Source organism: Akebia trifoliata, chromosome 8, assembly GCF_017979445.1.
Source record: "Akebia trifoliata isolate Shusen 1 chromosome 8, ASM1797944v1, whole genome shotgun sequence".
Lineage (NCBI taxonomy): Eukaryota > Viridiplantae > Streptophyta > Magnoliopsida > Ranunculales > Lardizabalaceae > Akebia > Akebia trifoliata.
The window spans coordinates 40746180-40818268 of NC_141382.1; the positions used below are offsets into that span (position 1 = coordinate 40746180).

The 72089-nt window shown below is 34.7% G+C and overlaps 2 protein-coding genes and 1 long non-coding RNA gene across 3 annotated transcripts; 1 reads left to right on the top strand and 2 right to left on the bottom strand.

Moving 5' to 3' along the window:
- The first annotated feature begins 1468 nt into the window (after window positions 1-1468).
- On the top strand, window positions 1469-28746 carry LOC147396833 (wax ester synthase/diacylglycerol acyltransferase 11-like). Its single transcript, XM_086451080.1, has 4 exons — window positions 1469-2329; window positions 25878-26222; window positions 26300-26437; window positions 28419-28746. The coding sequence occupies exons 1-4, from the start codon at window positions 1541-1543 to the stop codon at window positions 28566-28568; spliced, it is 1422 nt and encodes a 473-aa protein (XP_086307206.1). The 5' UTR covers window positions 1469-1540; the 3' UTR covers window positions 28569-28746.
- Window positions 28747-49233: 20487 nt separating this feature from the next.
- LOC147396834 (uncharacterized) lies at window positions 49234-50784 on the bottom strand. Its single transcript, XR_015181170.1, has 4 exons — window positions 50653-50784; window positions 50463-50499; window positions 50216-50263; window positions 49234-49583 (listed from the first exon to the last, which is right to left on the bottom strand). It is a non-coding gene; the product is annotated as an uncharacterized LOC147396834 (long non-coding RNA).
- Window positions 50785-58979: 8195 nt separating this feature from the next.
- On the bottom strand, window positions 58980-60645 carry LOC147396835 (putative defensin-like protein 157). The gene is made up of 2 exons (XM_086451922.1): window positions 60568-60645; window positions 58980-59231 (listed from the first exon to the last, which is right to left on the bottom strand). The coding sequence occupies exons 1-2, from the start codon at window positions 60617-60619 to the stop codon at window positions 59053-59055; spliced, it is 231 nt and encodes a 76-aa protein (XP_086308048.1). The 5' UTR covers window positions 60620-60645; the 3' UTR covers window positions 58980-59052.
- Between the last annotated feature and the right edge of the window lie 11444 nt (window positions 60646-72089).

Consider the following 72089-nt stretch of genomic DNA (forward strand, 5'->3'; position numbering starts at 1 on the left):
GAATTTCTTCCATTCTTCATTAATTTGATAGTTTCGACCCGTCAAAAAAAAAATTGACAATGGAAAATTCAACGCCAATTTGACGGCCCAAGGCCATCAAATTTGAGCTTTTTTCGCATTGTGGTCCCTTCCCAAATGAGGTAGGCTTTGATATTTGTAGACTTAAAATAAATTAACTTCCCAACTATTAAATGGTGAAAAAATTCCTATTTTATAAAATGATATTTTCCCCACCATAGTGAAAAAGTCGGGGTTCGGGAATAATTTGACAAGAGAAAAGTTCAGAAAAAAATAGATAAAAGTCAAGAAAACATCGAATATATCGATTTGAACACATGTTTTGGTACACCAGCCTTAAGTTTCTTACCAGGCAAGGTGAACTGAAAATCTCCTCAAATAATCAGATCAAGGTTTGACCGGGGTTCAATGCTGTTGGATATATTGATTTGTATGTACCAAATAAATTTTAAATATATGAAAATTAGAAATCAATCAAGAGAAAAAAGAAAAGGAAAATTTCTACTCTTTTCCAAGACTCGGATGCAGACAATTCAAAAGAATTAAAGATTTTCTTGAAATCTTTCTATTTTCTTCCAATTTCAAATGTTTTCAAATTTTTTAATTATTTTTTGAATCGTGATAAAATGACTCCCCCCGCCTAACGTGACATGTGCTAAAACCATAGATCTATATTACTTGGGATACACAACTGTTGTTTTTATGGGGATGTGCAGTTGTAGATCCCGAGGAGTATAGATCTATGGTCTCACACGCATGTCAATATGCCACATGGGGTAGTCAAATTATCATGACTCCTCTTTTATTTATTTATAAAGTTCTATCTCAAAACCAACCCTTGTAAAAGAGTCGTGATGAATGCACGTGGTCTTGGTACATGGTTGATGTGGCAAGGGCACAAAACCATAGATCATTTTCATCGGGTTACATAGGAAAAAGATGTGCGGTTTTGTGCTCTTGCCATGTCAGCCATGTGCCAAGACTGCGTGCATTCACCATTATTCTTTGTAAAAAGAGTTGTGATAAAATGACTCCCCGACGTGGCATACTCAATCAACTCCCCTGACGTGGGGTGTGCCAGTGCATTTGTGTATACGGAGATGTGCGGTTGGGCATCCCAAGGCATAAAAATATGGCTCTGCCCACCCACGTCAGGGGAATTGATTAAGTATGCCACGTGGGGAGTCATGTTATCATGACTCTTGTAAATCAATCCAGTTGGACCTGTTCCGGGCATGAGTCCGGTCCAGTTTTTAAAACACTGGTTTCTAACCCATCTTGGGAACAACACTCAAGTTGCCACTTTCACAAGATTGAAGATTATCATCTCTTCCAAGGTAGTTGTTGTATTCCAGCACCACATTAATACCATGCCATAGTTAATTTGGTAGTTCACATCTAGGTGAAGTAAAGTACTGTGTCAGCTTGAGAAATTTAATCCATACCAACAACTTCATGTTCAAGATCTGTTTTAAATTAAACATGGTGAGGAGGCAGAGAGGGAAGCATAGCAGAAGTTTCAATGGCTTCGAAAGGGGAAAAACAAGCACTAGTAGAAGAAGAAGAACAACAACAACAGCAAGAAGTTTTCATACCTCTTAGCCCAATGTCCCAATGTCTCAATAGTTCTACCATGTCTTTAACTGTCATCTCAGTTTTGGAATTCGAGATTCCCATAGACGAACATAAAATAATTGAAATTGCGAATAATGTACTCTTACCTAGTAACATACGCTTTCAATCCATCATTGATACTAATAAGAAGGACAAGGTTCGGTGGAAGAAGGTCGAGGTGAGAGTCGAAGACCATATTATTGTCCCTACGTTCCCTATAGGTTTATCGCGAGCTGACTACGAAGAACACTTAAGAGTATACTTGTCGAAGATAGCTGGTGAGCAGTTTTCAGAGGATCAACCTTTATGGGAATTCCATGTGATCAAGTACCCAACACTCACTGGTGCTTCATCTGCTGTGTTCAAGTTTAGCCATGCAATCGGAGATGGTTATTCCCTTGTTGGTGTACTTTCTAATGGATTGCAAAGGGCAGATAATCCTTCTCTTCCTCTCACTTTCCCAGCTATGTCTTTGAGATTAAATGAAGGGATGGGGAGTTTCTGCAGGGGCTTTTTTTCTAAGTTGAGTAACACTGTTTTTGATTTGACTTTCAACTTTCTGAGGGGTACAGTTTTAGAAGACTCGACGAGTGCAATTCGATCAGGGAAGCCTGGAGTTGAATTCGAACCAATGGATATCTCGTCCATCAATGTATCCCTTGAGCTTATCAAACAAGTTCAATCCAAGGTTGGAGGGGTAAGTTTCCTTGAGCACTTTTTTTTTTTGTAAAACAGGATCAGCATTATTTCTGGAAGTTATTCATTTTAATTCTAAAAATGGATTTACCATTTTCTGAATTAATTTTTCTTTAACTCCTGGTAGCAATAATTAAATGAATCTTATGTGCTACACCGGCCTTGTGCTTTTTTAAACAAATTGCATCATAGATCGAGTATGCATTATAGTATCAGTTATGTAGTATCGTATTTAGATATATGGATATGCAGTTATGCCACTATGTTAAAAAAGCCCATATTTGACGGTCTCAGCCCGTCAAATTTTGAGAAATTTGATGGACCATCTCATCAAATATGCCTGTCAAATATTTTCTTGTAGATTCTTTTTTTTTTACGGTCTTTAACTATCAAATCATTGGAGAATGAGTCTCAAAAAAAGAAAATTCATAGAGTATGCACGTCGAATATGGAGGTTTAACAAATAATAGGACGATCCTCTAATTCACCGATCACAATAAATGAAATAGTAATAAAAAAATAAAACAAAAATCATAAAACAAACTCCAAATTAAACTAAACAAATCAAAATTCATATTATATATTGAAATTCCATTACTAAACAAGCTCTAATTGAAGCAATTGGACACTTATAAATGAAATTACGTAACATAATTTCTTAAAAATAAAACACAATTATAAGCAAATGGTCGTGATGCCTTTGATCTCTTCTGGCTCTCTTTGCTCTATCGTATCCTCTTATTTTCCTCTAGATTTGGCTTTTCCCTACATTGCCATTATTCTCAAAGAAATCCTACTAACGCTCTCATACCTACACATAAAAGATTTGGTATATTGAGATATCAACTCAAAGTAAACAATAAGAAATATTATATGAAGCCAAAATACTATCAAGATTTTCAAGAACTGTATATTTATAAATATTAGTAGCAAATCGAAAAACAAGTCGATAGACAACCAATTCCAGGCTAACTTGATTAGTTGTAATCAAGCAGTCCTCCACTAATGAAGAACAACTATAAGTAACCATAACCCACTAGCAAAAGAACCAGTTATTTTGATATGCCACAACCAATGTTCATTGCTCAATACTTAGAAAAGACACAAAGAAAATGCCAATAGTAGCTAGTTTAAAACTTAGTTACCGAAAGTGCTAGAACATGGTTTTATGTTGGGAGTGGCCTAAAGTGCTACAATGGATCTATGTTGGGAGTGTGAGAATCATCAAAAAGTAGAAATTGAACTATTTTAAGTGTTCATTTATGGGTAAGATGGCCAAACCAACATGTCTAAGCCAATTCAAACCAAGCACCACAGATTCTTTTTACGGGTGGGAAAAAGTAGCTTGACATCATATGAAATTTGGTGGCGAAATTCCTAATGGTTTTAGGTGGAAGATGGGAAAAAAGATTTTTTCCTCAATTCAAGAGATCCAACTGAACTCATATCATCAGGGAGTTCAGTTGACCTTGATAATTAAGAAAATAAATAGAAACAATTTCAAAACTAAGATATATGAACCTAAAAGATCCAAGTGTGAGATTTCAAAGAAAATTTCCTAAGTTCAAATCATATGCTAACCTTATTGAAGGAAAGTCTCAAGTGAGACTATAAGAACAAGTCATTTGAGAATAACAAATAGCCCAAACCCAATTTCAAGAAATCTAAGAAACAAGATTTTCACCTAATCAATAAATGTCCAAATTAATTAATTTTGGCATATACAAATTATTCACGAATTCGGGAAATATAATTGTTAAAGTTTTGAACCTAAATGGACTGAGATATTTAATGGAAGGCCTTCGCCAAATCCACCATCTACCTTCTGACCCCACAATCCACTATTTCATGTAGGATCTGCTTGAACCAACTTGCGGCATCTGGGTGTGTCAAATCCAACATCCCGATCTCAAATCCTGTATTTGGAACTGTGCTTGTTTCTCCATTCTTGTCTTTCACTAATATGCCCAAGTTTTTGGCTTTGTCGAAGAGGTTTCACTTTCTATTTGGCTTTTCATGAGTTTGCGATAGTGAGCAAAAGCTTCAACAAACTGTTGAAAGTAGCCTCCAATAGGAATGTAAAGATGGTTTTAACATCATGTTATTCGTTTTAGCATCGACAAGGGAGAAGATGAGTACCGGAGCTAAACAAGGATTGTAGTAAGTCATCATTTGAATATCGTGGGTATATAGGTCTTTCACTAGTTTCTGCCATCCTTCATATCGTGTTGTGTCCACTTCTTAGTTCCACCAGAGCTGTGAGCCGAATACCGTTTGCCTCTGCCCCACCGAATCCTACATGACAACCATTACACATAACACAAGACACACAATACACAAATATACATGACACATGAACATGAATTGACAAATATATGTGTTGTGATATATTTCTTGTATCTAGTTGGTGATTGACAACCATGAAAGTACTAAATACTTATACTCAAATTAGGGTCTTGGGGAGAGGGAAATTGAACATAAAAACTAGTGTTTCAGGGATCTAGAAATTAGAGAGAGTGGAGAAACCTGGATTGTAATTTCTTAAAGTTTGTGAATCATTCTCAAGTCTCATGTCATCCATGGATATAGGCATACTACCAAATTGTAGAACTTGTAAAAAAATGAACTATGTATATTTTGCTCACAACAAATAACAATAAGAACACAAAAATTAAGGCACAAGTCAAGAAGCAAAATTATGCTTTCTAAATTTGAAATTGAACAAATAATTAAGTACCTAAAACATGCTTAAACATCCTTGTTTTTATTTTATACACTTTCAGCCCTCATCCTTAATGAGATCAAACATTCAAGTGGTTTTTTCACCTATTACTTCATTATATTAGTAGCTAGCAATAGACCATTCTAATCATGTGAGTCCCTTTAATGATATAAATCCACAGATAATAAATTCTAAAGGAGAGGTACCTAGATATTCTCTTTATAGTGAGGGTAGACAGAGTAAATAGAAGCTTCATGACCTTCAGCCTGCATCCAGCTACAACATCCCAAACCTATTATATGAAGAAGTAACATGAGCTCAACCAAATTAACTTTTTCCGCCAAAACCAAATAAAACTTCAAAGTTAATACCTTAATTGTCTTGTTATCACCACAATGGACAATGTAGAGTTGATTGTTGGGATGAGAAAAGGAAATATCATTAACTCCACCAATATGGGCATCAATCTACAACACACACAGTCAACAATCTGTATCTTGCTTAACTAAGAAAATAAAAACATCTACGCCACGTGGGATACCTCCAAATGTTGTCTCAATTCTCTGATTGGACTGTAAGTATATGTTTGAACAATGTGTTTCGAAAATGCAACACCTAGAAGATATGAGGAGGATATTTCTCGGAGCGATTGACACGTGGCAATCTTAGAAAATTGTGATCGATTCTCTGAATCAAGTGGAGAACACAACTAGCTGCATCAAAACTGACCTTTGTACGCACTCTATAAGAGTAGGTCGGATGCTTGTGAAACTTGTCAGATCAGATGTGACACTCCATATTTTATAGATCAGATGTGACAACCCCAACCTGACAGATCGATTGAAACTACTCTTGTCCTAACAAGTCAGGTGTAGCAACTCCTGCAACTGATAGATCAGGGAGTAGGCACAACTACTTCAACATAAATCATTGAAAGAATCCTGGGAAATCCGTGAGCCAGGAACTCTATAAATATCAGATAGCAACTTACACAAAAGGTTAGAAAAAATCTTTCTTGAGAGCACTTTATTAACTCGGCACTAAATTTCTAACTTGATCATCGGAGTGGTCCTGTTGCAGGCCATCCATTGAGCTAGGAATTTTCATGGAGCATCTCGAGATAGAGAAAAAAATTGCATTTACAATTTGGTGCCATCCGTGAGAACTTTACAAGATAAAAATGACTAGTATGGTGAGGGCAAGAGGTCAAGGACATGGAGAACCATCAAACCCTTACCAGTAGATCCACCTCTATCACCACAAGATCCAATGCTTGCGATGTATCATTTGTTAATAGAAATGAGAGTAGAGATGCGCAGGGGGTTAGAAAAGCAGAACAACGAGATCACAACGATATGGAGAGAAAACGAGGAGTTCAAACAGAGACTAGACGAGGGAACTGAGACAGGAGGAGGCTTAGAGGGAGAAGGTAGTTAGGGGCATATGCTCCGTGCAACAACCCGGACCGAGGGAGATCGAACTGTGGATTCGATAGCAATAAGATCACAACAGGGAAGTTCTAAAACACAGAATCCAATGATGAGGGGAAAAGTCAAAGAGATGCTGAAAATGAGAGATGAGGAACTTGCCCGAAGAAGAGATCTAGGACAGAGAGCTTGAAATACCATTCGGGAACTTAAGGAGATGTTGTTCTCACAAGCAATAATGAGCTCTCACCCCCCAAGAGCATTTCACCCATAGAAATTCGAACTCTACAACGGAACGAGAGATCCAATGGACCATATCCTCCACTACAAGAGCCAAATGGTCTTGTATCAGAACGACGATTCACTACTATGCAAACTCTTCCGTCAACCTTGAGGCAAGGAGCTATGTTGTGGTTCCAAGGGTTGGCTATTGGGTTAATAACGAGTTTTTCTAAGCTAGAAGAGATGTTTGTTAGACAATTCGTCCATTTGCGAAAAAAAAGTAGGAATGAACATGCTTTTTAACCTACGATAGGAGGTCGACGAGATATACACTTGTTTGTGACCCAATTTTGAACAAAGGTACTAGCTGTTGAAAGTATAGATGAGGCAAATGCTTGCATAGCTTATGTGGCGGCGATCATCCCCGAAACATGGTTGCATGAGTTACTGATAAACTTTGATCCCTCATAACTTGAGGATGTCTATGCAAAAGTTGAGAAGTACATCATGGTAGAGGAGTCGCTACAAGGAAAAAAGCCAACATCACAGACAGTTGCTAATAGTATAAAAAATCCAAAAAATTTGAAAGTCAAAATCGAGCTAGGTGATAAAGGTAACAAGAAGAGACGACGGGACCCGAAAGAGCAGTCGAGGTGGAAGAGAGGAAGGGTATATACTCCGCTCAACGAAAATCTATTAGTGATATTAAAGCACATACGCGACGACCTCGACTTCATACAACCACCTCAGGACTACCGAGAAAAGTCAAGAAACCCGTACTATGAGTACCACGGAGTAGAGGATCACTCGACCGATGACTGTTACAAGCTGCGGCATATCATATAAGATATGATCGAGGACAGAAAACTCAGGAGGTACGTGGCCCCTATATTTAGAGAAAGAAGAGAGGTACGGGGGGAAGAGAATCGAAAATCGCAACCTCAACTGCTTAAAGGGGAAAGACAACATGAACCCGAGAATCGTAGGATGGTGCACACTATCTCGGGGGTGCATGAGTAATGAAGATACGCCACGAGATCGGTGTCAACCAAGTGTCCTTGGGGTTAGTGAGGTATGGAGGTCGAATCTTGCCACGGGGGCTAGGCGATAGCATTCATGGAAGACGATCTTCGAAGTATAGCTATGCCTCATCAAGACGCACTTATCATAACACTTCTAGTTGACAATATAAACCTCAAAAGAATTCTGGTCGATGTAGGAAGCACGATATACATCTTTTTCCTAAGAACGACAAAAAAGATGGGGATCTCGGAGAGTATGTTACCAACTCAGACCACTGTGTTTGGATTCAACGGGGCCCCAACTAGATCAGTAGGAGAGATCACACTCCGTATAACAACATGAGCAAAGGTGGTTATGACAAGGTTCATAGTAATCGATTCAGATTCGGCATACAATGCCATTCTCGGGAGGAGGTGGATACATGAGATAAGACCTGTCCATTGACCTATCATCAGATAATCAGATTTTCGAGCAAAAATGAGGTGGTGGAGATCAAGGGAGACCAAGAGATGGCCCATAAGTGTATTTCTTTGGCCATAAAGCCCGTGAAGTATAATGGAACTGAGCCTCCGAAAAAGAGAAAAGCGCCACCTATCGAAGATGAGCACTTATAGAAATTACAGGAAGAATTGCGGAGAAAACGGGCAACGATAGTCGAGGTAGTAGAGCAAGTAGATCTCGGAGCTAGTAGGGAGCAATTGGTAAACATTGAAGCAATACTGTTGGAGGAAGAATGGGATGTGCTGGTGCAATTTCTTAGAACTAATAAAGATATTTTTGCATGGTCTTTTGAGGACATGCTAGGGATAGACCCCCTCATTGCCTGCCATCGATTAAATGTAGATAAGACATTTCACCCAGTGCGGCAAAAACCAAGGAGATTGTCGCCATGCCTAAGGCAGGGGATGAATGAGGAGATTGGCAAGCTTTTAAGGACAGGGTTCATCAAAGAAGTCGAATACCCCAAGTGGATAGCGAATGTAGTGGCAATACTAAGGATGGATGGGAGGGTCTGAGTGTGCATCGATTTCACCAACCTCAACAGAGCGTGCCTTAAAGATAACTTTCTTTTTTCAAGGATCGATAGATTAGTTGATGCTACATCGGGGCACAAAAGGATGTCCTTCATGGATGGATATTCGGGTTATAATGCTTCAAAATCATGCCTTTTGGGTTAAAGAATGCGGGGGCAACCTACTAGAAGCCGGTAACTAAAATGTTCAGAGACATGATTAACAGAACGGTTGAAGTTTACATCGACGATCTGCTAGTGAAAAGTAAAATAACAAAAGACTAACTCAAAGACCTTGAGGAGACGTTCGAGCGCCTAAGGGGATATCCAATGAGGTTAAAGCCAAAGAAATGCATGTTGGGGGTGTCATTCAGTAAGTTCTTCAGGCATATCATTACAAAGAAAGGGATTGCAGCAAACCCCGATTAGATTCGATCTTTGCTCGAGATGCCAAGTCTAAAGAACCTGAAGTAGGTACAAACTTTAGCTGGGAGGATAGTGACCTTGAACAGGTTCATTTCTCAAGTCTGGAACAGGTGTCATCAATTGTTCGACTTGTTGAAAAGAGAAAAAAGATTCGTGTGGAGCGAAGAATGTGAGAGAACCTTCCACAACTTGAAGAAGTACTTGGGACAGTCACCCATACTCAACACTCCAGAAAAATGGGAGAAATTGGGGATCTATTTAGCAATCACGACATTGTCCATCAGCTCGGTTCTATTTAAGGTAAACCTCGGACAAAAGTACATTATTTAGTACATTAACAAAATACTTGACCTGTCAGAAGTCAAGTATACAACGACTGAGAAAATCGGCCTATCCTTGGTTTACTAGGTTCACAAACTCTGACCTTATTTTCTGTCCCACTGAATCCAGGTAGTAACTGACCACCCATTGAAGGATATGATGTACAAGTTAGATAAGTCTAGGAAAATGGCAAGGTGGGCAGTAACTCTTGGAGAATACGATTTGAAGTTCGAGGGGCGAACAACTTTAAAGGGACATGTGTTGATAGATTTTCCAATTGAGGATCTTGACTGGGAAGAAGATGACAAAAATGATGAAACGATAGATGAGGCCGGCATTTAGAGCAACCAGGCATGGTGGATGATGTTTGTTGACAGATCGTCAAATTACATAGGGTCGGGCGTCGGAATAGTATTGGTAACCCCGAGCAATGATAGGCTTGAGAAAGTGTTGAAGCTCGGGTACAGGGCATTAAACAACGAGACAGAATATGAAGCCATCATAAATGGGCTCAAAATGGAGAAAGATCTCAAGATCGATAAACTTATGATGTTCATAGACTCCCAGCTAGTCGTAAATCAGTGCAACAGGGAGTATAAGGCTAAAGATGAGCGAATGGCGAAGTATCTAGCAGTAGTAAGAAAATAGCTTAGTTGGTTCACTGAGATCAAGATAAGTAGAATCTTGAGGGATGAGAACAGGTATGCAGATTTACTAGCGTCATTGTCTTAATGCTCGGAGATTAGAAATCTCGAGCTATACTAGTAGAATACCAGCAAAAAACATGCACTAACTGTCGGTTGGAGAAGTGTATGCAGGTCAGCGAGAAGTTAGGTTGGATGTAGAAATACAGAGAATACCTCTAGACAGAGACCCTCCCCTAGGATAAGAAAGAAGCCAAAAACCTCTTCTACAAGATCGGAAGGTACACACCCGTCGACGAAGAACTATACAAAATGTCGTTTGGAGGAACCCTCTTGAAATGCCTAAATATAGAAGAGTCCGAGTTGATGATGGTAGAAATACATGAAGAAATATGTGGTAATCATTCGGGAGGGTGATCATTGGCAAACAAAGTAGTAACTTAGGATTATTTTTGGCCACAAATTCAAGAAGATTGTAAGAGGTATATCAGGATGTGCAACAGGTGTCAGAGGTATGTGCAAATGAACCTTTAATTTGCTAATGAGCTTCATTCGATGATAGTTCTCTGCCCATTCTCAATTTGGGGAATGGATATCGTTAGACCCCTTCCTCGAGGAAAAGGGGTTAAACAGTTCATCTTGGTGGCAACATATTACTTCACCAAATGGGTCAAAGCTACCCCTCTCACTTAGATCAAGGAGGAAAAGGTTATTAAGTTCACATGGGAGTACATCATAACGCACTTCAAAATCCCTTATGTATTAATTTCAGACAACAGGACACAGTTTAAGGGGAGTACAGTCATATTATAGAGAGTATGAGATTTGTTCACTCTAATCATCTCCGAGGTATCTGCAGGGAAATGAACAAGTAAAAGATTCAGATAAGACTATCCTCGACAATTTGAAGAAAAGGTTAGCCGAGCATAAAGGGAGATAGGTAGAAGAATTGCATAGCGTACTATGGGCGTACCGAACAACACCTAGAAGGGCCACAGGGCTGACATTGTTTGCATTGGCATATGGGATGAAAGTTGTCATCCCTACTGAGGTACAAGTCCCCACCATCAAGAAGCAAGTAGTTGGAGCAAGCATAAACGAAGAAATGATAGCATGGAATCTGGATTGACTGGATGAAACTTGGGAGAGAGTAATGGAAATACTTGCATGGTATCAACAACAGTTGAAGAGGTCATACGACAGGAAAACACGAAGGAGAGAATTCAAAGTCAGGGACATAGTATTAAGGAAGGTATTCACCAACACAAAAGAACTTAATAGCGAAAAGCTGGGAGCTAATTAGGAGGGACTATACGTCGTTTGTAAAGTCAGAGAAGTAGGGGCGTATTATTTAAAAATAGTAGCAGGAGATGTAATCATGGCACCATGGAATGCCTTCAATCTCAAAATATACTATCAATAAAGCATCTTATCCCCAACATCTATTGCATTCTTTGATTCAGACTAAGCTTTGGTTTTTTATTGGCATCGAGCCCAACTATGTAGTTAGTTTAGCGAAAAAGTCTTGGCCCTTTACTAGCGCTGATCCTAATTGAGGAGTTGGTTTAGTGAAAAGCCTTGGCCCTTCACTGGTGTCAAGCCCAAATGAGAAGTTGGTTTAGCGAAAAGCCTTGGCTCTTCACTAGTGCCGAGCCCAAATGAGGAGTTGATTTAGCGAAAAGCTTTGGCCCTTTACTAGGCGTAAAAAGGCTTGGTGTGTTTTGGCAACCTAAGCTCGACCATATAAAGTTGGATTTGTTAAAATCTCTGGCAAGAGATTCTTTAAAATTTTGGCTTGCCCAAAAATTTTACTAAGTCAACAACTCGTATCGACCAAATTTGCATAACAAATGAAGGTCACGAAGTTCTTAGGAACATTTGTTTCAGAAACAAAGATTACAAATAAAAACGAACAAAAAAGTGAACTTTTCATTGATAAAATTTAGCTCTTACACATAGCAAAAGGTGATTCAAATACATGAAAAGTACAAAAAAAGAAACTAAATAAATTAAGTATCGACAGAATGATTGGCATCACCGGGAGCTTGCTTGATTGTTTGCTAGGAAGGGGTAGAATTATTCTTTTCAGACAGCTCGACCTTTTTCAATTTGGCCTTATGCTTGTTTTACGCCTTCTCTCATGCCGATTTTGAGGAGTCAAGCTCGGATTGAAGGGAGGCGAGTTGCTCTTCTAGCACTTTCTTTTTCTCGGCCTCTTTGACTTCAAGCTGACCTTTCAGCAAAGCAATGTCCCCCTTCGCCAAGGCAAAATTTTTCTTCACCAGTTCTAGCTCTGACCTTGTGTCGTCCAAAATAGCTTGGATCTTTAGAGAATGGGACGCGGTAGTGTTTATTTCGCTATGAAGCTTTTTTGTAAGCTCATTAGCCTTGTTACGATTGGTTAGCGCTATGTCTCTCGATTGACCGAGTTTGGCCACGACGTGCTGAACCTGAAAGTCATCGAATCATCGAAGTATGAATACTTGGCATATAAGTAATTAAAGGAAAATGAAATAGTTAAACAACTTATCGTGACCAGAGCTCAGAACGTGTCGTTGAAGAACCACATCGGATCCTAAATGAAGTGTCTATTAGTGGCCACCAGGTTCCTTAGAAGAACCGATGACTTGAATAAATTTCGCATTACCCAGGAGTTGGATAGCATGAAATCTTGATCCATGGTAGGATGGCCACCCACGATCGAGTTAACCACCCATGGAGAGGGAGGGAAGTCGTTGTCCCTGTAGCCCGACATCCCATTGTTGAGGCTGACGCCTGAGATAACTCGGTAGGGAGCGTGAAAGCGCCCTCGATCCGCGGGGGGTGCGGATCCACTTTTGACCCTTGAGGTTTGGGAGTCGCCACCTAGTTGTTAAGGACTAGGAACCAAACTGACTCTAAAAAAGGCAAACTAATCTACGAAAGAGAAAAAAAAAGTCCGGGGATCACGTTACGGGGTTGGAAGGTGTTAGGCACCAATCCCGCCCGGCCAAAGCCGGTCTCTACTAACTTTCCAAGTAAATCACATTGCTAAAAACCTAGATAGAAATAAAAATAAAAAAATCTGATACCTTTCCGATAGCAAGGATTTTGCTCCCTCAGATCTGACAAAAATAGCTTCTTGTTCCGTACTCCCTTGCTTTGTTCTGTCTCCGAATTTGATTTCGGATCTCCGAGATCAAGGTATCTCCTTGCTTTTGGATCTAAATTCTTCAAGTTTGTTGCGGATTTAGGGGTATTTTTGGAGGGCTTTTAGGTATTTTCTAGGCTAAAATTGAAGGAGGGATGTTAGGTAAGAAGTTGGGGCTCCAAAACTAGGGGTTTATGGGAGGCTAGGGGGGCTTCTAGACTTACTTCTCTTAGGGTTTATGATTTGATACGAAAATAGGGTGTGAGCACCTCTGTTTATAGATTTTTTTAGGGGTTGATTTGGATAGAGTTAGTATTTAATTAGAGTTCTTTTAATTAGAGTTGTGTTTTAGTTAGACTTGTTTTAGGTAGAATTGTGTTTTAATTAGAATTATTTTAGGTAGAATTATTATTTAGTTAAAACTCTATTAGATATAGTTATTATTTAATTAGAATTCTATTATGACTTTTGGTCTTATTTGATTGACTTTTAATATTTTGACTTTAGTATTAATTGATTGACTTTTAATATCTTGATTTCAGTCTTGCTTAATTGACTTTAATTTTGACTTTAGTCTCACTTGACTGACTTTAATACTTTGAATACAGTCTTGCTTGATTTACTTTTAATTTTTGGAGAACCCCCTCTAAAATATCTTTAATTCTTTGGACCCCCCAAATGGAGGAGTCCTTAAAGAAATATCCCACGAACCCTCAACAATTTTACTTGAAAGCCCGATTGATTGATTTTTTTAATTCAAAATTTTAAATTAATTTCATTAATGTTTCACTTTAATTATTTAATATTTTATTTATTAATTTCAAAATATTTAATTATGAAAATTGTGAAATTACCGTTTTACCCCCGGAGAGGACTTTTCACGTTTTAAGTCGGTTTTTAATGTTCTAGGATGTTTTAGAATCGATTTTTCGTAAGGAATTCAATGGAAATATTAGTTTGTGTCATTTATGAAGTTTTTTGTGTGAAATGGTCGTGAACTTTATGAGGGGCATTTTCGTAATTTTATCGAATTCTGTTAAAATTGGCGAAGTTATTTATTTGGTTTCGATTTGTTATTTTATGTGTTTGAGAAAGTTTTCCTAAGCATAACGTAGGCTCTAGGGTTGTTTTGATGTTAGGGGTATTTTGGTAATTTGATCATTTTTAGTGATTTTTATCATGAAGTTTCTTTTTGGTCTGCAAGATGATGATTTCTATGTGTCTGGAGTCGTATTTTCCTAGCGTAGTGTGGTTTCTAAGGTTTTATCAGTTATAGATACCTCATCCGGATTTCTGAAACATTTCTGGTAACGAAATAAAACAATGGAAATAACATCCATCATTGGGAATCATTGCGATCGGGTTGACGAGTTGATCAATCAGGTGAGTGCAAAAATGGGGTGTCTACAGAGTGGTAGGGCAATGGTGACCGTTGGTGGGGGAGGAGAAAAGGCTGCAAGAGCAACCATGTTCAAAGGTTGAGAGTTGGTACCCCTCTTAAGCCTTTTGAGAAGTGGTTGGTTGTTCTTTTCGTCCTCATCTCTAGCATCGGATGGAGGCACCTCTATCACCTCAGCCTTGGAATCATCGTAGTCAATGGTGGGGGTAGGGCGATTTGAGCGAAGAGACATGTCTTCGTCGTCAGAGGGTTGGGGATGTGGATTCTATCAACTTGGACAATAACCTCTTCCACAGAAGTCAACAAGGAGAAATGACTTAGTGGTGTGGTGATAAAGCTCAGGATTAGATAGCAAATGATATCACTATCGAATCCTCGATGTTATTGTCTTTGTTCGGGCATGCAATAATAAGAAAGATAGATTCAGAACCTTGTAGAACTACGTGAAAAATTAGAAGAATTAAAAGAGAGGAGATTCACCACGGCCATTAAAGGAATTGAACATGAAAGGGGGAAGCTTGTCTCCTCGTACGCTTTCCTACCGGCTAGTTAGCTTGATTAGGAACAATAACCATTCCTTGTCCAAGTTGGGGAGCTCGAACAAGGATGGCTTCCCTATCCTCTTTATTAAATAAAAGAATCATTACTTTTTGGGCAACCCCTTCAAGGCGGATTGGGTCTTGATGTCAAGGAGTCCGAGTTGTAGACCCTCGTCTAGCTGAGCTTTCATCTGCTCGAGACTATGGATTAAGTGGAAAAAATTTCTACTCATTTGGCTTAGGGCCCTCCGATAGAAATTCAGAACCTCCTAAGTTAGCTTACTTAACGGAACTCAGAGGCTTGCCTTAAGTTACCCCCAATATACCACGGTGGTACTGGTGAGAAATCTTGAGAAGATGTGGGCTCATTCGTGTAGGACATGCCCACATCACTATGGACAACATAAGCTTCCCTAACCTTAAACAACAGAAAATGTGTGGGGAAATAGGTTTTCCCCCTGGCCATTGGAAGGTGGAGAATTAAAACAAAATTTTTTTTTTTTAGGGGAGAGGGGAGAGGGTCTTGATCTCTAACCTTGACAGAGGGCAACTTGGGAAAAGAAACTTGGGAGCTTAAGGAGCTTGCAGGAACCTTGCTGGTGTCGAGCTTTGGGAAGTGCAGGAGTAGAAGGCAGGAAAGAAAATAAGAGAGTAGAGAAGCCGAAAGGTAAAAATAGAAAGTGAGAGGGGATGAAGTATATATAGGTCTGAGAAGCCTCGAGATGCGAAACCAAATCAAAGGCCAGGATGACCTCGAGGAATGAAGCAATTGATAACCACAACGCATTAAATGGCGTTGGAAACGAAGAAAAAGTATGAACAATGCGTGCGGAACCAGCTATCCCCAAAACGCCATGTGTGAGCAGTGCATAAACACGCAACGTAACGGAACAATCAGAAGCACACATCACGAGGGCAATAATTACATATGCCGTCTTCGAAGTCTGAACGATCAGATATTAGGAATTTACGCAATTAATGAGAAAGTCAGACAAAACAACCAACTAGAGATTGCCACTTGTCGACAATATATAATCTTGAGGTCTCGGATCAAGATCCAAAACCTCGAGAGGGGGTATTGTGGAGGATATTTCTTGGAGCGATTGACACATGGCAATCTCAGAAAATCCTGACCGATTCTCTGAGTTGAATGGAGAACACACTGATTTGCATCAAAACCGACCTTCGCATGCACTCTATAAAAGTAGGTCGGATGCCTGTGAAACCTATCAGATCAGATATGATAACCCCAACTTGACAGATCGGTTGAAACTGCTCCTGCCCTGACCAGTCAGGTCTAGCAACTCCTGTAGCTGATAGATTAGGGAGTAGGCATAGCTACACCAACAGAAATCATTGAAAGGATCCTAGGAAATCCACGAGCTAGGAACTCTATAAATACCAGATAGCAATTTACACAAAAGGTTAGAAAAAATCTTCCTTGAGAGTACTTTATTAGTTTAGCACTAAATTTCTAACTTAATTGTCAGAGTCACAATGTGAAAAAGACATAAATTTGACAGCCTCGGGCTGTTAAATTTCATAAAATTCAATGGACCAAGAGGCCGAATTGGCGTCGAATTTTTCATTATCATGTTTTTTTTCAACTGCTTGAAACTATCAAATTAATAAAGGATGGGAGAAATTCGACAGTTTTAAGCCGTCAAATCTGGGAACATCAAGAATTTCGATGGTTTTAGATTGTCAAAATTCAATTTTTATAATTCATGAGCCTTGGCCAGTCAATTTTTTCTGTCGAATTTTTCAGTTTTCATGTAGTGAGTGGTCCTGTTGTAGGCCATCCACCGAGCTAGGAATTCTCAAGGAAGATCTTGAGGTAGAGCAAAAAATTACATCTACAAGATACAAGATAAAGTAATAGATCTGAAGGAAAGAAATAACATATAAAACTAAGAGACACAAGTGATAACAAGGAAAATTTTAGCTTGTACCAAGTATAGATCCATCTAGTCCCTAAACGTAGCGATTAACAAATACCAAGGCATCTTTCCTCATTGATGCCTGAAAAATTAACCTAGATCAATTATAAATATATTTATACCACGGTTCTCTATCTAGTGACCTAATTCAACTGGTATGGATTGGTACTATTGAGATTTAATGGTGTTTGACCCCATAAAGATATAAGATAAAGTAACTACATGCAATGGCATTGAACGAGCTAAGATATCTCAAACCTCAAAACGTTTATATGCTAGCATTTCTCGAGATCCAACTTCCTAAATCGCAATGTCACCAACATTTGTCCCAACTAAAACATAAAATTAGAACAAGACTGAGTTCAACAATAAAAACCAGTGTTATGGCCCAAAATAAATAAATTACATGCCAAAATCTAAAAGGAAATTCGAAAAGCAGTTGTTCAAGTAGCAAACCTAGAAGAATGGTCTGTTGATGTGGATGAAAATCCATGCTCATGACATTAGATCCTTGGTTAAGGGTCCGCACAACAGTTTTAGGGGCGTCATCTAGTGAATACGCACTGTGAGGATGTGTTACACCAAAAACCGACACCTAGACACTCAATATTTTAGCATGTTGATTATACAGAGATAAATATATGAACAGACACTTCAATCATCCAATGTGCAAATCAATGTTTTCAACAGTGAAGAATATACAAGGCTTTTTTCCTTTATGAGGTGAGGCATAAAACTTAAAACAATAGGAGGTGTAAACCTTGAATTGTTCTCAAAAGAAACTTTGAAATATTCATCTATCGTACATATAAACTCAAAAATATGAATCGGCTACCAAAAACGAAATAAGTAAAAAGTTCTGAGTTGTAAGACTTGAATTGTTCTTAAAAGAAGCACTTTAAAATATACAAATTTAAATAAATTAACCCGCTTCAAAAAAATAAATTAATAAATAAGCAACAAAAAAGAAGTTAGGTTTGCTGAGATGTAAGGCTCGATTGATCAGAAAAGAAGCGCCTTCAAAAATTCACATAACGTAACATACAAATTTAAATAAATGAATCAGCTAGATAAGAAACAAAATAACAAAAATAGAAGTCAGAACCTCTTCCAATTCTACATAAGCCATTGTGTTAATGCATTACAAAAGAAGATAAAATAAAATAAAAACATTATTACTCGTGTCGTGTACTACCATGGTGGTAGGTTTCACATATTGAGGTAATGGGTGATGGATCATATTCTAAAAATTCATTCCAATCTGAGTTCAATGCAACTAAACAGATTCAAAATCAGATCTATGTGAAATATACAATACTTAATTATAATATCATTACCACACATCTCATTTCATTAATTTACATGCAATGTTTTGGTTGAAAAATGTCGTACAGATTTTTTTTCCCACCACTAAGTTATCGATAAAAATGGAAAGTCACATGTACATGGGATGGGACCGGGCTCAATGACACGATACAATAACGATCTTTGGTTTGAAGGTTTGGATTTTGGCTAAAGGCATGAAAAAGAAAAATTGGTCTGAAAAGCCTAAAACTTCTCACAAGGATAAGGCTTTAATGGTTCATTATCATGGACCTAACCCTTCGTCATGTATAGCGCCGATGCAACTTAAAGTTTTAAACTAATCTTCTTGATGAAGCAGAAGTCAATTTGATGCTCCAAAATGAATTAGAAGTTACCCATTAACCCAACTCTCTTAGGCAATGAGACACACATAAGGCAACACACACAAATATACAAAGTGCTTAGAATCTTAAAGTTTTTACTCACTCAAGCATATGTACAATGAGACACTCATCCCCTAATATAGGAAGGAGGAGGCGGACAACTAAGATCAAACCACATAAGATGAGCTTAGACTCATAGCTCAGTTGATTTGTCACAATGCAAAACAACTTTGAGGTTGTACGTTCAAGTCCAGCTAATTCATTAAAACACACACACAGACACACACACACACACACAATATCAATTCAATGGTACATGAACGCTAGAATTCTCTATAAAAAATCATCGAAGCAAATTTCTATACTCAACCTATAAATAGATTCTCTATTTATGTACAACATGGAATTCTTTAGAAACTATGGTGCAGTTGAAGAACCCTCCACACTCGTCTTGAATAATCTACCTAACTCTAGTATTCTCCAAACTCTTCTAAATCATTCTAGCTTTTCCACAACTTGTCGAAATGGGTAAATCTCATGGCAGAAATCCAAAGCTAAGTTATTCACAATTTCATATATGTATTTAATGTCCAAATCCAAATTCCAAACTCATTCAAATCAAATTACATGCTTCAAAATATAGGAATCTATCGGTATCGAGATTGATGCGAAACATTGAGTTTATCCAAATGTATGCAGTACTGTTTATTTCCTTGACTGAAACATTCCTCCAAAACGATATTTTAAATCTTTTAGAATTATAACTCAACTACATCCATAGTTTCACTCTTGCAACTTTAGGAGATCTTGATTCACTTGAACTAAACAATTCATCTTCTCTCCTATGTAATATTCTTCATTTTTTTTTCTTTTTTGGTTTCATAATTCATAGTGAAACCTATGTGTAATCAAAGGATTATATTAGATTGGTCAGCACACCCTTATGTTTTGAACCAATTTCGAAAAACTCAATCAATATTAAATATCTATGAGAAAAATGAAATTAGTCCAGACTTGACTTGCATTAGGATTTTGATGCACTACTTCACTTTGGGTTTGAAGTTTACAAGTTTACAAATTTTCAATCCAAATCTAAATATATCGTATAAAAAATCTAAATCTTCAATCCAAATATAAATATATCAGATAAAAAATCCTAATACAATTTATATAAAGAAAAGAGGGATTAGAGAGAGTACCTAGTCCGAAGTCGCAATGATTCTTGGTTTGTCGCGTGAGCTGATGCAGCAGGTGACTGTGCCTTTGTGACCAATGTGATCACTTTAAGCTATCAGAGACAGGTAGCGAGATCAATAGATCACTTTGAGAAATTAGAGATGAGATACAGAGAGAACGAGGATCAGATCTAGATCGAGATCGATCTATCAAATAGAGTGGGAGATGAGATCTATCAAGGGAGATAGATCGAGAGAGAGATATAGAGAGGTCAATCGAGATCGAGAGAGACAGAGATAGAGGGGTAAATTGAGAGAGAGACTGTGAGAGAGAGATGGAGAGGTCAATTGATCGAGAGAGAGAAAGAAATAGCAAGGTTGATCGAGAGAGAGACTGTGAGAGAGAGATGGAGAGGTTGATCAGGAGAGACAGTGAGAGAGAGATAGAGGGAAAGAGAGAGAGATGAGATCAAGAGAGAGATAGTGAGAGAGAGATCGATAAAGAGACTGAAAACATGGTCGAAAGGCAACAAAATTTTGGGATTTAAAATTCGTCGGGCTAGGCCCAACAAATTTTTTGATTAAAATTTGGGATTTTCACGTAGTGTGCACAAAATCATATTATTTAGAGTCGTGATGAATGCACGCAATTTTGGTACATGTTTGACATGGCAAGGGCACAAAACTATAGATCTTTTTCATCAAGATACACATGAAAAAGATGTGTGGTTCTGTGCCCTTGCCATGTTAGCTGCATACCCAAATCGCATGCATCCAACGTTATTATATTATTTAGGATTAGAAGATCAAAGTACTAAGGGTAATTATGTTGCACTGTATTAAGTTGAGTCGTGATAAGTTGACTCCCCTACATACTAAAACTACTCTCTTGACGTGGAATGTGCTAGAATCATATATTTTATGCCTCGGGATACACATCTGCACATCCCCATAAATATGTGCAGTTGTGTATCCCAAGGGAAAAAAGATCTATGATTCTAGCACATGCCACATCAAGAGAGTATTTTCAGTATGCTATGTGGGGGAGTCAGAAAATCATTACTCTATTAAGTTGGATGGAGATAGATTGAATCATGTTGATGTATTTCGGGTAGTTATATAACTAAATATATTCCACTTCCACTATGTGAAAACTGAAAATTTTGATAGGAAAATTTGACAGGCCCAAGGCCACAAATTTTAGAAAGCCAATTTTGACGGCCTATGGCCGTTAAAATTTTTGATAATCCCCAATTCAATGGTTTAAAGCCATCAAATTTCTCCCCATCCTCCATTAATTTAATGGCTTCGGACCGTCAGCAAAGAAAATTTGACAATGAAAATTTTGACGCCTTAGTCCGTCGAATCTTATGAAATTCGAGGGCCTTAGGCCGTCAAATATAGGCTTTTTTCATTTTGTGTTCTCTATTCAATAACAATCTCATTGGAGATCAAATGCATCCAGATATTCACATAATCTTTAATATTTACTTGTTAAGATAGGCTAAACTCATTCTTAAAGCTTTCAAATTAAACACAATTGTTTGTAAGTGTGAGTGCCTAAGTGAGTTATTGTGACTATTAGGACACTTTGATAAGGCTGACTTGAGCTAGATCACGAGGATTAGCTGGAGTGCCGAATGGGCACTCGATAACAAGGGGATAGGTCAATGCACCCGGCTTTGTTGAGCACAATGATCTCATGTGCTGTCTTTCTGTTGGTAGTGTTGACACTGCTGACAAATATTTACTCAATTTAAATCCATTGAGTTGCACTCCTACCTAATTGATTTTTTTTTTGATTGATAAGCTGGGGTTAAAGGGACCCCTACCTAAAAAACACTACTAACGAGTGTAGATACAAGATAAATCATCTGCTACTAATTGTTAATTCATCAAATATCATTCTCTCAGCTTTTTTCTTGACACAACAAAACAATCCAATTCTTTCAAATCTTCATGTGGTCTCGCTGTTCACCATCCAAATTTTTTCAAACTGATCAAGATCTGAAAATAAAAAAGATAAAAATGGTTTACAATCCTTATCCCTTCGTCCTAACTACAACAAAATGCAATTCTCAATTCATTAGCTTAAAAGCTTTTTGCGATGCTATCAATTATAGCCAATCTAAACTCTCATTGAGGACCTGCTTAGAGGTTGCACACATGCTTTGGATGTACCAGTGGCATGGTGATAGAGAATGACGGCCAAGCTTATCGACATTCATTGCATTAGAAAGATCTCTTTTGTTAGCTAAAACCAGTAGAAAGACATCTCACAACTCATCCTCATTTAATCCTTGCCAAACACACTCCATTGTCACAATAATCAACAATCTACATTGCCAATTCCATTACTATTGTCAAGCAACTCCAAGACTTACTTTCCAAGGAATTGGGCCCACTACATCCAAGCCTTTCACTAGTGGTTGCCACATCCAAACTTCTCTTTCACGTTTGCTTATTGATTCCAAATTTCATCTTATCTCCAAATCAGTCCTAGCTTACTTAGGGATTTGATTAATCAAGACCCAGAGCCCATTGATTCATATTGAGCCCAATTTTCATTTTAAGGCCCAATTGAAGCCATTTCCAATGACCAACCCACGATGGAGCGTGCCCTGTTTATAATCCATTATTGTAAACCATTTGGATAATTTCATCACTCTCGAATTAGAATCCTTTGGTTTTGATTTAGCCTAAACCAATAATGGCCCAATCAAGGCCTATATGAGTTGAGCATATTATTCTTCGTCTTCTAGAAACATTGGTACATCATACATCTTCTTTTTTTAATTAACAACAAATGAGGAGAAACACTTTTTTTAATCAAGAAACATAATTGGCAACCAGATCCATAAACAAATTAGTGATGATCTCCAACAAGCACAATAGATGTTTTTGACTACTTATCAACAATCGATTCTTGGCCCAAAGGGCATTTTTAATCAATTGTACGTTCTCTATTTAAAGGGATATGCGATTATGTTATAGTAATTTTTATGCAATGCAATTGATGATGATTAATAGAGGTTTTAGAGAGAGAAGCTCTGGGATTTTCTAGAAGGAGAAAGTTTGTGAGGTTGCTTGGGGTGGCTCTATACTTAAGATCGATTTCTAGGAACTTCATAGCCCTTGGGGGACTGCCCCCCTAACTGTTGAATGGAAGCCGTGACCGTGTAAGGAATATATGACTTTTGATCACAACAAGGAGCAATGTGATAACAAGGAAGTGAAGAAAGAAATTCAGAAGGAGAAAGTAGATGACGTGGTTGTGTGATTGGGAGGGAAAGATGACGTGTCTGCAAATGTGGCTGTACATGCGGCATATAAGGTTGATGTGGTTGTCCAACTCATTAAAGTTTTTTCGGCTGAAGAGAATAGTCTAGCTATCATCGCATGTGATAACATGATGGATAAGGATTGTAGCATAACCGAACAACCTAAGGTAGCGCTGAAATTGGCAGCAGTTTCTTCAATTACTCTCAAATAAAATCAAATCCTGCAGATTTGAATGTGGGCAGGGAATTTGTCAAGGATAAATCTGGTGGGAAACATACTCCTAATGAAATTCGGATAGTCGAAATCTAAGAAGAGGATCTGTCAAAAAATTTAGTGCAAATCGAAAATCCCTTAGGTGTGTTGGACCCTGATTTGAGGGACAATTATCAAGATGAGAATGTGGAAATGGGTAGTTTGAATACTTCTGGAATTTGAACCCGAATTGTCAAGTGTAGCAACTCCAGGAAAATATAAAAAAGGAGGCAAGAAGAAGAATAAAATTGAACCAGTGGTTACTAATAGAATCAGAGGAGACAATTACATTGTTCACTCCAAAGTTGTGAATCTCCACTAAGCTTGCTGAATTGCGAACAATTCAACCAAATTTATATCGGCAAAAGAGCAAACTCCATATGAACAAAGAATAAACCTGCCCCAATCATCTCTCAAAATCCACCCAAACACCGACCTCCCGTTAGTCATTGCTCCATCTGTGTTAACCTTGACAAATTATTCTTGCGGCCGAGACCATCTGCAAAAAAATAGGAATCCTCGCCTGGGGGGTGAAAGATCATATCTCCAGTTATGTGTTTTTTTACCAATCAGCCTCCGCCATACCTAAATCAGAGTATCGAATAATTAGCTCTTGAATAGTACCATTCAAGATTTGTTTTCGTTCTTAAAGACTCCTTCAAATATTTTTTTATTCCGTTCCCTCCAAACAAGATAAAAAAGAGCATTAGACGCTGCTTTAACCCAAATGCCAAAAGCTGTCTTGTTATCACATGCATTCTCCAAAACCATCATCATCCCTGAGCTTCGTTCCATATTATCAGAAAAAATTTCATACCGTCGCATTACAGATCCCCAAATCCAACCCAAAAATGTACATTTCCAGAAAATGTGTTCATTAGTCTGCCTATCTTTGCAACAAAGGACACATTTGGACGGAATCATAAATCCTCTCTGCAACAACTTCTCTATCGTCATTAGTTTATTTTGGATGGCTAACAATGCATGCATATAATGTCATAAGCTCCTTATGCCAAACAAACCTACTCCATCTAAACTGGTCTTGTTGCTCATGAATCACATACCAGGCACTTCACACCATGAATTTCCCATCAGCTGTAATATTCCACAACTAGAACAAGAGTTTAACATCATGTGCTTTTGAATTCTTTTGGAGGGAAGCAAATCGTGTGGCTAATTTTTTGGCTATGTAACTGAGGATGAGTTTGTTCCTCCTCAAGAGCTTGACGTGATTATGCTTGATGATTTACCTTGTAATTATCTTCGCTAGCATCATTAACGAAAGGGAGGGATGCCTCAAAACCACGCTTACCGATCAAAAGATAAAAAAAACATTTTACTATAAAATATAGCAAGATGCCAAGCATTTCATTATTTAGGATTAGGTCATGTAGTTATGATAGTTGTGTTGCACCGTATTAAGGTGTGAGAATATACTGAATCATGTTGATATTGTTTTATAAAGTACATGTATCCGATTTATTTATTTAAAAAAGAATCTCATCAGATCAAATATATCCGGATAATAATTTACATCCTTAATATTTTCATATTGTGTGTAGAAAAATACACTAACTGGTGGCACTCTTACGCATGATTTTGATAAAAAATAATAATATGGAATTCTTAGTGTATAGTAGTAATTAGGGCTAAGCTTCAGTTTTGTGAATATTTATGCATGTATTGTCATTCAAGCTACATAATGTTATTCAGATTTACATTGATGAGTAAAAGGGCTTTGTCATGAGGACCCACAACGTGACAAAAGCCTATATTTGACGGCCCAAGGCTGTCGAATTTCATAAATTTCACGGACCAAGACGTCAAAATTTTCGTTGTCAAATTAATTTTTTTCGATGGACCGAAACCATTAAATTAATGGAGGATGGGAGAAATTTGATGGCTCTAAGCCATCGAATTGGGGATCATAAAAAATTTCAATGGCCATAGGCCATCAAAATTCTCTTTCTAAAATTTGTGGGTTTTGACCCGTCGAATTTTCTTGTCACAATTTCCAGTTTTCACATAATGATCCATTGCTCATAATGTGCGCGTGCAAGTGTGTGTGTGTGTGTGTGTTCTTGATGCATGTGTACCCTTTGATGCACCATAGATGTGCTGTGTGATCACATTGTGAGTTGTCTTTTAAAATTTAGTTGTTAGAGTTTGGTTTCGAAACTTAATATATAATGGCTTTTCATAGGGAGTAAGTGACGCCTCATGGTGAAACAATATATCTACCCACATTAGTTACATTAATTATTTTTCTTGTATAACTGCTACTTCTTTTTGAGCTTAAGTAATTATGTTACAATTTTCATTACTTGCTCCCGTAATTGTCCGACAGACCGTGAATGATGTAATCATCGGGTTAATATATTACATGATTCACTTATACTCATTGAGGACAAAGCAAATTTCAAGCGCCAAACGTATGACCTTACAAGTAATGTTCAACAAAAGAATGTTGAAGGGGTATAAAAATATTGATGAAATGGTGAAGGCAAATATATGGGGCAACCAAGTGAGCTGTGTTTATACATCAATGCCCTCTTATACTCATATTGAAGAAGTTGATCCCCTACATTTCATGTTCAAAGCAAAGGAAGATATGAAGAGAAATAAAAATTCGATGTCTATTTTTCTCCATGACGCAATATTGACCACATACAGATGCATTACTGGACAAAAGGTTAGACTTCAATTCTATTTATTAGTAAAAAATTTGGAAGAAATTTTTTCTGCTAAGAGTGCGTTTTTTCACTGTAGGGGTTTGCTCAATTTGTCTATAAAAGTTTCAAGAACACAAGTTCCTTGATTTCAAATTTGATTGGTCCTAAGGAGAAAATGAAATTAGCGAACTGTCCAGTTAGTGGTTTCTATTTCATTGTGACAGGAATACCTCAGGTATTTAATATTCATCTATTATTTCCTTTCTTTTTTATTTCATAGAATAATATCTTACATAAGATTCTAATACGTTATTGTTTGAGTTTGATTGTAATTTTTTATGTTAATTAATACTTTAATTAATCTCTCCACTTAAAAAATTCATACTAAATAATGATACCTAATATAAATGTGTTTAGTTCCCATCTGATGAACTTCATCATTCACTAAGTTAATTTTACTTGAACTTTCATAGTAAATATCAACTCCATATTGTAGAAAATCAATGTCATTTATAAATCGGCAGCTTGGTTGGGTTCCCTCCAATTGAACTCCACACAAAATGATGCAAATCTGCTTCCGAGCATAGCAATTTGATATAGCAACACCTCACAGCTCAATGAGGCTTCTAATTCTCTATTGATGGCTTTTCTTGCATAGCTTGAATCCGAATAACAATAATTTTATCAAAATCTTTTGTAACAGCAAATCGGAGAGCTTAAATGATAGTGTGTAATTCTATGACCCATTACCATTGCCAATATATGTACTTTTTTTTAATCTCTTCAGATCACAACCAGCCCCCACCCCCGCTCCCCTTCCCTCAAAGAAAAAAAGAACAAAAATTCCGACCAAGAGAATCATCCCTTATCTCGTAACCATCAAAAAGCACCTTCACATCATCCATAATGTGCCAACGCATTTGAGACTGTTATAGATTGACTTTCCCTCAAAAGAAATTTGTTAGGCTCGCTCCATATATGAGAAATAGTTGTTGCTTATATAGGCCAAACAAAGCATCTCAACAACCTTTCTAGAAAATCGGACACTTTGGAGAATGATAATATTAAACATATCAAAATCGAGTATCATCTTAGTGCATTAAAGTTCCTGAAGGATTGACCTATATTCCTTGGATAGATAGATATGGTATGATAGCTAACTTCTTTACAAAAGGACCTTGGCTAAGAGTTTTCAAAGAGCATGTAATTGATAGTCTTTAATTACGCTAATTGAGTGATGAGTTATCTTCAAATGTTTTTATGTACTGGTTTAATACTCTCATTGATTATTCATAGTTGGCTATAATAAAAAAAAAATTCTTACACACAAATTTTGTGTCTGTGCTGTGAGAGACAATTTTTGTGTTCATGCAATGAGAGACAAATTTTGTGGTATAGTGATTTTGTTACTCAACCTGACAGGGTGACTCAAAAATTCAACTGACGTGTACCTGCAAGAACCATAGATTTTCCCTTGAGATACACTACTACACATCCCCATAAAACATGTGCAGTTGTGTATCTCGAGGGAAAAAATCTACGGTTCTGCACCTGCCACATCAGTGAGTTATTGAGTTACCCTGTCAGGTTGAGTTACAAAATCATCACTCAATTTTGAGTCTATGCAATGAGATTATATATGAAGTTGAGACATTTACTGGACAGACCTATCTGTTCAATTTTTATTACAAAAACTCCTTACTTTACTAACTTTGTATATATGAAGTAGGACAATATGAGAATGGGCATGAGGGATGTGCATTGCTCTTATGCCACTTGTAAGAAAGATCAAACTCTTAAGTTCAATTATAGTGCTAATTTGGAGATAGATGAGTTGTCCTACTGTCAAATGGGAATACTTGTACATTCATGATCCACTATACAATGAAAATTGAAGTGATACATAATCGAATCCCTTTATACAATGTTATAAAAAATAAAATAATAATAATAAAAGATTACACACTCGACTTTTAAAGGTTGCAATACTAACAGAAGCTTTTTCTAAAACTTACTAGTTATACGTGCAGAGAAAGTAAGAAAATTTTAAACTTCCTATAATAATAATAATAAATATTTAATTAATTAGTATATATATATATATATATATATATATATATATTATATATATATATATATATATGTTGCCTTATTATCTTCTCTTCTTGCATGAATATCTAAGATATGGTTCAATTTGGTGTGTAATTGGTTTGCAGAGTCTTCGTTTTACAGTAGTTTCTTACATGGGACAGCTAAAGCTGGTGACAACAATGCAAAGGGAATTTATTAATTCCCGGATTTTTACTTCTTGCATGAATGAAGCTTTTGAAAAGACTTTTGAAGCAGCTAGCAAAAAGGAGAACTAACCAGTATAATTCAAAAGATTTACTTAGGGAGTGATCCGAGATGCCTATAATACCTCCATCTTTATTTCTATTTTTGATTGATCTGACAATAATATATTACTATCAAATTCTTAAGCTAGTTTATGCTACGGTGCTTCTATGTGAAAACTAAAAAATTCAACAGGAAAATTTGACGGTTCAAGGCCTATGAATTTTAAAAATCAAAATTTGATGGCCTAGGGCCATTGTAACTTGCGATTTTCCCTAGATTCGATGGCTTAGAGTCATCAAACTTTTCTCATCCTTCATTAATTTGACGGCTTTGATTTGATGAAGGAAAAAATTCGACAATGGAAATTTTGACGCCATGGTCCGTCAAAATTTTCAAAATTCAACAGCCTTGGCCCGTCAAATATGAACTTTTTTCACATTGTGTTGGTTGGTCCACCAGCCCAACATATTTCATAAATATATGGCCCACAAAAACAATGGCTCAAAAAATGAATGATCATGACCCCTTTAATTAATGGGGCTATGCTGTTATCCAGTAATTTTATTTATTTTTACTTAAAAGTAATGGGATTTTTTGGAATTTATGTTCTCATCTGATGAAATAATGTCGTCAGGTAACATTATTGGATCATAAGTACACAAGTTAGGCTTGTGTACCTTGTTCACCAACTTGTAAATTTGAAATGGTCACAATGGAGGATGAGATGTGTATCATATTTTATATGATGGACACTGGACAGATGGGTAATTGACTTCAAACTTTTATCTACATTGACAAATCATATCCTTCATAAGTTGTGTCCTCTTGTGCATTGGTTTTCAAAAGAAATGAGGTGTTTGTCTCCATACATGTGCACATGAAAATCAAGTGGTGATATTTGATAAAGGAGTTTTACTCAATTCCTAAAAATATGCCCAAGTAATGGTGAAATATTTTCTAATAGTTTTTTTTTTATTTATCGTACTTTCATTTCGAGAAATTAAATTCCTGAATTGTCCACTTTGGGACCATATCATTTCATGGGTGTAGTTTCTAGAAACATAATTTAATTTAAGATTTCCCACTCAGATTTGTAAAACTTTCTTCATGGGCCTGAATTTACAATTGGGTCTATGTGAAGTTTAAGTTAAAAACTAAAAATCTAAGGGTTTGGTAATATTTGGGCATGTAGAATACTACCCAAGTGCCCTACATAGATGTTTTTTGTTTTTTTTTTTTTTTTTTTTTGGAGGATTGGGGCAGTTGAACCATTCTACAGAGAACACATTATGCACGAGAAATAAGAGAAACTTAAGTTTATTAGTATCTTTGATTACTGCTTTAAGCATACATATCTGAGAAAAGAATGTTAAACTTCACAATTATAAAAGCAAGCACAATTTTGGGTTCAAGGCCTTAAGCAAACTCCATCTCCATTGTACTTTTGGAGGCATTTTTTTAACAGCTGGAGGGATTGCAACCGGTTCCAATACTTACTGTTTTGCAATTCCTCCCTTCAGCCTCAATGTGAGGATCATCGTCACAGCTTCGAAAAGAAAATATCATTAAATTATATTATCATTTTATTAATAATATTAAGACGATAAGAAAACATGAAATTTCAATATATGGCAACTATTTAGACCTTATTTTTTTTGTCAATTGTGAATCTAATGTACCTACAAGCATTACCAGACTAAAGCTGAAATAATATTTTACACTAAGTTGAATGGGTTAATGTCGAGGTGTGCTTAAACAATAGATGCTTTTCACACATGTCTCTATGAAAAACATCTATGGCTTCGAACACACATCAGCAAAAGTGTGAATTGATGTCCTTTTTAATGTTACTTCAGAATTTCCCTAAGATTAATGATTAACATCTGATACATTACAATTAAAGATCTATTAATTAATAATTATCTTAATATGGCTGAATTGGTGTTGGTTGACACAAAAATTTAGAAGACCGAAAATGCCGCCATTTTACATTTAACCTTAATATTATCAAGGTCATTTTTGACAAAACAAACAAAATAAAATTCCCACTACCTTATAACCACGTTGGTTAGTTTTGTAATCTTTCAATATTATAGAAATATTCTTTATACTATGTTATCTATAGAATTACTTTAATTAGGCAATATTTTAAGTTACAAAAAAGATCCTTAAGATATATTAATTGGTAAAAGATGATATAAAATTAGATAGTCTAATCAAAATAAGTTTTAAAGAAAAATATAAGTATTTTTTAATTGGTAAGCGGGGGTTTAAGGGACCCCTCCCTAAAAAACACTACTAACGAGTGTAAAAACAAGATAAATCGTCTTCTACAATTCTTAGAAGATCTTGAGGAACATTGGATCTATCTTGAATAATAAAAAAATCATCCGAACTAGCACCCAATTTTGCTAAAAAATCTGCTGCCCTATTTGCCTCTCTCCACTAGAATTCAAATTCACATTCATCAAAGCAATGAGTTTAGTCTGCAATTTCCTTCAACACTTCTTCATATTTCCATGAAGGGGTAATGTCTCTCTTTATGCATTTAATTGAATATAACGAATATGAAGAAATTAGAATTTTTTTGAATTCCCTCGAGCTTGCAAATCTCATTACTTCAAAAATTGCTTGGATTTCAATTTGTATGACATCCTCTTCCTCAATGTTACTCTAGCCAGCAAACTGAATTAACCCATCTTTGTCTCTCCCAATGAATCCAAATCCCGCCCCTTGCGCTGATCCAGATCCATCGGTGTTAATCTTCAACACATTTATCCACTGGAGGTACCGAAGATATACGATGTATAGTAAGTGGCACCACAGAGAAATAGTAGATCTAGTTGATCAAAATCTGCTGCGTTACCTGTGGAGATTTCTCTGCAACAAATATCCCATCAAATCGGTTCTTTACTACCTCTTTCACCTATTTTAAAACCATTTCCTTTTAGAAGAACAAATCAGCAAATACTCTTTGATTCCTCTTTTTCCAATAGAAATATATCACTGCACAGAATGTTATATTCAACATTTGATTTATCTATATTTCTTGAAAACGCATGTTCTTGATAGCCTGCACTTTCTCTTCAATTGTCCCCATACCAATTCTAATAATTCCAAATTTCTGTAGACACTTTTTCCATATCCATCGGGTATATGAGCATTTAAAGAACAGATGATCATTTGTCTATTGATTGTTACAACACAATGCACACCGAGAAACCCATTTAAACCCCCTCTTGTTAAGATTTTCTACCGTCAATAATTCCTTTGAGTTACTAATTGATAAGGTCCTGGAAAGTCATTTTTGGGACCATAATTACAAAAGGATTACCGACACTTAATTGTTATTTCTCCTCAAATAAAAGAAAATTATATAAAATTGCCAAATTATTGAGCTAATGGAATTTCTAATTTAATTGCAGGTAAAAAGGTCAAATTCGGAGACAAATAAAAATGAAACAATTTTTATTACAATGCTCAAACCAAGGTGAATCATCCACCCAAAATTCAGAGCCAAACATTGCCATGTCCCACACTGCGGTAACCTTGTGGTGTGCCATGGTGATCTCAAGGAGATATGCCTCGAGATTTGTGTTAAAGTTTCTAGACCTTTTGGCTGTTGCAGTAGTGGACCTTTTTCAAATCAACTAGGGTGAAAATGACCCATAAACCCAAAAGAAAATTTATAAATTGAGGGGTTGTCCCAAAAAAAAGGGTCCCTCTTCTTCTTCCTAATTTTGATTTGTATTTTTTTATTTTTGTTGAGAAAGAGAGTTCATGTAGAGTGAGAGCTAGAGAATCATCTCTTTCCCTTTTCTCCTTTCTCTCCTCTTGTAAACCAAGTGTAGTTTTGATCATGCTTTCAAGCTTTGGAATCAAAGAGTAACAAAGAATTTCTCATTCTCTTATCCACTCTACTCTTTGTCTTTTACTTTGTTGCAATTTGTTCCTTGGGATGACCGGCTAGACTCTCCATAGAGAGGTCAATGAAGCCAGAGTGAGCTTATCTTAATCTTATCAATTCAATTCTATTGTGCCTATTTTTAATGTATTTTTGTAAAGACTCTTAAGTTTGAGATTATCCGATTTATATCTATTATTCTATTTTTGATGATTCTTGCTTAAAGAAGTTCAAGCCTAATCATACTCAGTAATAAACCTGAGAAATAAATTTGATAATCTCACCTTAATCAAAGATTCACCTATATTTCCGATTCACCTAAAAGAATTAACCGATTTATCTTCCAATCCACAAATAAGAGTTTTGTTGCATGGATTGAGATAAAAATATAATTGTTCAGACTTTAAGATAGCTTACAAGGGTTAATTTGATCTCTCCAATCTTTATTTTGCATTTCAATTCTTGCTTTAATTTCATTCTACTTCTTAGTTGTAATTTCTCTATACTCTATTTTAATTTGGTGTTAAAAATTTGTATTGATTTTAAGTCTAAAGAAAATTTGAATCGATTGTTGTCTCTGTGGATTGAACTTTGCTTGTCAAAGTTTATTATTATTTGTTCAATTTATTTTCTATAATTTGCTTCGAACAAATTTACATTGTTGCCGGGGACAACGATTTCGATTCATTTTCATGTTAATAAGAACCCAATAAATATTCGATATAGATTCAAATTGTGTTTGTTTAAAACAAAAACTAAATGGACAAAATCAGAGACCAAAATATTTTTGTTACAATCCTCGATACATCAGAAACTTGTTCCAAAAAGAAATTTCCAATTTCGTCAGAATTTTACCGCACTGCGGTGAGCCCTTGGTGCGCTGCGATGACGTGGCAAATTTTGACTTTGAATTTTTGTGATCAAGCTTTTGACATCCTGATCATTGTAATGAAAATATTTTTTTTTTCTTAGCATTCTAACTTGAATGCTCTTGCTATTTTCAGGTGAAGGAATTAACAAAAGGCGACTCATGAAATTTTTATCCACCGACTCAATTTTCTGCTAAGAAGATAGCAATTTTTAATTTTTTTAGAAAACATTTTGTATTAGAAACTTGAAGTAGTAATAATTTTTAATTTGATTTGAGAAGGCTCGGACTGTAATAGTTCTTGAGACGGACGATAGTAGGATGAAACTGTCTCAGCCCTTCGGGTTCATACACTGAAATTGATGTCGGTGGCCTAAATTGACTCAAATTGTTTATCCCCCGTCAAGAATGGGAGGTAATATTCGAACCATTCACGTAACTCTTATCAGTAGGTTTCTGTATTGATTTTAGATAGTTGAATTGTACACCTCAATTGCATATAAGATAAGAATTGGATTTCATCACCGATATCTTGCCTTCTTAAGAATTTGAATTCACAGTCAAAAGTTTAATTAAAATTGGTTAGACTCAACTCTAGGCCTCACCTAGCTCATTAAACAAAGTTAATCTAAATTGCACCAATTGTACTTCTTAATCAAAATCAGTGCCTAAGCGAGATCCTGCTCCACTGTACCTTATGTACTAAAGGGATAAATAACTGTAGACACCCCATTTTTGAATCCTCCTGACTTGGCGATCCGTTATCTGGTTGTTGTAAATTCCTAATAATGAGCGTAAAGAACTCGAAAACTTGTGAGAAGCATCCTTCCAATTACCTCTGTCTTCTAGTTCTATTCTCTTCTTTCTTCTGACCACGTGACATAGAATTACGTACGCTTAGGATCGTTACACCTTTCACTCGACTGAGCAAGCACGTACGTTTAGGTTCGCTATATATTTCGATAACTTAGAGATCTCTTTACGCTAAGAAAACATGACCTCAAGACTTAGAAATATTCACTTTAGGACCAAAAAAAATTTCACGCTAAAATTTACTAAAATGGACAAAAATTGATAAAATGACAAAAATACCCTTCATGAATTTCAGACCTCTGAAAAGTTTTGAAAGTACCTCCAATTGCCTTTAGAATATGATTTTGAGTCTAACGGGACCCAAACAAATAAAAACAAAGAAATTTATGAAAAATCACAAAATGACAAAAACGCCCATCGATGTTCAACTTGAACATAGAGACCTTGACTCTTAAGAAAACCGAAATAAAACAACCAATTTGAAATTTTTTTAAATCGAAATGAAAATTAAAATTTAAACATCAGCTTGAAAAATGTAAATCAATATTCAATCCAAAACTTAATCAACCCATTAACATTTAGTTAGAATCCAATCAACCCATTAACATCCAATCAACCAATCAATATTTTAATTAAAATTCGATCAACTAATCGAAGTTAAATTAAAATTTAAAATCCAATCGATTAACTAATCAAAAATAAAATCGACCAATCAATATAAAAAATCCAATCTAATCAAAATCAAATTTAAATTAAAAATTAAAAATTAAAATCAAATTTAAATTCAATCTAAACATCAAATTCAAATTTAAATCAAAATATCATCAAAACCAAACTAAAACTTGAAATCAAATTAAAATTTTAAATCAAAATTTCATCAAAATTCACTTAAAAATGTAAATTAAGAGTTAATCAATGAATAAATCAAAATTTAATCAAATTAAAATTCAAAATTAAAGTAAAATCTAATCAACTAATAAAAATTTCAAATTTAAAAATTAATTGCCCATAAAATTGGAACTAAAATCAAAACAATTACTTAAAAATCGAAAATCGACCAATCACGGATTTATCGATGAGAGACCATCAACAAGGTGAGTAGTGTGGGATCATTTCCCATTCTCTTACTAAGAATTAAGAAAGAAAAAATAAGAAACATAGAACGTTAAAAGAGAAAGGAGGAACAAAAATAAAAAGATTGTTTGGGTATAAAACCCTCCACACGTTCTCTCTAAAGGGGGCTCTTCGACGTCTCTCCTTCTCCCTTCCATTCTCTCCACGTTTTAAAGAGGTCTGGACTCCTCTCCCACGCTCTCTTTCTGCCCTCTCCTCTCTCTTACGTCTCCCTCTCGCTCAGCTTATCCACTCTCTCCTTTTTCGTTTTTCTGGACAGTACTCAAGCATTGATATTGCCATGTCCTTGAGTGATACAACCAGATAAAGAAAAGGGGGGTATTAATGGTGGTGGTAAATAGGGTTGGGGCTTCCTCATAGAGGAAAACAAGATGACCTAACATCTAGTTGATGAGTTAGTCGACTTGGACGAACTCGTAGATTGGATTACTAAAACCCATGTTTTTGGTTTATTTGGATCTCACATCACGCCAGTTTTACCCCGTCATCTCTTTGTAAAAGCTAATTCATAACATAATAGTTAAAAGGGAGAGTTTGGGAGTAGGGCATACAGAACAATAATCATGTGTAAGGAACCCTTTCCAAACTGCAAGTAAAAAAAAGAAGGTACACTTTAATTTAAGAGGTTATGTTGAAATATATTTCAACCAGATCAATTCTTAATGTGCATAAAAGGTTCACTGTGTTGGTAAATCCAAAAAAGTTAAGGGTTGAATTAGGTGTGATATGTGCACACCAAGGTTTCTGTGTATGAAAGCATTTTCAGGTTAACCTACAAGCAAACAAAAGTGGTAAAAAAAATTTTGAATTGATATCCAAGAACATCATTTCTTGAAGTGCATAAGTACTTGTGTTGATAAATGCTAAAATACAAAGGTTTTGTGTGCCACCATGGATGTCAAATATTGATGTGTATTAAATGACTTAAATAGTAAGCCCAAATAGGAACTTGAATAAAAAATTAAGAGTTGGGATTGTTACATGCTTTGCACACACAAATTTTAGTGGGTTGAAACATCTACTTAAGAAGCTCAGGATGTGCTTCAATGGGCATCAAATTTGATGCTCATTAAGGCCCACCAAAGAATGAGGAAAAAGGAAAATAAAAGGCAAAATTGGTAGGTAACAATTCAATTAGTGGGGATTCCCTCAAACTTGAGTCTCCAGATCAAATTTTACTTTTTGGGAGCCAATTGAGATAATAATGTAGACACCCTTTTTTTGCAACTATCTTATTTGACAATTAGTGGGAATTCCCTCAAACTTGAGTCTCCAGATCAAATTTAACTTTTGGGGAGCCAATTGAAATAATAGTGTAGACACCCATTTTTTTGCATCTACCCAATTCGACAATTCGTCACTCGACTGTTGTAAATTCCTAATGATAAGCGTAGAATATGCGCAGAAGCCGAAAGTTTGTAAGAGTCCCTCTTCTAATTCCCTTTAATTCTTTTCTAGTCCTCGTGATTTAATCTCTCTTTTACTTGGTATGTTCGATGTAGAAATTACGTATGCTTAGGTTCGCCATACATTTTGATAACGTAAAGATCTCGCAACGCTAGGAAAATGTGATCTCGAGACTTAAAAATAATCACAGTGGGTCTAAAAGAATTCGTTATTCAAAATTCACAAAAATTGACAAAATGACTAAATACCCAACACAGGTCCTACACCTCCGAAATATTTCAAAAATACTTCCATTACTCTTGAAATGTGATTTAAAGTTTAACGAGAGTAAAATCGATGAAAATTGAGGAACTTATAAAAAATTATAAAAATGACCAAAATATTTCTTGATGTTTGACTTTTACATAGAAACCTCAATTCCTACAAAAATGTGACTAAAAATAAACTTTCGACAATATTTACGCATATCGAGAAATTTTAGAAACCTCCCACGCTTAGGAAAATAAAAAATTTTCACATAAAATGAAGATTTTCATTTACATGAAATGACACCCATCGCAACATAAAATGACAAAAATTCATCACATAAATTGATAAATTTTACTAAATTAAATGATGAGATATTTTATTTAATTTGTTTTAGCATTCTTCGATGATGAAAAAAGTCCAAAACTGGAATGTGCTAGAATCATAGATTTATGCCTCGGGATACACATTTGCACATCCCCATAAATATGTGAAGTTGTACATCCCGAGGGAAAAAAAGGATCTATGGTTCTAACACATGCCACATCAAGAGAGTATTTTGAGTATGCTATGTGAGGGAGTCAGAAAAACATTAGTCTATTAAGTTGTATGAAGATAGATCGAATCATGTTGATGTTGTATTTCGGGTACTTATATAACTAAATATATTCCAATTCTCTATTCAATAAGAATCTCATTGGAGATCAAATGCATCCGGATATTCACATAATCTTTAATATTTACTTGTTAAGATAGTCTAAACTTATTCTTAAAGCTTTTAAATTAAACACAATTGTTTGTGACAATTGTTTTTAAGTGTGCGAGTGCCTAAGTGAGTTATTGTGGCTACTAAGACACTTTGATAAGGCTTACTTGAGCTAGATCACGAGGATTAGTTGGAGTGCCGAATGGGCACTCAATAACGAGGGGATAGGTCAATGGACCAGGCTTTGTTGAGCACAATGATCTCATGCGCTGTCTTTCCGTTGGTAGTGTTGACACTGCTAACGAATATTTACTCAATTTCAATGCATTGAGTTGCACTCCTTCCTAATTGTTAATTCATTAAATACCATTCTCTCAGCTTTTTTCTTGACACAATAAAACTATCCAATTCTTTCAAAATTTCTTCATGTGGTCTTTCTGTTCACCATCCAAATTTTTTCAAACTGATCGAGATCTAAAAAAAAATTGGTTTACAATCTCATCTCATCGTCCTAACAACAACAAAATGCAACTCTCAATTCATTAGCTTAAAAGCTGTTTTGCAATGCTATCGATTATAGCCAATCTAAACTCTCATTGAGGACCTACTTAGAGGTTGCACACATGCTTTGGATGTATCAGTGGCATGGTGATAGAGAATGAAGGCCAAGGTTATTGACATTCATTGCATTGAAAGATCTCTTTTGTTAGCTAAAACCAATAGAATGACATCGCATTTAATCCTTGCCAAATACACTCCATTTTCACAATAATCAACAATTTACATGGCCAATTCCATCGTCATTGTTAAGCATCTCCAAGACTTTCTTTCCAAGGAATTTTGTCCACTACATCCTAGCATAACCGAACAACCTAAGGTAGCGCTGAAATTGGTAACAGTTTCTTCAATTACTCTCCAACGAAATCAAATCCTGCAGATTTGAATGTGGGCTGGGAATTTGTCAAGGGTAAATCTGGAGGGAAACATACTCCTAATGAATTAGGATAGTCGAAATCCAAGCAGAGTATTTGTCAAAAAATTTAGAAGTTGCACTTTTCGTGCGACGTATGCAAATCGAAAATCCCTTAGGTGCGTTGGACCCTGATTTGAGGGACAATTATCAGGATGAGAACGTGGAAATGGGTAGTTTGAATACTTGTGGAATTTGAACCCGAATTGTCAAGTGTAGCAACTCCAGGAAAAACTAAAAAGGAGGCAAGAAGAAGAATAGAATTGAACCAGTGGTTACCAATAGAATCAGAGGAGACAATTACATTGTTCACTCCGAAATTGTGAATCTCCACTAAGGCTTGCTGAATTGTGAACAACTCAACCAAATTTATATCAGCAAAAGAGCAAATTCCATACGAACAAAGAATAAACCTGCCCCAATCATCTCTCAAAATCCACCCAAATGTTGACCTCCCATTAGTCATTGCTCCATCTGTGTTAACGTTGACAAATTGTTCTTGCATCCGGGACCATCTGCTAAAAATAGGAATCCTCGCCTTGGGGGGTGAAAGATCATACCTCCAGTTAATTTGTAAAATGCATTTTTTTTACCAATCAGCCTCCACTATACCCAAATCAGAGTATCGAAGAATAAGCTCTTGAATAATATCATTCAAGTTCTGTTTTTGTTCTTGAAGACTCCTTCAAATATTTTTTAATTCCGTTCCCTCCAAACATGATAAAAAAGTGCATTAGATGCTGCTTTAACCAAAATGGCAAAAGCTGTCTTGTTATCACATGCATTCTCCAAAACTATGATCATCATCCCCGAGCTTCGTTCCATATTATCAGAAAAAATTTCATACCGTCGCATTATGGATCTCAAAATCCAGCTCAAAAAAGTACGGTTCCAGAAAATGAGTTCATTAGTCTCCCTATCTTTGCAACAAAGGATACATTTTGACAGAATCATAAATCCTCTCTTCAATAACTTCTCTATTGTCATTAGTTTATTTTGGATAGCTAACCATGCACACATAGAATGCCATATGCTCCTTATGCCAAACAAACTTACTCCATCTAAACTGATCTTCTTGCTCATGAATCGCATACCAGGCACTTCTCATCGTGAATTTCTCATTAGCTGTAATATTCCACAACTAGACAAGAGTTTACATCATGTGCTTTTGAATTCTTTTGGAGGGACACATATCGTGCGGCTAATTTTTTGGCTCAGTGTCTATACTAGAGATTTCAATGTAAATGAGGATGAGTTTGTTCTTCCTCAAGAGCTTGAAGTAATTATGCTTGGTGATTTAACTTGTAATTATCTTAGCTAGCATCATTAATAAAAAGGAGAGATCCCTCAAAACCCAGATTACCAATCGAAAAAAAAAAAAAGAAAACATTATTTAGGATTAGGTCATTTAGTTATGATAGTATGTTGCACCGTATTAAGGTGTGAGAATATACTGAAACATGTTGATGTTTTGTGTCAGGGCATAGTTATAAAGTACATGTATCCAATTTCTTTATTTAAAAAGAATCTCATCAGAGATCAAATATATCCGGACATTAATTTACATCCTTAATATTTTCATACTGTGTGTAGAAAAATACACTAACTGGTGGCACTCTCATGCATGATTTTGATAAAAAATAATAATATGGAATTCTTATTGTATAGTATTAATAAGGACTGAGTGTAGACACCCCATTTTTGTACTTGCCTGATTAATCAATTTGTCAACCCGATTGCGACAGTTCCTTATAATGGATGAATATTCCAATGTTTTTTATTTGTTACTATACAAAAATTTCAAACAAGCAGAACTTTAGAAATCACGCTACGATAGAAAAATATGACTAAAAAATATAGAAATCATCATTTTGAGACAAAAAGAAGTTTTACGAGAAAAATAACTAAAAAATGACTAAATTATCAAAATACCCCTAACATCAAAACATCCCTAGAGTCAACATTACGCTTAGGAAAACCCTTTCAAACACATAAAATAATAAATTAAAATCAAATAAACCGTTTTAACAATTGTCACAAAATTTGACAAAATTATGAAAATGCCCTTATTGGGTCCACAATCATTTCACGCTAAAAAATTCTTAAATGACACAAAATAATACTATTATTGAATTCCTTATGAAAAATGATTTCAAATCATCCAAAAATATCTAAAAAAACCTCGAAACGCAAAAGCCCTCTTGAGGGCAAAACGGTAATTTTCTAATCCTAAAAATTCAAAATTTTAAAATTAATAATTAAAAAATTAATTGACGTAAAGTGAAATCTTAATAAATTAAATTAAAATTATTAAACAATTAAAATCAATTAATTAAGCCCACGGGCCAAATTTTAAGTAGTGCCCCACTTATTCAAGTGGGGCCCACCTGATATTTATTAGAAGGCTCTTCTATTTGGGGTCCCAAAGAATTAAAAATATAATTAGGGGTGTTCTCCAAAAAAACTAAAAAATATTCTTTCATTGTACGTAAGAATTGAAATCCTAATTTAAAACCCTATTTCAAAATCCTAATTAACTTTATCTTTCAGAAACCTAGTCAAATTGAAAATTTCCCAAAAAACTCTATAAATAGGCACCTCCACAACCTAATCTAACAGATTAAGAAAAATCCTAGGACATAGAGGTAAAACACTCTTCCCAACTTTCTTAAAACCCTAAATCTGAAGTCCCAACTCCCTACCTAACACCCATACCTCATTTTTTAACTTAAAAAACTACCCAGAATTCCTCAGAAAACACCCAGAATATCTAGAAAATACTCAGATCTAAGAGGAAAGTACCTCATCTTGGAGATCGAAAGAGAATTTAGTTACGGAGAAAAAATAGGAAAATTCACATGAGGACGTTCTCCACCAGCTCTGAGGGAACCAATTGTTGTAATCACCCGGGTAAGTTAGGTTTTTATTTTATTTTTTTAGGTCGCTTTTAGCAATATAATAATTTTTGGAAAAAGTAGAGACCGACGTTTGCTGAGCGGGATTGGTGCTCAACACCTTCCGATCCCGTAACGTGATCCCCAGACCTTTTCTTTTCGTAGATTAGTACATTTTCTCGATTTTAAGTCATGTTTCGATTCCTAGACCATAAAACTAGGTGATGACTCCCAAACACCAAAAAAATGGATATGCAACTCGCGGATCAAGGGCGCTTTCATTGAACTTTAGTTTTGTGAATATTTATGCATGTATTGTCATTCAAGCTACACAATGTTATTTAGATTTACATTGATGAGCAAATGGGCCGTGTCATGAGGACCCACAATGGGAAAAAAGCCTATATTTGATGGCCCAAGGCCATCAAAATTTTCATTTTCAATTTTTTTTTTTGATGGACCGAAACCGTTAAATTAATGAAGGATGGGAGAAATTTGATGGCTCTAGGCCATCGAATTGGGGATCATCAAAAATTTCAACAGCCATAAGCCATCAAAATTCACTTTCTAAAATTTGTGGGCTTTGGCCCGTCAAATTTTCTTGTCAAAATTTTTAGTTTCCACATAGTGACCCCATTGCTCAGAATGCCAGCGTGCAAGTGTGTGTGTATGTTCTTGATGCATGTGTACCCTGACTTTGATGCACCATAGATGTGTTGTATGACCACATAGTGAGTTGTCTTTTAAAATTAAGTATTTGTTAGAGTTTGGTTTCGAAACTTAATATATGATGGTTTTTCATGGGGAGTAAGTGAAGCCTCATGGTGAACAAAATATATCTACCTACATTAGTTACATTAATTATTTTTTTGTATAAATGCTACTTCTTTTTGAGCTTAAGTATACTTGCTCTCATAATTGTCCGACAAACTGTGAATGATGTAATCATTGGGTTGATATATTACATGATTCGTTTATACTCATTGGGGATGAAGCAAATTTCAAGCGCCACACATATGACCTTACAAGTAATGTTCAACAAAAGAATGTTGAAGAGTATAAAAATATTGATGAAATGGTGAAGGCAAATATATGGGGCAGCCAAGTGAGCTGTTGTTATACATCAATGCCCTCTTATACTCATATTGAAGAAGTTGATCCCCTACATTTCATGTTCAAAGCAAAGGAAGATATGAAGAGAAGTAAAAGTTCAATGTCTATTTTTTTCAATGACGCAATATTGACCACATTCAGATGCATTAGTGGACAAAAGGTTAGACTTCAATTCTATTTATTAGTAAAAAATTTGGTAGAAATTTTTTCTGCTAAGAGTGCGTTTTTTCACTGTAGGGGTTTGCTCAATTTGTCTATAAAAGTTTCAAGAACACAAGTTCCTTGATTTCAAATTTGATTGGTCCTAAGGAGAAAATGAAAATAGCGAACTATCCAGTTAGTGGTTTCTATTTCATTGTGACAGGAATACCTCAGGTATTTAATATTCATCTATTATTTCCTTTCTTTTTTATTTCATAGAATAATATCTTACGTAGGGCTGTCAACGGATACCTATCCGATCGGTTAGTGCTATATCCGAATTCGAATCCAAAAAAAAATATTGATATCCGAATTAGAATTCGAATCCGATTGGATATCTTTAACCAATATTCGAATTCGAATTCAAAAAATATATCGGAAATCCGATAATACCCGATTCGATAAAAATCCTAATTCGATGTAAAAAAAATCTATTGTACTAATTTTTTCAACTTCAGAAGTTTTAATCTTCAACGTATTTCAGTCTTAAAATCAAATAAGCTTTGATTTTTGAAAAAAATATGGTTTTAAAATCAAATAAACTTTGATTTTTGAAAAAAAATTATGAAAAATTTGAATAAAACATACGGTTTTACTGAGAGAGAGAGAGAGAGAGAGAGAGAGAGAGAGATGAAGAAACTACCTGATGCTCGCCGACCGGAGAGGATGGCGGTTATGGAGCTCACACGATTGAAAAAAAGTGGGTTTTAGATTTACTTTGAGAGAGATAGAGAGACAGAGAGGAAATACCTACCTCGATGTTCGCCGGCCGGAGAAGAGGGTGACTGTGTGAGCTTGCACAGTGGAAACCCACGGTAGCTAGAAACGGTTGCTGGTTCTGAGTTTATGGATGAGAGATTAGAGAAGATAATATTTCGAGTTCCATTTCGTTGTGAAACTCGAATACACGAGAGCATATATGTATATAAATAACTTTTGTTGTGTAACATGAATACGTAACAGATGTTTTTTTAATCAGAGCGGATATTATCGAATCGGATATCGTAACATCCGAATTCGTATCCGAAATTCATTCGAATGTTAAAATCACATCCGATAGTCGAAAATTTCGGATAATATCTGATTTTTCGAATTCGAATTCGGATTTTGGCTATCCATTGACACCCCTAATCTTACATAAGATTCTAATACGTTATTGCTTGAGCTTGATTGTAATGTTTTATGTTAATTACTACTTTAATTCTCTCCACTTATAATATTCATACTAAATAATGATACCTAATATAAATGTGTTTAGTTCCCATCTGATGAACTTCATCATTCACTAAGTTAATTTTACTTGAACTTTCATAGTAAATATCAACTCCATATTGTAGAAAATCAAAGTCATTGATAAATCAGCAGCTTGGTTAGTTTCCCTCCAATTGAACTCCACACAAAATGATCCAAATCTGCTTCCAAGCATAGCAACACCTCACAGTTCAATGAGGCTTCCAGTTCTCCATTGATGGCTTTTTTTGCATAGCCCAAATCTGAATAACAATAATTTTATCAAAATCTCTTGTAACAGCAAATCGAAGAGCTTCTATGATAGTTGTGTAATTATATGACCCATTGCCATTGCCAATATATGTACCCTTTTTTAATCTCTTCAGATCACCCACCCCCACCCCCTTCCCTCGAAGAAAAAATAAAATAAAAATCCGACCAATAGAATCATCCCTTATCTCCTAACCATCAAAAACCACCTTCACATCATGCATAATGTGCCGAAGCATTTAAGACTGTTATAGATTGACTTTCCCTCAAAAAGAAATTTGTTGCACTTGCTCCATATATGAGAAATAGTTGTTGCATAGGCCAAACAAAGCATCTCAACAACCTTGCTAGAAAATCGGACACTTTGGAGAACGATAATATTAAACATATCGAAATCGAATATCGTCTTAGTGCATTAGTGCATTAAAGTTCGTGAAGGATTGAACTATATTCCTTGGATAGATACATATTGTATGATAGCTAACTTCTTGACAAAAGGACTTTCGCTAAGAGTTTTCAAAGAGCATGTAATTGATAGTCTTTAATTATGCAAATTGAGTGATGAGTTATCTTCAAATGTTTTTATGTACAGGTTTAATACTCTTGTTGATTATTCATAGTTAGCTATAATTTAAAAAAAAAAATGATTTCTTACACACAAATTTTGTGTCTATGCTGTGAGAGACACAAAATTTTCTGTTTATGTTATGAGAAACAAATTTTGTAGTGTAGTGATTTTGTAACTCAATTAACCTTACAGGGTGACTCAAAAACTCAACTGACGTGTACCCTGCAAGAACCGTAGATTTTTCTTTCGAGATACACAACTGCACATCTCCATATAACATGTGCAGTTATGTATCCCGAGGGGAAAAAATCTACGGTTCTTGCACCTGCCACATTAGTGAGTTTTTGTGTTACCTTGTCAGGTTGAGTTACAAAATCTGCTCTCAATTTTGTGTCTATGCAATGAGATTATATATGAAGTTGAGACATTTACTGGACAGACCTATCCGTTCCATTTTTAGTACAAAAACTCCCTTACTTTACTTTGTATATATGGAGGACAATATGAGAATGGGCATGATAGATTGCATAAGGGATGTGCATTGCTCTTATGCCAGTTGTAAGAAAAATCAAACTCTCAGGTTCAATTATAGTGCTAATTTGGAGATAGATGAGTTTGTCCCACTGTCAAATGGGAATACTTGTACATTCATGATCCACTATTAGTGGTATCCTTGAATTTGAATGAAAATTAATGTAATACATAATCGAATTGCTTTATACAATGTTGTAAAAAATAAACTAATAATAATAAGAGAATGCACACTCGACTTTTAAAGGTTGCAATACTAACAGAACCTTTTTTCTAAAACTTACTAGTTATATGTGCAGACAAAGTAAGAAAATTTTAAACTTTTCTATAATAATAATAATAAAATATTTAATTAATTAGTATATATATATATTATATATATATATATATGTGTTGCCTTGTTATCTTCTCTTCTTGCATGAATTTCTAAGATATGGTTCAATTTGGTATGTAATTGTTTTGCAGAGTCTTCGTTTTACTGTAGTTTCTTACTTGGGACAACTGAAGCTGGTGACAACAATGCAAAGGGAATTTATTAATTCCCGGACTTTTAGTTCTTGCATGAATGAAGCTTTTGAAAAGACTTATCAAGCAGCTAGCAAAAAGGACTGACTTTACATTTCTACTTCATACAGGAGAATTTGAATTTACTATCAAAATCTAAAGCTAGTTTATGCTATGGTGGTTCTTAGTTGGTCCACCAGCCCGACACACTTCATAAATATATGGCCCACAAAAATAATGGCCCAAAAAATGAATGATCATGACCCCATTAACTAATGGGACTATACTGTTATCCAGTAAATTATTTATTTTTACTCAAAAGTAATGGGATTTTTTGGAATTTATGTTCTCCTCTGATGAAATAATGTCATCAGGTAACATTATAGACTCATAAGTACACAACTTAGATGTATGGGAGACCTCCTTGTTCAACAACTTGTAAATTTCAAACGGTCACAATGGCAGAAGAGATGTGCATCACATTTTATGTGATGGACACTGGACAGATGGGTAATTGATTTCAAACTTTTATCTACATTGATAAAACATATCGTTCGTAAGTTGTGTCCTCTTATGCATTGGTTTTCAAAAGAAATGAGGTGTTTGTCTCCATACATGTGCACATGAAAATCAAGTGGTGATTTTTGATAAAGGAGTTTTACCCAATTCTTAAAAATATGCCCAAGTAATGGTGAAATATTTTCTAATAGTTTTTTTTTTTTGATAGTTCTTTCATTTTGAGAAATGATTCCTGAATTGTCCACTTTTGGACCATATCATTCCATGGTTGTAGTTTCTAGAAAAATAATTTAATTTAAGATTTCCCACTCAGATTTGAGAAACTTTCTTCATAGGCTTGAATTTACAATTTGGTCTACGTGAAGTTCAAGTTAAAAACTAAAAATCTAAGGGTTTGGTAATCTTTGGACATGTAGAATACCACCGAAGTGCCCTACATTGATTTTTTTTTTTTTTTTTTTTTGAGAATTGGGGCAGTTGAACCATTCTACAAAAGATTATGCATGAGAAATAAGAGAAAATTAACTCAAGTTTATTAATATCTTTTATTAATGCTTTAAGCATACATATCTGAGAAAAGAATGTAAAACTTCACAGTTGTAAACGCAAGCACAATTTTGGGTTCCAGGCCCTAAGCAAACTCCATCTCCATTGTACTTTTGGAGGCATTTTTTTGTTTTTACAGTTGGAGGGATCGCAACGGGTTCCAATACTTGCTATTTTGCAATTCCTCCCTTCAGCCTCAATGTGAGGCATCATCATCACAGCTGCGGAAAGAAAAAAATCATTAATTATATTATCATTTTATTATTAGTATTAAGAATGATAAGAAAACATGAAATTTCAATATATTGTAATTATTTAGACCTTATTTTTTTGTCAATTGTGCACCTAATGTACCTACAAGGCTACAAGCATTACCAGACTAGAGCTGAAATAAAAAAAGAAGGTACACTTTAATTTAAGAGGTTCTCTTGAATATATTTCAACCACATCAATTCTTGATGTGCATAAAAGGTTCACTGTGTTGGATGGGTTGAATTAGGTGTGAGACGTGCACACCAAGGTTTTTGTGTATGAATGCATTTTCAAGTTAACCGACAAGCAAACAAAAATGGTAAACAAAATTTGAATTGATATTCAAGAACATCATTTCTTGAAGTGCTGTGTTGATAAATGCTAAAATACAAAGGTTTTGTGTGCCTCCATGGATATCAAATTTTGATGTGTATTAAATGACTTAAATGGTGGGCTCAAATAAGAACTTTAAAAAAATGATAAGCGTTGGGATTGTTACATGCTTTGCACGAACACAAAATTTAGTAGGTTGAAACATCTACTTAAGAAGTAATGGTCAGGATGTGCTTCAATGGGCATCAAATTTGATGCTCATTAAGGCCCACCAAAGAATGAGGAAAAAGGAAAATAAAAGGCAAAATTAGTAGGTGTCAATCCAATTAGTGGGGATTCCCTCAAACTTGAGTCTCCAGATCAAATTTAACTCTTTGGGAGCCAATTGAGATAATAATGTAGACATCCCTTTTTTGCATCTAACTTATTCGACAATTCATTAGCCAATTATTGTAGATTCCGAATGATGATCGCAAAATATGTGAAGAAGTCGAAAGCTTGTAAGATGACTTCTTCTAATTCCCTCTAATTCTTTTTTGGTCCTCGTGATTTGATTTCTCTTTTACTTGATACATTCGATGTAGAAATTATGCACGCTTAGGTTCACCATAAATTTGATAACCTAAAGACCTTGCAAAGCTAGGAAAATGTTACCTCAAGACTTAGAAATAATCACATTAGGTCTAAAAGAATTCATTTGCTAAAATTCATAAAAATTGACAAAATGACGCAATACCCCGCATGGTCTTACACTCCCAAAATGTCTCAAAATACATTCAGTGTTTTTTAAATGTGATTTGAAGTCTAACGAGACTAAAATCGATTGAAAATGGAGGAATTTACGAAAAATGATCAAAATGTCTCTTAATGCTTGATTTTTTTACTTAGAAACCTCAACTCAAAAGAAAAACGTGACTAAAAATAAACTTTCGACAATATTTACATATATCGAAAAAATTTAAAAACCCCCCACACTTTGGAAAAAAAAATTATTTATATGGAATAACACCCATCACAACATAAAATGAAAAAAATTTATCACATAAAATGATAAATTTTACTGAATTAAATGACGAGATTTTTTTTATATAAAATGATGATTCCCATCACGTGGAATGACATCGATTGATCACATAAAATGATGATTTTCTATACATGGATTGGCACATTTTGATAATGATAAGATAATGGAAGTGGAATTTTAAATCAAAATTCGGTATCGGATCCCTAGCGATGAAATTTTAAATTTTACTTTTTACACCTCAATTTGAATGGCAAGATTAAACAAAGGCAGGGTGCGAATAGTATTTATTTAAGGGACTCGTTATTTACAAATCAATTAAAAGTCAAAACCAATTAGTCCATTTTTAAAATTGAATTGATCATCAGAATCATTGACCAATCATCAAATTCGACCGTCCATCATCAAGACTTCCAAGCTAAATAAATTTTTTTTAAGCGATCGCCCATAAAACAACCAATTAATAACTTTGTCAAATCGATCTCAAAATCACACTACGTCATAATTCACTAAAAACGACTGCCCCTACAATCGCAAATGGAGTCGTTTTAAAAGGAGTGGTTTTTTAATTGCGACAGCCTAAAACAGTCGGAAAAAACGATTGTTGCTATAGTAAAATGAGGATATAGAGACGGTCAGTGAACGTCGCTATAGGGTATTTTTTTTTTTTTAATTTATTTTACACCTACCCCCCTCACATGTTGCTAAATATTGGAGATACCCCTATATTTTGAAATTGATGACCTAGACCCCAACTAACAACATGAAAAGACCCAAATGCCCCTCATCTTCAACTTTCATAACACTAACTATTTTTCTAACTACCAATTATGCAAATCTAACTACCAATCCAAATTCTAGTCTATAATTTAAAATTATTGAGAATCCATTATTTGGATCAATCTCAAATGCGTTCTTCAAGTCCAACTCAACTATGTCTAAATCAAGTGTCTCTATGTATGCTTCGGCTCTCCGGAAAAACGCTTTTACATTGCTAGGTTCAAGCTTCAATACCTGTTTTGAAATAAGTGAAGTAAATAAAACAAATTTATTAAAACAAAATAACTTTAACATGGACCAATCAAATGGAAATGCAATCAAGATTACCATTGAGCATAGCTTAACAACTTCACTAAAATCCTTCAAATTAAGTTTGCACGTAGCATTGAAAAACTTCCTTGGCTGCTTTTGCTCTTCATTGAAAGTGCTATCGAACTCTACATATTTTGCAACCTAACCGAAGCAATCATGGAAACCATCTTGCACAATACATTGGAAAATATAAAGGGAAATTATAGAAAGACAATCGACTCACATTGAAAAGATTGTACGAAACCAAACAACCAACAACTTAACAGAAATTGAAGATATTAACCAGTGAAGATATGTATTGCTGATTTCTATTGAAATTAATTGATTGTTGATGCAAGGAACTAACACGGTGTGTTGCTTGGAATTGCAAGAAGACAAATGGAATGCATTGTAAAGAAATAAAAAGTCAGGGAAAACATCTTAATAATTGGTTAAAGCAAACATCTTAGTAAGTTAAAGCATATATCTCCAATTTAATTCAGATTTAGTTGCCAAATCAAGCTAACAAGTAATAATTGGTTTAACATCTTAAAAAACAGAATAGAAACACTCACATGGATTATCAAGACTAGGCAATTGACCATTGGGATTTTATTACTATTCTGCATGGAAAACAGGTAGACACTCATTCAACAAAGCATTAATTCAAGGCTTTTATACACGGTTTCAATGTCTACGTACGTGTTTTGGTCGCTCAGCTATCAATAGCCATTAAAAGCACAAATCAACAATCTCCAACTTAATCAAACTGGAAAAAAAAACATTCCTTTAATCAATAAATCTTGGTTGAAGATGCCATACCTTTCCAGAAGACTGCCCATACCCGGAATAACCGTATCTGTATTCAAGAGTATTCAAACAGGAAAACAACCCCAATCACGTAAAGCTCATTAAATATAAGAGTATATATAACAATGGGATGGGATTATAGTTCTAAATTCACACACACACACAAAGGAGGACAAAAAAGAAGGAGAGATTTGAAACTTACAAGTTGTTGCCCAATAACTACTTGAAAAATTCTGAATTTAAAACTGTATTCTTGTTCAATGAACCATCATACATTGTTAAGTCTCAATGAACTCCTTGTTTGACCATTAGCAAGTAGAAGCGGCTTAATGTTTTTTTTTTACTTTTAATAAGTAAAGATATTTCATTAGTTAAAATACGAAGAAAGGGAGTCAAGGCACACAAATATAGAAAAGGGTACAACTTAAAAATAGGTCCCATTCACAAAGAAAAGGCCATTCACAAAGAAACTTCACACTGTCCAAGACCTACAAGTGAGAAGTATACAACCCTAAAGTTAACAAATAGAAAGTTGTAACTCAAGTTTCCTCCCATATCCCTAGAATTTTGCCAAATTACAAAGAAGAACTTGGAAGGGATTGCCAATTATCTAAGCAATGGTCTTGAGAGTCAAGTACTCTCCCTTGGGTCTTTAACATCATAATACAAAAACAGACTACATGCTCTCTATATGTCAGTAATACTAATCAGTTTGATATTTATGGCGTCTTTACATACTCAGGATCCCAAACATTACTAGTAGCAATCATTTAAGTTGCAATAATGCACCAAGGGAAACGTAAGACTTTGCCTTGTATCCCAATATTTGACATAAAAAAGGTCTAGTGTTCATAGCCGACATAAGAATAAAACCCAAAATCAAAGCTCAAACAGAAAAAATTAAATGAGAAATCAGATGTAGCACAAAAATAAACAAACTCGTAGCAACTGTAGTCATTGTAAATGAGACCAGAGCTTGGGATGTCAACACGAATACCCTTCACAGGGAACCAAAGGAAGAGTTCTTGAGCCGAAAAACCAGAGAGAGATTGGATCTGACCATAACTGATTGTGCTCGATATTTAGGTAAAAGAGTCACTAATAAAATGTGATGTGGCCTCACCTCTAAAATTATTTATAGTTATCCTACTCATGAGCATGTCATTGGAAAATTATTTATAATGATTAGCATGTTAAGCAGTCTCTCTGAATTCCTTATTACTAACTAAAATGTTTCATTAATTTCTATATAATGAAGATCATCCACTGTTTTTCATTTAATGCAACATACAAGTTAAAAGTAGCAAGGTGTAAAGAAATGGGATGATGAAAAAATGAAAAGTAGTTGAGTCCTTACATTCATGGTTAGCATCTAGCTGCACATTTACTTCTTTAAAGTAAGGGGCTCTCACCTGAAACGAACCAAATTAGCTGGCTGGTCTTAGTTTAGGCACAACAACATATGTGTTACAAAAACACACTCAAAGGACCTAATAAAAGCCACACAATCTAATTGATCATTTAATAACTACTACCATTTACTATTAAGATCAATCCATAAAACACCAAGAAAATTAGGGCCTTCAACATATAATGGAAGTGAAATCAATAGAGCAGAATTTGATGCAATCAAGAGAACTTTGAAGTTTGTTCAAGCTTTGGAGTTCTTAAAGAACAACTCACCAAGCGATGAAAAATATTTTGCTAAACCTCTAGCAAGATCAACCAAGAGCTTCTGCTGAAACAGGGAAAGATTGAAATCTTGCCAATAAAAAGGAAGGTCTGTAGAAAAGGTGGGTCTATCAAAACTTGATTAAAAATAAACACTTCTGGAACTCTAGTCCTACAATGTGCAAATCAAAAGTTTCTATAAAAAGGGAGGTCTATAGACAAGGTGCATTTATTTTTTTAAATAGTAAAAGGGGAATTTTAATACAAAGAGGGGCAACAAATAGCATAATCTAAATATAATTCAAATATGTGATAATTCTCACCCAACTAACAATATAGGTTTAGCAACTTACATGAAAGCCTGCAAAAATACTATCCATTAAAAAAAAAGAAAAATAGAACTGACCACAAAACTACAAATATACTATCTAGTAAAAATCCATTATAAATTCAGAAGAAAACCGTTAAAACGAAAATCAAATTGAGATAACCAATCACCAAACAAAAAGCCCAATTACCCAGTTCATCAAGACACAAAAGACTAATAACTTTTCATAAAACAAGTTTCAAGCAAAACCCATGAGACAAAACCAACATCTACCAACAATTCAAATTGACAAATAGACCAAAAAATGTGTAAGAAACTAAAATCTAAGAAGTTTATGTGATGCAGTTATAAATTAAAAATAGTAAAACATACCACTTTTGACATAGAAGTCGAGCTCCTTTAATGAGTTAGCATGCAAGCTTCTTTCCTTGATTTCGATTGTAGCATTGCATCTAGGATCCCCAAATCTTTAATAGAACAAAAAAATGAATAAAAATAAGCCAAAATCTAACATAGGAAAAAATTATACCTGCCTTCCTTCTCACAATCGTCGTCTAAGAACCAACCTTCGAAGAGAAGTGAGTATTGGAGACCAACAATTAGAACAGGTTGATCTCCTTTTAAGTGGCAGTCTTTTATAGCTTTTATTGATTGTGCTTCCATCGACTTCTTTTTCAATTCATCATAAACAGAACTGCAAGTGAGACATTTATTTCTCATTAATCAAACCCATCTTAACTGGTGCTTACATTGAATTTCCATATTTTGTAGAGCTGGAATAGTAGTAGTTAAGAACCCCTCTCAGTCCTCTCCACTACTTTTCCTGTACAGAGAGCTTTTGACCACCAAACTTAAAAGCTGGATTTTGGGTCGAGGTGATTTTCGCTGTTTCCTTTGTTTCCTTAATACGTAGTAGGCTAGCAGCAGACTTTGGTGGTGAAGACTCAATGATCATTGGGGCACCTTGTTTTGAATTTGTTAGTCCTTTTAATTTGAATGACTTCCTGCATTGTGGGGCGTTGGATGCCTGTTCTTCTACACAGAATTTGCAATCTAGAAGATGTGCATCACTTCATGAAAGGGAATGGAGGAGAGTCACTCTTCTAATTGACCTTCAGTGTGTAGGCACACTCCACAAACCACCTTTGATAGGAAATCAAGAACAACAAACCAATAACATAACAACAACAAAAAAAAAAACTATGCTAGATTACTGGATTGCTTAGGCATACATACCTCCAAATGCAAATTAATTTACAAACCACGAAAAACCTCAACCATGACCACTTTACGGACGAAATCAAATGGCCCATTACAAATCATAGGCCCTGGAAGGCCTTGGACCATTAGCAGCCTATGAAAAATCTGAGAAAAAGTTCCATAAAATTAGATGTAACTGATGTTAACTTCCATTGCAGACATACTCAAGCATTGATTGTTGATTGAAAGAAAGATTAATGGCCATGTAATAAAAATGCAGCACAAGTACCATTTGATTGGTTCCTGTCTAACTCATGAATGTCACTTTGATTTTCACCTAATGTAGAAACAGCCTACCAACAGCATAAATTTACATTTGATGAACATGCCCATGGTAACATTATGACCCTTCAAATCTCGAGCATAAGATACCGTTTTTGTAGAGAAACCCAAAAACATCATTTATATAAACCCCAAAAAAAAATTTCACTTTTTTTACGAACGTGGTTATCATGGTTTGGACTGCCATTTTTTGCAGCTAATAACGAAACCCATATGTGGGAATTTAGGGAAATTTCATAAAAGGGCAAAATATGAAGAAATAATCAAAAAATAACAATGCAAGGAAGAGAGCAGAAGGTCAAAGGATAACTTTAAGAACTATCATCAACGAACATGGAAAAGATTATCCACCACTTTGTGACCATGCTTTCAACAATCAATGTGCATGCCTGGCCAAAGTGTACTAATAATAATGTAGCTAGGTTTTGATTTTGTCCTACATAGAAGGTGGTCCACTTGATTTTCCACACACAAAGAAAATAATGATGATTCCTCTTGTCGTTTTTCTTCTCTCGTTCAATCCCCTCTGCATTGCCAATTCCTCTTCGAAGACATCCCTCCAAATCCAAAACCATCACCTATGCACTTCAGAATCGCACCACAGACATTTCATCTATCGTGGGTGTAGCAGGGTTGACCTTAGTACTAGTTGCTTCAGCAGCTGCACTTACAAGCGGAGCTACCTGTGCTGCCGAATTACCCTTATTGGCTTCTACTTCTTCTCTGCAAATCAATGAACATCAAAACACTCTCTCACTTCCAACCTGGGCCATTCATGTCTCTAGCATCGTTGAATGGTGAGAGAAAGGCTCTCTTTCGTTTTTCCCAGTTTTTTGGATTCTTGTTTATTTCTTTGTTTTAATTGATTACATTTCTCTTATGGAAAAGAAAAGGATTACAGCAATGGTGTTGGTTTGGCAATATGGGGAGAAATCTAGTTATGAATCTTGGAAGGGGCTTTCTTGGGGTATAGTATGTGACGCTCACCATGTCTTTCTTTGGAATCTTTATGAGTCGTGCTGGGGACTTCGTTATTTCATCTTAGAATTGAGCTAGACTTTTTTAATCTGTTCAAAACAAATTTTTCTCTATAATGCTAGTCCTTGTATGAGGTGTTAGTGAATCTAACTTATTTTAGTAGTAAATAAAGCATAACTTATTGCATATACTTTTCAACAATTAGTATATAAAACATAATTATCTAGATAGATAATTTATTTTTCTGTTACACTTAACTTTTTCATATGAAACCTGAACAAAGTTCATGTGGTGAGAGGACAAAGTCGAAGAGAAAAAGAGGTTGCACTCGATGTCTCTCATTACAGAATCTAAAGCCAGGAGAAAGGTTTGAAATGGTGCGAGATAGCCATGGACAGCCTATAGGGAAGTATATTTCTAAGCTCCAAAGATACTTGGGTATATTAGCCCGTGATGGCCATATGTTTCCAATTGACATCCTTGATTGGCATGCAATGCCAGAATCAATGAAGGAAAATGCATGGCAGACAACATTGGTATAAATTAATTATAATATAATATTAGATAATTTATGAGTTTAGCATTGAACAATTTTGACCCCATAATTTTCAATTGATTATTTGATATACGCCAAATTTGATATCCCGCCCATGCTTAAACAAGTTGTGTTACAATTTGTCGATAAAAAATGGAGGAATCATAAATGTAAGTTGAAAATCAAATTCTATGATAAATATAACGATGATGTAATCCGATGTGCCAATCGTTCATCCTATGTTTTGGAGGCTCAATGGTATTCTTTTGTAGTCTTTTGGAATTCAGAGGAGGGGAAGGTATATTTTATATTTAAAATTTATACATGTTGAGTTATGAAAAGTTGCAAACAAGTTATAAGGTACTCTATATTTCATATATTTAACTTCTCCCAAATTATTTAATGTACAGTCTCGAAGTCATCGAAATAAGGTAAATCATGCTCAACAAACAATGACTCATACAGTTGGGACGAAGAGTATAGCTTGTATTAGATATGATGAGGTATATTTTTTTTTATTATGTTGTCTATCAATTATGTGCCTAATTATTTACATTATAAACTAATCTTATTGTCATTGTCTTAATATGATACACATAGAAATTAAAGAGTTCAACGAATACTGAACTAAGTCGAGCAATCTTATTTCTCATGACACACAAGCCCAATGATTTGGCCACGGCAGAGAAGGTTGTAAATTTATTTTTACAATAATTTTCATCAAGCATTAACCAATTATGCTAATATCTGAATTTAAAGATACTAAGAATTTTTTAAATATTTTGCAAGACAAGATAAAAGAACTTTTGAGTTTATTACCAGAAGGCTCTCAAGATATTATAGGTCGAAATGAAGTATTATCTCAGGTCTTGGGTCCTGATAGGCATGGTCGTGTTCGTGGTGTTGGCCTGGGACTGACTCCCAGCAAATTATTTGCATCATCTTCTGAAAATTCCTCTAGCGATTCTACTGAAGTACTTAGATTGAAGGAGAAACTAGAGTCTTTGGAGCAACAACAGATTGTGAGAGATGCTGAGGTGGAAAGATTCAAGGAATTGATCATTACTCAAATGAGAAAGGTAAATTCTCATTGATAATTGAATATGTTGTGTTTTAAAATATTTTATTAATATTGATTGATATGACTAATTTGATTAATGTATATGAAGTGTAGGTTGATGAGTAGCACAATCAACCCGACAATGATCAATGTCAACAACAACAACAATCATGATAGATAGTTTTTATTTTTTGAGTGACAAACATGGATTTATAAGCATTGGATTTGTAAGCATCAAACATGGATTCATAAACATTGACTCTTAATTCAATTGACTTATTATTTTGTTATACTTTTCTCTAAACTAATTTGATTTACTAAATAATTGTGTTTAATTAACAAACTGTATAAAAATAGGTATTTAATTACAAATAATTTTAAAATTAAAAAAAAAATCTTATTAGCGGTGACCATTACCGCCACTATAAGCATTCGAAATCTTATTTATAGTTACGGTAAAAAATTAATTAGCGGCGGTCACTATAGTCACTATAGGTCTCATTTATATCTATAGTGACAGTAATATAATCAATTAGCTGCAGTTTGTGAACGTCACCAGAGATCTCATTTATATCTATAGCGACAGTAATAATTTCAATTAGCGGTGGTTTCTAACTGTCACTATGGGTCTCTTTCATACCTATAACGATGGTAATACATCAATTAGCGGCGGTTTTTGCCGCCACTATAGGGCTTCATATGGACTTTAGCTACTCCACCTACAGTGGCGTTACACGTGGTCATCACTATTAATAATAGTGGCGGTTTTTTGGTATTTGCGGCAGTTTTTGACCCCCGCTAAAAGCCTAAAATTTTGTAGTTAAGGATCACATCGCAGCAACGATTTTGATTTTATTTTATTTTATAAAAATAAGAGGTAGATTTTTTATTTTGTTTGATCTCGATGTCACTAATATAGATGTTTATGTGTTTGCATGAGGTTTGGAGGAGGATCGAGTTTGATGAATGTAAATACATCACAAGATGAATGGTTTGTGGTTCATGATTGAGATGGGAATGCCTCCAAGATAATTAATTCCCTCTCTTTTGATTTTGGATTACTAACCCTTGTTGTAGGTCATGGTCAAGGCATTCGCATTTCTTAAGATCGATATAAATAATTACGATGCCATTACTCTCTTTTTTTATCACATGAAATCATGTGGTCAAATTCCTTTGGTTTGTAATGAAATAATAGTACAAAATATCGTCCGATTATGTTTGGGCATCAAGGTTAATATAAATAATTACGATGCCATTGCTCTTGTAATTGTCCGACAGACTTTGAATGATGTAATCATCAGGTTAATATACTACTTGATTCATTTATACTCATTGAGGACAAAGCAAATTTCAAGCGCCACACGTATGACCTTACAAGTAATGTTCAACAAAAGAACGTTGAAGGGGTATAACAATATTGATGAAATGGTGAAGGCAAATATATGGGGCAACCAAGTGAGCTTTGCTTATACATCAATTCCCTCTTATTCTTATATTGAAGAAGTTGATCCCCTATATTTCATGTTCAAAGCAAAGGAAGATATGAAGAGAAATAAAAGTTGGATGTTTAATTTTTCAATGATGCAATATTGACCACATTCAGATGAATTAGTGGACAAAAGGTTAGACTTCAATTCTATTTATTAGTAAAAATTTGGAAGAAATTTTTTCTGCTAAGAGTGGGTTTTGTCACTGTAGGGGTTTTCTGAATTTGTCTATAAAAGTTTCAAGAACACAAGTTCTTTGATTTCAAATTTGGTTGGTCCTAAGGAGAAAATGAAAATAGCCAACTATCCAGTTAGTGGTTTCTATTTCATTGTGACAGGAATACCTCATGTACTTAATATTCTTCTATTATTTCCTTTCTTTTTTGTTTCATAGAATAATATCTTACATAAGATTCTAATACGTTATTGCTTGAGCTTGATTTTATCTACATCAGTAAAACATATCGTTCGTAAGAAATGAGGTGTGTGTCTCCATACATGTGCACAAGAAAATCAAGTGGTGATATTTGATAAAGGAGTTTTACCCAATTCTTAAAAATATGCCCAAGTAATGGTGAAATATTTTCTAATAGTTTTTTTTTTATATAATTCTTTCATTTCGAGAAAAGAAATTCCTGAATTGTCCACTTTGGGACCATATCATTTCATGGGTGTAGTTTCTAGAAAAATAATTTAATTTAAGATATCCCACTCAGATTTGAGAAACTTTCTTCATAGGCTTGAATTTACAATTGGATCTACGTGAAGTTCAAGTTAAAAACTAAAAATCTAAGGGTTTGGTAATCATTGGGCATGTAGTATACCACCCAAGTGCCCTACATTGATTTTTTATTTTATTTTATTTTTTTTTTTGAGAATTGGGGCAGTTGAACCATTCTACAAAGAACACATTATGCATGAGAAATAAGAGAAACTTAACTCCAGTTTATTAAAATCTGTTATTACTGCTTTAAGCATACATATCTGAGAAAAGAATGTTAAACTTCACAATCGTAAAAGCAAGCACAATTTTGGGCACCAGGCCCTAAGCAAACTCCAACTCCATTGTACTTTTGGAGGCATTTTTTTTTACAGTTGGAGGGATCGCAACCTTCTCCAATACTTTCTATTTTGCAATTCCTCCCTTGAGCCTCAACGTGAGGCATCATCGACACAGCTGCGAAAAGAAAAAAAATCATTAAATTATATTATCATTTTATTATTAATTTTAAGACTGATAAGAAAACATGGAATTTCAATATATTGTAAGTATTTAGACCTTATTTTTTTGTCAATTGTGAACCTAATGTACCTACAAGCATTACCAGACTAGAGCTGAAATAATATTTTAGACTAAGTTCAATGGGCTCATGTCGAGGTGTGCACAACACCATAGATGCTTTTCACACATATCTCTATTAAAACATCCATGGCTTCAAGCACACATTAGCAAAAGTGTGGATCGATGTCCTTTTCAATGTTACTTCAGAAGTTCCCTAAGATTAATGATTAACATCTGATACATTACAATTAAAGATCTATTAATAAATAATCATCTTAATATGGCTGAATTGGTGTTAGTTGACACAAAAATTTAGAAGACCGAAAATGCCGCCATTTTACATTTAACATTAACATTACCAAGGTCATTTTCGACAAAACAAACAAAATAACATTCCCACTACCTTATAACCATGTTGGTTAGTTTTTTAATCTTTCAAAATTATAGAAATATTCTTTATACTATGTTATCTATAGAATTACTTTAATTAGGCAATATTTTGAGTTACAGAAAAGGTCCTTAAGATATATTAATGGGTAAAAGACGATATAAAATTAGATAGTCTAGACAAAATAAGTTTTAAAGAAAAATATAAGTTTTTAACTGTAGATAGGTACTAATTTTTATAATACATATGCATTCGCAAATGCTACCTATTTATTAAATAAATGAAAAGCTTTATGTGTTGAAATATAGAACAGTTACATACTGTCTTTTTTGGCAACTAAGATGACTTGGACAATATTTTTAAAATTTCAGCCAAGTCAGTAAAACTCGGACAAGTCAATTATGATTTCATATTTCTTATTAAAATAATTAATTTTTTTTATAATTTAAATATTTATTATCATAATAAAATGTGTTCTTGGGACTAAGAACCTCTAATCTACCCTGGTTAATAAAAATTTACAATTATTTGCATGTAAAATTTACTAATAAACAATTGCAAACTGAATTTAATGGTCTATCTTGTCTCGTTCATCTTGTTCATGAACGAGACGAGACATCAAATCTAGTTTTGAACGGCATGATTTCAAGACCTTCAGACAGAAGGAAGACAAAAAGCCTGGCTCAATGGCTAAAAGGTAATCGCAGTAATTATTTGTTTATATATCTCCACCAAATGTTAAACAAAACTTTGAATCGAGTCATTGGGCAAAAAAAAATACATCATGAGACTATTTTGGGCGTGGGTCAAGAAATTATATCTAGTGAGAAAAGATGAACAAACCTGAGAAAATGAGAACAACTAGGAAGAAGAGAGCGAAAGAAATCTTAGCCATCTCTGTCTTGAGTCTACTTCTGTGGATGGAACGAAAGGTTTTATGTTAGAAGGTATAATTTATAGGCTGCAAAATTACTAAAATCGTGCGATAGATAATGACCAAATCTTTCAAATCTTGGTTGAAGATTTGGAAATCAAAATTTAATAGTAAGGCAAATCTTACAGATTTGTTAAGGAGTATAATTTCCACACTGGGAGCTTACTAAAACTGTTCGTTAGAATTAATAACAAAATCTTGCTTGAATATTTGGAAATCTGACTTTAGTGAAGCAAATCTTACAAATTTGGTAAGATTTGAAATCTTATTAAGGGTTCTTCGGCCCTGCCACATTGGCAATCCTACAGGACAATTATCGTGACCCCGACAATTTTATCCAAATTATCTATTTTTGTTTGTATCAAAGTGATCTCGATGAATGAAGTAATATCATAATCACTTTACGTCATGACCAAAAATTTTGGTAAACCACTAGGTTGATTCTTAGCGAATCCTATAACTGCTGGAGAATTTTTCTATGAAATAATTTAATTATAATACTAAGTTAATTATATATATATATATATATATATATATATATATATATATATATATATATATATATATATATATATTATTAGAAAAATATAATTGTTGAGATAGTTATGATTTTCCTTAATTTTTTTATTATTATTAGGGAGTTTATATCATAATTATAAGTTTATAATTATTTCTATGTTAAAACCCTAATATTAATTTAATTCCATACTTAAATGTGAATGGCCACGTGATCAGCCACATAAGCTTTCACCACGCAGTAAACACCTAAGATGCATAAAGAGATATGCATGTTTGATTGGGGTTGTAAACACAAACAAGTACACCTTGCTTCTAGGGCCGAGTGGGGCTATAGCACCAATTGAAGTTTTAAATTACCTACATTAAGTTTTGAAAAAGGGGGGGTGTCACTACAAAATATGAGGTTTTTTTAAGTGATTTTAAACTGCCACTAATTTCATGGAAACCGCCTCCAATATATACAAGGGCGGTTTAGTCAAACCGCCCACTATAGTGGCATCACTAATTACTTTTAGTGGCTAAGTAAGGGCAGTTTTTAAACCGCCTCTAAATAATGTGATTTAAGGGCAATTTTAAAACCGCCTCTAAATAATTTGATTTAAAGGCGGGTTTTATATTTTTAGAGGCTTTTTGAAAACCCCTCTAATAAAAGCAATTTTAGGACAATTTTAAAACCGTCTCTAAATAATTTGATTTGAGGGCGATTTTTATATTTTTAGAGGCTGTTCGAAAATCCCCTCTAATGTTGTAAAAAAAATTATTAAAATTTTTGTTTCAAAATAAAATCTGCAATTATATAAAGAAAAAGAGTTGTTATTGACACCCGAAATTTCACTTATCACACTTCAATTTCTTAAGAAATGCTATTGGCACCCCATATTTACTTATTATACTTCAATTAACTATCACACCATAATTAAAATAAAACACGGCATTCACATTACAAAACATACAAGAGTTAGTTCTTATAGTGACAAACCAAATATTAATTGAAACCATAACATTGCAAACAAAGAAAATAAAATTAAGAAACAAAAAATCAACTACTCAAAAATGTGATCCTTCAACATTATTGTACTCCCATACTTATTTTTGAACACTATAATATGGAAATATTATAGAATTTATAGAAAATATGCTTTGAACTTTTATGAAATAAAAAAAACAAACACAAGAAGTATCACTTAACTAAGTGGTAAGACTTGTGGATGTTGTTCCCAAGTCCTACGTTCAAACCCCTTGAATTATACTTTTTATGCTAATTATTAACAATTAACAATATTCTTGTACTAACTAAGCATTTACCAATAAAATAAAATAAAACTAAAAAAAACACAAAAATACACTAGTAACTCATAATACTATAGTCAACAACTAGGAAACACACTTACATTAAACAGCCTGTAGAGATAAAATTCTCAAGGAACCTAGTAACGAAAAAGAGCGCTCCTATTTTTGTCAAAGAAGGAACCATATATTTTCTGTCTCCCGAAAGTACACAATTCTTTCCAAGAACACTATATGCAACAACCATGCCAGCCTGCAACAGAACCAAACTTTATTTATGAGTTATGCATAACATATATTAAACAAGTAAATAGGAATCGCCATGATTTGCTCAAGACTATATATCATTGGACTTGAGTAGGACACAATACTATAGGCTGTTTCAAATACAAATATTACCAATACATCAAGGATATATCCAATAATCATTACCTTCAATCCATCTTCATGGAAGCCATAACCTATAAACAAAGTATCTTACTAAGTCACTGTCTGATAGACAAAAAGAAAAAATAAGCAACAAAAATATGTTTTTTGAACAAAGTAATACCAAGTTCTATGACCTCGATACAATAGTGACTTAGAAGTATCCATTTGAAACTTGTAATTAATATTTTTGAGCAATAGAGAGTTATTACTTCTAGTGTAAATAATTGGGTGAATTACCATTTCGTGAGCTAAAAATGAGTTATTTATGATTTTGCCTAACTATTCATTTTAATTGCCAAAACATGAATGATCACATTTTTGTTAAAGAAAAATTCAGAACGGTAACGAATTCGGTGGTTTTAGAGTGACAATTTTGCAGGTTTAAAGTGCGTATTTCTAGGTTTGAAGTGACTATTGTCCAAAACATGGTTGAAATCAGGGTTGTATCCTAATCTCAACCAATGTTGTATACCAACCTATACAATCAATAATTTAGGTTTTGTGAATTTCACAAATATGGAAAAGAATACTGAAATTAAGTGCTAAGAAGACTTCAAATTGTAGAAAAGCTCTAAAGATGATGAATTAGGGAAAGAGAAAAACATAAATCGAAGCAAAGCAAAATTAAATAAATCAAACCTTCTCCTTCCCGATAGAAACCTATTTGTTGATACAGAAGCTCAACTGAGAAGATCTCCTCTCAATATTAAAAACCTGAAAAATGAAATCTAGTGGTCAAGGATCCATTACCACACCGAAATCAAAAAGTACGACATTCTTTTATTAAAATCCTAACTATAAAAATGAATGATTAGGGTTTTGATTTGAAACTGAACCAAAAATAGAATCAAAACTATAGAAATTAGGATTTTGGTTTGAAATCGAACCAAAAATCGAATCAACACTAAAGAAATTAGGGTTTCGATTTGAAATTGAACCAAAAATTGATTATTAAACCTGATTAAAGTTTTGATAACAAAAAAAAATCAAAACCTGATGAACCTTAGTACCAAAACAACCAAAGATTATAAAGAGATGGATAGAGACCAAGTGCTAAAACACACAGATCTGAAGAAATAATAAATAAAAAACCCAATATCACTAAGTTAGATAGATAGGTCTAACACTAGAACAAATCGAGAGCTCAAAAAATGAAAAAAATAAACTTGATGAATACTTCAGCTTGAACAGATTGAGAGGGCACGATTTTGAGAGAAAGAAAGAGCAGATTGAAAAGAATCGTGCCAAAACATTTCTCAACAAATGCCCTGTTGATCTGGATTTTGTGGCATTTTTCCAAAAAAACGCCCTCATTGATCTGGTTTGTGCGGCGTTTTTCAAAAATCATCCTTCTTGGTCTAAAATTTGAGGCATTTTCCTAGAACCGTTGGTGTGAAAATACCTCCAATCAATCTCCATTGAAGATGTTCTTCGTTCTTCCACAGCGTTTTCAACAAAATGCCTCCTAAAGCCCCATTCATTTACTTATCTCGACGCTTCAACCAAATCGCCCAAAATAAGGACCTCTAAAAACCCTAGCTTTTGCAGTGTGTGGATGATATTTTTCGTTAGGTGCCAAGGGGTGATATGTCGTATCTAGGGATTCGGGAGGCATAAATCTGAGCCAACTCATGCAAGGGTAAGCTCAGGGGTTCTGTCGCAAAACAACCATGGATTTAGATCTCTATTGGTCGGGGAAATATATTGGTCAAAGATGCATGGTAGGACAGTTCTGTTAGTCGAAACCCCTAAACATCAAGGATATCATGGAGCCGAATTCAAACGATCTCTAATTTAAAGGAAAAGCCACAAATAGAAGGAAGGAATAAAAATGGAATCTAGACTAGGCATATTTCTAATCAAAACAGCCTATTAAAATGGACAATGATATAATTGGAAAGAGGATAAAAAAAATATCATAGGATTTTACCTTTATAAATATATGAACAGAGGGACTAAAAGTTATGAGATTCTCCCCCTTTAAGCTTTACACATTATTTTTTGTATAAAGGTTTTGACTTGGACGTCGTAGTGATTTTGTTACAGGCACACCTAGGAGCATCAGGAGTTGCAGATCCAAAGCGAAATTTGAAGATCTTAACGTAATGCAAGGAATTACATCTACAATTTTGCATCATCCATGGGAATCGAATAGGAAACCACGAAAAATTGCATGGTACGATTGGGATTTCAATCAGAAGCCGGGGGTTCCCTTAGATCAATGTTTTGCATGTGTAAGGTTTTTAGATCTAATCTTGTCGAGGGATAGATCATGCTTTGAACAATCCAGATCTTTATTTATTCGGTCACGTGTTCTTCAATTTGAAGAACAAACCAGTTTTGGTTCTTGAAGCAGGCAAAAAAATTCCTAAAACGGAAAAGCTGCTTCTGGTCTGTGGCAGTTGCCCTCTAATCAAAGAGGATTAAGATTTGAGAAATAAATTTTAAAAAATGGGTATCCATGGTTGGTGCAACATTACCTTTAGTTGGAGACATGTATTTTTAATTGTTAATTAATGGCAGCAGCAACAATGGATTAAACCCTCTCATGTGTTCTGCGTACAACAATGAGAGATTCAAGTATTGATATTGCCATGTCCTTGGGTGAAACAACCAGATTAACAAAGAGAGGTGGGGGGGGGGGGTATTAATGGTGGCGGTAAATAGGGTTGGGGCTTCCTCAAAGAGGAAAACAAGATGACCTAACATCTAGTTGATGAGTTAGTACAGTAGGACAAACTCGTGGATCGGATTACGTCGGGTAGTTTTATCCCCTTCATCTCTTTGTAAAAGCTAATTCATAACATAATAGTTAAAAGGAAGGGCCCGTGTGGATATAGGAGCCAGAAGTACTTAAAATATAAGTACTCCCAGAAGTATTTTTTGAAGTACTGTCTAAAGTAGATGGATACGTGTTGTACGTTTGAATGCAGGATCTGAGAAGTACTGTTAGAAGTACTTCTCATAGAGTTTTGTGTTTGGGAACTATTCTGGATTCTGTCAAAATGACCAGAATGCCCTTATATGTAATAATTATTGTTTTTAACATTATAATTCAACAACTTATACTAAAAAAAGTAACATTTACTATTTTTATTAAATAAAAACATTATAACATCATTTTAAACTCAAAATATACTTATTCTTATTTTTTTTTAAATTTGACACAATCTCCCCTAAATATTGGATATATGAAAAAGAAAAACTGTATAAAAACATGACAGCTATCATATAATAAAACCTGAATCATCATACATAAAACCAATACATGCACTTAAAAATTAGATTAATGACATTTTTAGCCAAATTAGAACTTAGGCAAAATATCATACTTGAGCAATGTTATCCTCGTGTGCTAATGCATTAGATAGTCTACACTGACTCCACCAATCCCCGCGTTATTCACCTAAAACAGAGTTTTTATTTTCAAAGATTCCAAATTGTGGCCCACCAAATTAATTAGCCATCGATGCATGGCGGACCGCGGACCAAATCGTAGTGACATGTCCACTCGTTGGTTTATTCTATCTTATATTGCCATGTGGGATAATCTTTCAACCAACTTTTGTATACGTTGACCTTAACATTAAGAATTGGTCTGATTGATGAATATTCTTAATCTTAGCCATTGATTTAAGCATATTGTTATCAGGAACAAGAAGCATGGATACAAAACATTTGATTTTGGAGCCTTGGTAAAAACGCTTATGGTTAGAAATCAGCAATCAAGATGATTTTTTTTAGGATGGTAAGCTAAACATATATGGAACAATGGGCCCAAAGAGTGCTCCATGAGAATATATAATGCGACACGGGGGCAAGTACTACTGACCAACACCAAAAGTTTTCCATTTTTTTTCCCGGCTAAAAAAAAAATCCTGAAACAAAAAAAAAAGTTTTTTTTTTTTTTTTGGGGCTACTTTACAAACCGATTGAACAAGAGATGGTTGAAGGAACTTTTAAAAAAAATTGTTGATTTGGGCGAGAATTCTACATGTTTCCTTTAAATTTCTACTATTTCACAACGAATTTGAACTAAAATTAACTGCTTTATTTAACCAACTTGATGGATCTAATACACGACTACTTTGAATTCTCTAAAATTGAAAAAATAAAAATAAAAACTGCAATTTCTGCAATTATATACATTTGAAGTAAGAGATTGAAAGAAAACAGACTTGTTTAGGTCATTTCAGTGAAACACAGAGTTGACATGTCGAATACCATAAATTTCAGATTAAAATGATCTCAATTGCTCTCTCTCTCTCTCTCTCTCTCTCTCACAAAACTGCTTCATTTTTTTTAAACAAACAAGATGGATCGAATACACGAAATATCTGAATTCAACCAAACCAAATAGAAAAAAAATTACTGTGATTTCTATAATATTTTCCATTTTTGAAGTAATAAATTGAAAGGAAATGATCTTACCTTCATTGGCTGGTAAAATTTGAGTTTCAGATTTGAAATCTTCGAAGAAATTGACCAAAAGAAATAAAATAACAAGAGTAGATACATATTTCTTCAAGATCGGAAGAAGAAGTGATGATGACTCCATCAAATGCTTCAATTCTTGGAATTGTTTCAGTAAAAAATGGGTTTCCTTTAGAGAGAAATTTGTGATTGATTTTGAGATCTGAAAGAGAGATAGAGAGAGATGGAGATATCCAAATTCGTAAGCTTCGACAAAGATTCCGATAAATCACAGTAAAATTATTATAAGACAGAACCAAATTCTTCAAACTAGTTATCTTGACAAGGGTTTTGATTGGGATTGTACCAGAAAAGCTATTGTTCTCGCTCTATCGAGTTCCAAATGAGGAGGAGGGTTTTCGTTCTGTCGAGTTCCAAACGAGAGAGGATGAACAGGATCTGTCGTTGTTTTGCGTTGTGTGGTTGGGGTTTAGAAAAAAAAATAAAGACTGTTTACACTTGAGGGTAACATTGGAACCGCATAAAAAATTTTGACGGTAAAATGACTCTCCGCAAAAACGAAATTGAGAAGTACCAATTTCGGTACTTCTCATAAAAGTATTATTTTTACTTTTTTAAAAAGTTTCTCTTTCAAAATATTAAATGTCCAAATGATAGAGTAAGTGCTTCTGACTCCCTACCAGAGCCAGACGCACTTTGAGAAGTCAATCCAAACAGGCCGAAGAGTTTGGGTGTAGGGCATACGCAACAATAATTATGTGTAAGGAACCCTTTTTAAATTGCTAATAAAAAAAGAAGGTACACTTTAATTTAAGAGGTTATCTTGAAATATATTTCAACCAGATCAATTCTTGATGTGCATAAAAGGTTCACTGTGTTGGTAAAGCCTAAAAGGTTAAGGGTTGAATTAGGTGTGAGACGTGCACACCAAGGTTTTTGTTTATGAAAGCATTTTCTAGTTAACCATCAAGCAAACAAAAATGGATAAAAAAAAATTTTGAATTGATATTCAAGAACATCATTTCTAGAAGTGCATAAGCACTTGTGTTGATAAATTCTAAAATACGAAGGTTTTGTGTGCCTCCATGGATATCAAATTTTGATGTGTATTAAATGACTTATATGGTGGGTCCAGATAGGAACTTGAATAAAAAGATAAGAGTTGGGCTTGTTACATGCCTTGCATGCACACAAATTTAAGTAGGTTGAAACATCTACTTAAGAAGTAAAGTAATGGTCAGGATGTGCTTCAATGGGCATCAAATTTGATGCTCATTAAGGCCCACCAAAGAATGAGGAAAAAGGAAAATAAAAGGTAAAATTGGTAGGTGTCAATCCAATTAGTGGGGATTCCCTCAAACTTGAGTCTCTAGATCAAATTTAATTCTTGGGGAGCCAATTGATATAATAATGTAGACATCCCTTTTTCACATCCACCTGATTCAACAATTCGTCACCTAACTGCTGTAGATCCCTAATAATGAGCACATAATATGCAAAGAAGTCAAAAGCTTGTAAGAGGCCCTCTTCCAATTCCCTCTAATTCTTTTTCAATCCTCGTGATTTGATCTCTCTTTTACTTAACATGCTCGATGTAGAAATTATGCATGTTTAGGTTTGCCATATATTTTGATAATTTAAAAACCTCGCGACGCTAAGAAAATGTGACCCCGAGACTTAGAAATAATCACATTGGATCTAAAAAAATTTGTTCGTCAAAATTCGCAAAAATTGACAAATTGACAAAATACCCCGTGCGGGTCCTACAGCTCCGAAATGTCTTAAAATACTTTCATTGCTTTTGAAATGTGATTTAAAATCTAACAAGACTAAAATCGATGAAAATGGAGGAATTTACAAAAAATTATCAAAATGTCTCTTGACGTTTGAGTTTTACTTAAAAGCCTTAATTCCTAGGAAAACGTGACTAAAAATAAACTTCCGACAATATTTACCCATATCGAGAAAATTTAGAAACCCCACTCTTAGGAAAATAAAAAATTTCACATTAAATGATGATTTTCATTTATGTGAAATGACACCCATCACAACATAAAATGACAAATTTTACTAAATTAAATAATAATATTTTTTTTATATAAAATGATAATTTCCACCACATGGAATGACATCAATTAATCACATAAAATGATGATTTCCATTGTATTGATTGACACCTTTTGATCATGAGATAATGAAAGTGAAATTTTAAATCAAGATTCGGTATCAGATCCCTAGCAATGAAATTTTAAATTTTACTTATTACACTCCAATTTGAATGGCAAAACTATACAAATGCGGAGTGCCAATAGTATTTATTTAAGGGACTCGTTATTTACAAATCAATTAAAAGTCAAAACCAATTAGTCAGTTTTTAAAATTGAATTGATCATCAGAATCATTAATCAATCATCAAATTCAACCGTCCATCATCAAAACTTCCAAGCTAATAAATTTTTTCTAACCGATCGCCCCTAAACCGACCAATTAATAACTTCGTCTAATTGATCTCAAAATCATCCAATCAATTGTAAAATTGATTAACCAACCTCAAAATCCTAACCAATCAATGAATTGAAAGACAATGTAATCAACCAATCAAAGGAACCCAAGCTAAATTTAAAATGAGTGCAAGAAGTATAAGATCACCACCCTCATGATTCAGAAGAAATAAGAAAAAAAAAAGATTGCACGTTGGATACCCAAAAAGGAAATTATTTTTAAAATAGAAGAGAGAATAAAGAAAAATCTAGGAAAAGAAGACTATAAAAAGGGATCACAATGCAAAAAAGAAAGACAACCTTCTCTTCATTCTCCCTTTCAAGACGCGATGGTAAATGGAGAAGAATGACACAAAAATAGTAGTAAAAAAACAAAATAAAAGGCAAGAGAGGAAAAGAAAAAATTAAAAAAAAATCCTTTGTTGGGTCATCTTCTCTCTGGTTCAGCCACTATTGACGTCCCCCTCAAGCTTCTAGCTCTCATTCCATTCTTCCATCTCACCCACAAGCCATTCACGACTTCACTATCTTCCTCCATTGACGTCCCAATACCTCAGCCTCGTTCTCCCACCACTCTATCCCTCTCTTCCTTCTCTCATTGACACAACAACATCATCCTCCTTTCTTCTTTAGCCCACTCCAACAGGCCCACAACAGCCCCTCTCCATCTCCCTCCTTAGCTCTCCGCAGTACACCCTATAGCAGCGCCCATCTCCACCCCTCTCAATCTCACCTCTCCCTCACTCTTCCTTCCTGCCACACAACCACGATAACCTCCCAGTGCTCTCTCCACCTCTCCTTCATCTCTTCCTCTCGGTTTCTCCTCCATCCATTATAGCAGCACCCCCCCCCCCCCCCCCGCCAATGTCTCCATCTCTCCCTCTCAGTCTCTCTTCCCATTATTACAGTAGCACCCTCACCTCCTGATCTCTCTCCATCCTTCTCGGCTTCTCTCTCTCATTCTCACGACATCATAAAGGGTAGTAGACGACTGTGGTATTGCAGCAAAAATGACAGCTTTAAGCCATCCTTTTAAGCGACGGTTTCCAACAGTCACTAGATCAGTGTTTTTACACCTCAGACATGACTCAATTCAACTCTCTTTGACTCACTCAATTTCATTCGTCTCTCTCTCTCTCTCTCTCACTCACTTACTCATGCATACTCTCTCTCTCTCTCTCTCACTCGCCTCTCTCGAGTTTGTCTCTGTCTCATTTGACTTTCTCTCTCACTTGAATCTGTGTCTCTTCTCTCTCTCACTCAACTGTCTCTCGCCTCTGTCTCTCTTCTCACTCTCTCTCAAATATGTCCTTCTCTTACTTGACTCTGTCTCTCTTCTCTCTCTCTCACTCAACTTTGTGTCGACTCTCTCTCAGAATCGATCAAAGTTATTTTCATTTTGAAAAGTAAATCAATCGGAGTTTGATCGAAAGATCTTCGCTCGGTCTCTCACTAACAGAATATGTGATTTTGAATCTATGGTCAGACACAATCAGATTTTGATTTGCAAGTTTTAGGGCAGAATCGATCGGAGTTTGATTGAAAGTTTTAGGACTTTGTTCGATCTCCCTCCCTTTCATCATTTTAACCAATCTTTAGGATTTTAAGAGAGTTTCTGCTAGGTTTGTGATCGAATCTTCAAGCATGTTAAAGTTTTTAATCAAATCTCATATTTTCCTTAATTAATTTTGGGTTTCAAAGGTTTTCTTCATGGTTAAGGTAAGTTTTAGGGTTTTATGTGATCCTCCCTTCCCTAATCATTTTAAATTACCTTCTATCTCAGATGAAATCTATATACGATCGCATTTCAGCAACTAAGTTTTGATCTCTCTCAGATTTGACATGAGTTTTTATTGGATTTTAATCTTAAGGTATGTTAAGGCTTTTAATCGAAACTTGGATTTTTCTCAATTATTTTAGGGTTTCATATTCTCATTTTAATGCTATTTGTCAAAATGCCCATGCATACACATCAATTTTCATATAAAATAAAGGGAAAATTAGTGATGAGGATATCACAAAAGATATGAATATCTATTTGTTTCCTTGCAAGTTAAAAACCCTAGAAAAATTCAAGGAATTCACAAAAAAAAAAAAGGTAAATTCATCAAAGTCACTTTCATAAGATTAAGGTGGTGGATATAAAATATAAAACTAAAAGACAATGAATGACATTATCTATCTCGACCGACTACTCCTTTGGTGAACCACACTAGAATGTTGAACCTATCTAAAAAGTGAAACCTATCTCATTTGTTCCA

What these genes read in the sequence shown, in the direction of transcription:
- LOC147396835 (XM_086451922.1), bottom strand. Translation starts at nt 60,619, where the DNA reads ATGGCTAAGATTTCTTTCGCTCTCTTCTTCCTAGTTGTTCTCATTTTC. An exon ending in AGTTGTTCTCATTTTCTCAG is followed by an intron (nt 59,232 to 60,567) that starts GTTTGTTCATCT and finishes TTCTTTTCGCAG; the next exon opens with CTGTGTCGATGATGCCTCAC.
- LOC147396833 (XM_086451080.1), top strand. Translation starts at nt 1,541, where the DNA reads ATGGCTTCGAAAGGGGAAAAACAAGCACTAGTAGAAGAAGAAGAACAA. An exon ending in TTCAATCCAAGGTTGGAGGG is followed by an intron (nt 2,330 to 25,877) that starts GTAAGTTTCCTT and finishes ATTGTCCGACAG; the next exon opens with ACCGTGAATGATGTAATCAT. An exon ending in GATGCATTACTGGACAAAAG is followed by an intron (nt 26,223 to 26,299) that starts GTTAGACTTCAA and finishes TTTTCACTGTAG; the next exon opens with GGGTTTGCTCAATTTGTCTA.